A 72,089-nucleotide genomic window follows, 5' to 3' on the forward strand; every position below is an offset into this window, starting at 1 on the left:
AGACAAGAGGTCCACGACCTCTCTTTGGAAATTTAAGGTACTTTTCCAGAATCTCACCCTGTACCCACAAGAGGTTAAAATGAAGAAGACATAGGTCTTTCTCACATTTGTACCAGTTTTATGAACTTAGAATATCATGTGCAATATGTCTGCACAGAACCCAGAACAAGTCCGAAGAGACAAGCGGAAAAAGCCAGCAGCGAAACAGAAGTGTGAGCTGACCTCACTGGACGACCTCCTATATGTAAGTTAACATATAGCACAAGAGGAGCACAGTGAATTTGTTTTTCTTCTGATTCACTGCTGGAGATGATTCAACTGTTCTTTCATGCTCCAGACACATTCGATTAACAGTGACAACAACGCAGATCAAGACGCACAGTGGAAAGATGTGCAGATGTTCGTGAACATGGTGAAGGAAATGCTTCGGCTTGATACTGACAAAAGGATAACGCCTTCTCAGCTGATGCAGCATCGGTTCACCAGGATGTTGCACATTATTAACCTGTATCCAAGGAGCAAGTAGTAAGTAGTAGTAAAACTTGAGTAGACGATATTCCTAACTACTTCAGTACAAACTTGAAATCCTTATCGCTTCTTTACTTAAGTTACTTAAGTCGTTACTGCAAGCTGCAGTTAATTTAATGAACTGATAAGTGAACGCCTAATAACTGCTGCCCTGTGCTTTGTTCTTTGCCGATTTGTACCCACTGTTTTTTTTTTGTTGTTAACTTGACTGACTGGATAAATTGTCTTGCAGTGTCAGAGACTGCTCCGATATGATGTCATTCTGTCAAAAAAACAAAACTCAGGGCAGATCAACGCAGCAACCTCCCACCGGGACTGCCAGCCCCCACAAGCATCACTGCAACAACCCAAGTCCAGGGTCCAGGAATCAAACCTCACAAAGGTCGCACGGGTCGTGGGTGAATAGTAAGTTTGTAGATGTCAAGAACATAAAAAACACTGACACTGTGGTGACGAACCACCCAAGCATCACCGCCACTGAAGTGAGGAGCCACCCGAACACGACCGACACTGCGACAAGGAGCCACCTGAACATGACCGACAATGCAGTGTGGAGCCACCTGGACATGACCAACACTGCAGTGAAAAGTGACCACAACATGACCATTAGGAAGAAGATAGCTGAATATTATGATGTAAAACCAAAGTTTGCCAACAAGAAGTACTATAGTGACAATAGCAGTTCTCACAGAAACTCTGCTAGTCCATCCATCCCAGGCTGCAGCAGGGGGACCGAGACATATGTCCCGACATGGGACAAGAGAAAGATAGATCTTAGTGAAGACCGTGATCACGATCACAATGTGAGGTCAGACCTCAAGAGGCAGAGGGCTGAGAACTACTCAGCAGACAGATCCCCCTGCAATAGCAACCATGACTCTACCCACATTGTCCCTGAGCAGTCTTATCACAGGTGCAGGCCAGAAGAACACCGTCCTTCAGACAGCACCTGGAATGAGAGACATGCCTGTTCAGGGCAGAAAAGAAAAGCTGGTGCAACCGCAGGCCCACACATGCCAGGCTGCAGCAACAGACCTGAATCCACCCACACTGACCAATTCCACTCAAATCAGCGAAGGCCAGATAAACACGTCCAACACAACTCTCCACATTCATCAGACAACACCCTGGCCAAGAGACGAGTTCTGTCAGCTCAGAAAAGAAAAATACCTCCAGAGGAAGAAGTGCGGCCAACAAGAAGAACTTGCGATCACTGGTTAGATGAAACACAGATGATCCAAAGAAGTTCTGTAGCACAAGTTCCATCGACATCGGGCTGCAGCGATAGACATGAATCTACCCACACTGACCATTTTCACTTGAATCAGAGAAGAAGGTCTGATAAACATCCCAACTGTCCACATCCAACAAACAGCACTCTGATCAAGAGACCAGCGATATCGGGACGGAAAAGAAAAGTATCTCCTGAGGAAGAAGATGCGCTACCTTCAAAAAGAACTTGTGATCGCACATTAAGCAACAGACAGTTGAGTTCAGCAGGTCCACAAACATCAGAGTGCAGCAACAGTCATGAATGTGAAGATGAGCAGATGTGCATGTTCATGTCTCATACCCCCGACGTTCACCTTCTTCCACCAAACACTGAACTAATAGAAGATAATACCTTCTCACCCAAACACACAACTTGTCAAGGCAGATGACCACTCACCCAGAGCATGGTTCTTTCACAGTTCCTGCCTATAAACATTCAATCTTTATCTGATAATGACTAAGGCATGGGAACAAAATGTGTCATGACACATGACAATGGACAGATTAGGGTGTATTTTATCTTATTTTCATAAGAATTAAGCATTGTGCACAAGACACTTAAAAGATGCTCACACACAAACAATATGCTCACTTTGGAGATGCCTTTCTAGTTGCATTTGGCCTACGCTATGGAATAATGTCATTGGGATGTTTGTGTCCAACATTTTTAAAAGTAGATTTCATGATTAAAGTCCCAGCCCTCACAGGGAGGCTTATACTTGTGGCAACATCCCCTCAAAGCTGACACATTACATGTAGTGATTTTTCCTACTAGCATGAGGTCCCATGAGACCACATTTCAACTTTCTAAGAACTCCAAAAGTTCTGTTATCACCAGGCTAATGGCATCCCTTACATGAATCATGATGGCAACGCTTTTTAGCTGCAGGGGCAGGGAGAAGAAAGAGTGAAGAAATAATAAATTGAAGCTAAATACATAAATCTCTGAAGAAAAATCGGCTCCAGTCCAGAGGGACTACAGAGACTGTGACACTTCACTGCTGAGTCTTTGATTATCCGCAAATGTCTCCAACAATGCCCAGCTCACAGACTAGATTATTTTTTTAATAAACAATAACCTCTCCAAAATGATGTTGATGGCACATTTTGTCCTTTCATAAAGGGAATGTGTAGTCTAATCCAGCCACTGGGGTGTATAAGTGAACTTGGTGCCGGTCCCAAGCCCGGATAAATGGAGAGGGTTGCTTCAGGAAGGACATCCAGCGTAAAATCTATGCCAATCGATAAGAGCATAATAATCAGTAATCTCCAGCCAATCAGAAGACGAGAAGAAACATCAACATGACAAGTGCACATTCAAAAGACTTTTTTCAATGATTGATACAGACTATAGCCATCTGCTGGGGAAAAAAAGTTAATTTCCTCTCGTGCAAGCACAGACCATACGCCCAGTTTGCCTGTTGGCTGTAGTCGATGCGCTGTGTGCAAAAAGTGCAACTTTTTCCCCGTCACATTAGGCAGTACTGCAGTTGGTCATTATTATTTGCATTTGGCAAACCACAGGGTCTTTCTGGGCCAAATGTAAACATAGAAATATTACGAATTATTAACTTTAAATTATAAATTAATATTATTAATAATATTAATAATAAACACCCCCCCCCCCCCCAAATTATACTATTTTCCCTTGATATTGCAGTGTAACCCACAAACACACTTTATGGTGTTGCATTTGTCCACGGTCCCTACGCTCTTGTCTCACTGTACTTTGTGGACAGTCCCTGCATGCTTGTTTCACTTAGTTATTGATCCAGGAAGTTCAAATATCTCAATATCTTTCCAACATCACTACTGCCATTTAATCTGAAGTTGAACTATGTGTATATTAAGATATAATCGGATTAAAAACCGGACAAAAAAAAATAGAACTACACCTACGGAAAGCCCGAGGGACATTTTGTGTGTGCGGAAGTGCCACTGGGACAGTCATGTCAACACCAGCACATACCTGAGGAGTTCCCAAAACAACAGCTTTTATCATCACAATGCAGATAACGAGAGGGACAGACGACGGGCGCGTCATGAGCGAAACTCGCTTATTTTCCCCAGAGGTAATGAGGCGTTCAGGAACCGTGAGATTCAGCGGGGGCGTCTCGTCAGGAGAGGCTGACGCTGCGGGTACGGGACGGAGGCTCGACGCCGACCGGGGAGGCCCCAGAAAGTGGTCGGTGGTTACCCTGTCTGTCCTGAGCTCCGCCGTGTTCGTGGCCGCTGTCGGTTGTTTCTGCGCCCTTGTTTACCCGATCATGAAAGGTGAGGAGCGCTTTTGTGTGTTATCATGTGCAACTAACGTCGAAAAGGCTACTTTAAATTACTTTTAAATTGTATGAACAGAAAGTCTAAGAACTTTTAAATGAAATATAAACTCCCCGACGGTTTATGTTGGACCTCATAACATCTGTGCAAATAACCTGCAATTAAAGGTGCAGTGTGTACAATTTAGGTGAAATTGCTTTAATTTTGCACAAATTGAAGGTAAAACAAAATAAAAAATAAAATAAAACCAAACAAATGTATAATTACCTTTGATTGTATTAAGATTTGTTTTACCCCAGAAACGCACTGTACTTTTAACTCATAAAATCAGAAATTATGATCATAATTTGCTTTTTCACATACTGTGATGCAGTAGTGACTGATGGTGACTGTTTCAGAGCTGCGGGCAGAGAGAGTGAGAGGAGTGGATGGGACTGAAGAGAGTGTTCTGGGTGAGTGTCGCATCCAACACATTCCTTTTTGCAGTTTGCATCCATAATGTTGCAATACTGCCTTTTATTTGCCTTTCTATTCATTAAAAAAAAAACCTGGACTATTCCTTTAAATTGAGCGGTCTGTCCTACTGTCTTTGCTTCAGAAACTATGATTTTTTTTCACCTGCAAATAAAAACCAGAATATTTCAATAATAATAATAATAATCATAGTGCATTGTGGGATGAGTTTAAGTAGCACATGGGTTGTGTGTGTGTGTAGGTTTCTGGAGTATCCTGGTGCTGTCAGTATTAGCCGGGTCCATCTGCTGCATGCTCTCATGGACTCTCACCTACCTGGACTCGTACCAGCCTGGCTCACTGGCTCTGTCCCGCTTCAGGTAAAAGGGTGGATCAGTCTGGATTAATGTGTTGGTTGATGTGCACAAGTGTAATATTTGAACTCACCAGCAAACAAAACAAAAGCTGTCTTTGCTTTCTTTCAGAGATGTATCTGACCAGGGTTTGCTCATAGATTATGGTGTTGTTGTCCTCAATGGCATCATGGCAATGCTCACCGTCATCTGGAGCCTCACCTGACACAGAGATCCATACTACACTGTAAACCATGTCAAAGTATCTGAGGAATTATGCTTGCAAAGAACCTTTTTTTTTTACTGTTACTGGTCATGGGACTTTACCTAGTTAAATAAAGGATAGACATATTTTTTTTTATTGTTCATTAGGATGCCAAATTATGTGTGGGGTGGACATTACAACTTGTGTGCCTTTATTTTGACAGTATCAACGAAAGCATGCAAAACACAACAGTGTAAACAGATCTGCATATGGGAAATAACACATGGTTATAAGGCAAAGGAAAGTTTATTTGAGATACCTTTTGCATAGAGAACATTGTTTTTTTTCTACAGGGTTTTTCATACATTTCTTTTCTCAGAAATACAGAACAAACACATTCACTATTCAAGTGCCAAGTTGACCGCCATCTCCACTGATGTGGGTACAAATAAATACACCGAGAAAATAAGTTTACCATCTCTGTGCGCTTGCGTCTTCTAACTGGAAACTGAATTATGTGATGTCACCTGATTTTGGTGATGAGATGATTGTGTGTTTTCTACCACTACCACTTTCAAGTATATATATATTTTTTTTTATGAATGAACAAATAAATACATCAGAATTATTATATTATTTCAAACTTCACTGATCATTTTGTTTATCGATAGGATAACACATTTGCAAGTAAGTTGTCCAGTAGAAAATAATGGAGGTATTAACTGAAGTGTTCCACTCATTCACTAAAGCAGCAACATTCCTATAAAGCGCCAGTATTAGTAGTACAGACTTGTTTTTTCAAGTCACTCATGAAATAATAGACTTCATTTCACCCATGGTCCTACTGCACTTGCTGACAAATTATAAGTTCATTCACACACAAACACTTGAGTACCATTCAGCACTAACAAACATCTAAGCCCAACAACGTCAAACATTATGCTTTTACATTGGTGAACAACGGAACATTTCAAGCTTCATCAGTAACGTGTTCATTAACCATACACAGTGATCGGCTACAAAATAAGAATACAGTACAAATGTGTTAACAGACATCTGGCTGTTGACAAATTAAACACAGAAGTAGCAGCTCAAAAGTATTTAGTTGTTGACAGTAGTAGTTTGTTAAAGTACATACAAAGTGAATGCAAAGATGCAGGTATTGTTTTGTAGTGTGAACTTAACATAAGGCATCAGCTTATCACATCTTGCATCACAATCTTAAAAGCTTCTAAATCTAACGGAAAGATATTGTAATGTTAACCCTAGAGAATTTCAATAAGTGCTGTGATTAAGTGTCTGTACAGACTAAAGAACAGTCTTTAGTTTAGCTCTCTCTCTCGCTCTCCCTGGGCTGCGAGAAAAGAATGAAGTCATTATTTTCTCACAGCCCTTGTTTGGGAGTTGTTGAAGCTTGTTCTTGACACATCATCTGGGCAGAACTGTTTTTCTTGTGTGGTGGTGTCCAACAACTATTGTGTGATTGGCCAGAAATTCAAAGTGGGCTAAAATGAAGTCATTCCCAATGGCTTTTCCGCAAGAAAAAGAACAAATTTGTTCGATCTTGTATGCACAGATTTTGGTGTTTTCTGCCATTGAAAGGACTTATCAGCAGCAGACAACATCCCCAGTGTAAGTGTTTAGTGTTTAGGGCCTTCTGAGTGGATATAGTGTTTGTTCCTCTGATGCTGGCTTTCTGAGTTGAAAGGCTACATCCCCTTCCATGTTTTAGTTTCATAACAACATCCATTTGCATCCAGATGGATGTAGCAAAACACATCAACAATGACATCAATCCCTAAAGATACTCCTCTCCTGTGTCCGTCATCTCTCCTGACTCCTAGTGGCCAAAGTGTTTTGAGCAGTGTCGTCCACGACAGTCACTGCACAAAGCTCACCTTGTTGAATCACTGTGTTCACTCAGAGTTGGTGCCTCAGGTTTGCGGCTGCTTTGTGTTTTATCTTCTGCTCTGGACACTGCTTCCTGCTCAGAGCGCCTCTTGGAGGCAAGTTTGAAAAGCCAAGACAGGAGGAAGACTGCAGAAATGATGGCAAAGTAGCTGCCATAGATGAGGAACTGAAGGAAGGAAAAAAAGACGAATAATATTTCATGACAGGTTCAATGTGTATATTGGTCAGCATCTGTCAAACACAAAAAACTGTCAATATCTGATTTAAAGTAAAAGATCTGAGGTTTCGGTTCCCCTGAGCCATTAAATTTTTTTAACATGGTTTTTATTGTACAATATTTAAAGGCTACCAGATCAGTGATGCAGCCTAAATCACTAGCTGCATACACATGGGAACTTCAGTGCAAGCCGCGAATGTTGCACTTCTTACCTGAGGGAAGACGTCGAGGCCGAGGCCTGCAGAGTCCACCACCACGACAGTGAGCAGAGTCTGCAGAAGAAGAGCGATGAAGGTGTTCACTCCAAACACCAGCGCATACCGCTGCATGCTGAGACTGGCTGCGATTTGATATCTGAAGGGTCAGAAGGCACAGCATGGCACAATCACGAGGAAAGTTCAGATCTGTGGGACACTTTTTTTATTGATTTAGAAATGAACCTGAATAAGACTGTTGAAAGAATAAATAAAAGTAAAACTGACATCCAAATCCTCTGAAGATCAGGAATACATTTAAGAGAAGCTGAGTGACTGGTTACTCACGTGGCCACTGTGATGAGCAGCATGTATGTGGCTCTGAAGATGATGTATGAGCTGTAGCACAGCCAGATGTTCTTCAATGTGACCATGACAAACACACACGCAGCCATGAGCAGAGAGAGGATGCACAGAGCCAGCTCGCCCCACAGAGCCCAGTGCACAGGCAGGTAGCCGACCAGCAGAGCTCCCAGAGCCCCTGTTAGAAAGACAGTCTGTTCATACATCACCCAGCACAGAAGACACATGCTGTCAAGTGAGAACAACTGATGACTCAAAAGGTGAGTAAGTAAACCCCCAATACTTTCCATCAATCAATCTTGTCTTTTAGATGTCCCTTTTAACGGTTTCTACAGCAGGCTCACCTAACAGTGTGGACGCTGTCTCTACATAGCCATTGTAGATTTCATATTCCTTGGATGGACGAATGTTCTCCCACACAGCTTGAGCGTAGTTGATGACCTGGAAGTAGCCACATGTGGCCAGCGCCCACCACAGTGACCAGGCCAGCAAGGAGCGATTTCTGTAGCACTGCAGGAAATCTTTCAACAGCATTTTCAACACCTCTACAACACCACCGCTGGAGCTGTTTGGTTTGGAGGATGTTGGTATCTACATGGAGAGCAGTGGATGTACAGAAGAATGTGTTCTTCATATTAACACAGATAAATATTTATCATAACATTGGTTTAACCTGGAAAAAAATAGCACTCACTGTGCAGTCATCCTGGCTGTTCAGAGGCACTTTGCTCTCTGAATCTTCCACATTCTTGAATGAGCTGTTACGCCTCTTCTTAGCTTCTGCAGGGCTTTTGTGGAAAAACAAGCTCTTCTTGGGCATGGGCAGAAACCACGGAGTAACAAAGGCCACAGAGGCCGAAGTCAGAGTACCAATGACAAGATGGAGCAGCTCAACTCTGGCGACAGTGAGCAGAAGCTGTCCCAACAGAGATCCGGCAGCAGATCCAAACAGAGCGGCGCTGCGGCAGTAGCCCGTCGCTCTCTGGTAGTAAGCCGGCTCAACCACGCTGTAGATGTACGAGTAGTAGGCCACATCTGAGGCTGTGGCCAGTCCAAAGAAAACCTCCAGGAGCTGCATGGCCAACATGCCCGGTGCCTTCAGCAGAATGACAAAGGTGATGACCAAGCTCGTGGCCTGCAGGACTAATATAGGCTTATAACAGAGGTAGTCGGTGGCGAGGAAGACAGGGAACAGCAGCACGAGGTAGGAATATGTCCATACTGGATAGATTTCATTAACCACCTGCAGATAACAGAGGATTTTCATAAGTTAGTGTTGTCACAGTCAGCCATAGTGGTGCAAAAGTCTCGTTCTCGCTCAGATCACTTGCTTACTGCAGCTATTAGTGTTTCTGCTGTGTCACTATTGTCAGTAGAGCTGCAACTAACGATTATTTTGGTAATCGCTTAATCGGTCGATTATTTTCTCGATGAAATCGTTTAGTTCACAAAATGTCAAAAAACGTTGATCAATGATCGTCAAACCTGGAAATGATGATGTTTTAATGATTTCTTTGTTATGTGGAGCAAAGAAATCAAGAAATTATTCACATTTAAGAAGCTAAAACAATAAGCAATCTTGTTTTAATCATGAAAAAAGCTTAAAACCAATTATCGATTATCAAAATAGTTGACGATTAATTTAGTAATCAATTAATAATTGATTCATCGATTAATTGTTTCAGCTCTAATTGTCAGTTTAACTTGTTCACCTGGATACCAAGAGATTTTGCATGCAGATGTTGAAAAGTCACAAGTTAATGTTTTCACCATAATGTAGTATAACTGCATTGGACAATGAGCACATCTATTCAGTCAAGTTTTTGTGGCTCCTAAAGTAAGAATGCATGTGGGAGAGAATCAGTGTTTCATCTTGGCAGAATTCATTCAAACGGCTTTGATTACTTGGAAAAGCTTCTCTTTTCAGAGGCATTTTCTTCAGTTTCTTATAAAAGGATTAACAAGAAACATTCCAAAGGGCCAGGGCATTGTTGCTCTTGGTTGTGAAACAGCTACGTCTGAGCCTGAGAAAATTTAGAACACATACAGCCTTGCTCACAACACGACACTAGTGTTTTCCAACTGGTGGTTGCGATGACAGTACATATGCACACGACCAAAAGATGAGACAGACAAACCAATGACGGAAGATGATGAGGAATGCGTGGGGCACAAGCACCTTACGTGATGATGTAACAAGGAAGTACAATTACCACAAACATGTGGCATGTGGCACAAGTTCATGCGACAGTGATATTCTACTATGAAAGCAGGGCATTTAAGTATAAGGATGCAATGTTAATTTCTTTATCTCAAACAAGAGCTAACAACAGTGGTGGAAAGGCAATACCACAACAAAAAATATCAATGTCTCAATAACTTGATCAATTTTAAAGTGTTGTCTTGGTCTCATGGTGTCAAAATTTTAACATCACGATGAAGACGACCGTTTGAATACAAATTGTCATTGAACCAGAACTTTTACACTGCATCAGACAGTTTTTTTTTTTGCAGTTAATCATCTTCATTTAAAAGGAATTATCTAAACAACTAATCTATTATTACAGAAAATAAACGTCAGAAAAATCCAAAACAGTATGTACATTATACGTAGTGTAACTACTGCTTCTCATTTTAACATTGCAACTTGAGGCTTATAATGAATTTAAGCTAAATGAAAATTAGCTTAGGATGAATAGGAGAAGTACAACTGTCATGACAAGTAACTTTACTTCGTTTGACTTCCTCTTTTATGAATGGAGTAACTTTACCCGACGTTAAACTCTACAATACACTGTAACACTGAGTCCTTTCTTTAACTTCTAATGTAAAATAAACTGATAATGAACGCTCAAACTATCACATTGCTGTTGCTGAGGAGACATCAGGTTCTGACAGTAAACTAGCACATGCTAACAGCTAGCCTTATAGCTAATCAAACAAACTGACCTGTGTTTCTGTCAGGTTCTTGTCTGGTCCCATTAGAAAGGCTGTGAGGAAAGGTTCCGACGGCCGCATGTTCGAGAAGAAACCGTAAGCACACAGCAGAACTGTGGGGTAAAACAAGGCAGACATTTTGGGATGTCAACACGACCTCGACTACGCTCACGTGCAGTACATGTCTATGATGTGCGCTCGCTTTCTCTGCATAGATATAATAAAGTATGGATAGAGCAGCGCCCCCTTTGGCTCAGTTCTTTCCTATGGAGCTGCTCACCCAGCGCATACGAGAAGGACATAATGCCCAAAAAGCTTATTTCCGTGTTGGGCACCCTTGCCCATGCGCAGTAGTGTTACTCTCATAACAACGCCTCTAGAACAAGCGGATTTCATGAATACCGACGTCGACCATCAATTTGTAAATAAATGGCAAAACCAACGATAGTGAATACACAGTAAGATGACAAATATAATGACATAATTAAAGATTCAAATGGTCAATTTAATGGTTTATTTAATTGACAGTGGCTATTAGTGTATATGTGTTGTTATTGGAATCTTATTTATTTTTGCCTGATTTCCCTTATATAAATAAAATCAAATGTTGATTTTTCCATTTACTGATATACTGTATGCTAATAATCAAAAATGTTGTCAAATTAAAATTGTCTCAGTGTAAACTCCGCAAAAACCTACAAAAAATACACCATGGGTACATGTTTACATTTATAGGGTGTTTATTTGAACATATACTCAAGCATATAGGTAACATGTAAACATGTTTAGTAAAGTTTCATTGTCCACAATTGCTGCTGTCACAGAACTGAGGGATTTCGACATATTATTGTCCAAGAAAATAATGACAACATTAAGTACTTTTATGATGATTAAAAAAACAAAACAATTCCACTGAATATTAACCATGAATATTAATTTTTTGGACTCATTGTATTTTTGTATTTTGTATTTTGGTTTAAATTTCAAAGTTCAAAATGTGTGACCTTAACTGTATTTACTCACATACACAAACTACTAGTGTTCTGAAATGTCACTTCATTAACAATTTAGTTGTGTTTGAGGTCAACATTAAAAAACTGTTGGTCAAGCACTGGATCTATTTTGAGATGACCTTGGAATATCAGAGGCTGAAATGTCTGTTAAAACAGCAGAGGTCGCTGTTGCTTCACCTGTTGACACTTGGGGAACGGAGCATCAGGTGTTATTGAGCAGGGAAATGCAGGACAGTGGCTCCCCAGGACCCTGATCTATGATTAATGTATGTTTACAATAATTCACAACCATTATTCCCTTGTTTTACACCTCCTAAACTAAATATTTGATACGGCTGCTCATGGTAAATTTGAGCCTAACAAAAGTCACAATTTATTTGCAGCTGTATCCACAAAGAAAAACACAGATATTAGACGGCAATAAAAATGATGCACACTCACTTTTCAATGGTAAAATCTTTATTTAATGGTAACTTAATGTTTGATTTTCTTCTCATATAAATCAAGTTAAAATAGCAGTAGAAAAGTAGCTAAACTGACGCTCAGTTGTTTCACAGTGCTGCTTCCACAAGTTGACATCGATTCTCCCAAAGTTTCCAAATCCAGTTATCACATCAGAAGTGATAAAATAAAGAAAAGTGGATCGGTGCGTCTTCAGTACTGTCTGAATTAAAGCTGCAGTTCATTAAATGCTTCACTTATGATCATAGACTGTGTATGAGAAAATAGATGTCATCTTCCAGTTTGAAAAGTGAAGCCCAGAAAGTAGGACAGAAGGAGCTGCTGGCCACCAGGGGGCGACTCAATCTTGATTGCTAGTTTCGGTTGTTTCAATGTTCATTCTGCGAATCCTGATCCCATTTAGATGAAAATAGATGATAAAGTACGGCACATGAGTGGACGCCATGTGACAGCAAACCCCGAGGCTTCACAACAGGAGTTTGTTTTGCAACTGGAAGACTACGTCCATTTTCATTTACAGTCTATGCTTACAGCCCAGCAGCAGCAGCGGACAGCCACAAGATGAAATTCCAGACCACAGCTTTAAATCAACTGCACCGTGAAAACACAATAATAACATAGCAAGTAGCGCATAAATACTGAGCTTTGACTGCACCCTGCTGTTTCCTGTCCGTCTTTAAATAAAAGCACAAACGAAACGTAATAAATAGAAATAAATTCAGAGACTGAAGATGATGGTATAAAGCAGGTGCTGCTTTTCAGCCCTGAATATTTTTCCGGCATTATATAATGTACCTCTCTGGTTCACTGAGTATCACCAAACACGTACTGTATGCAATTAATTATCTAACCCACTAACTAAGTACGACACAGTGAACGTGAAGCTGGTTTTCTCAGCCCCTCGTGTTGTTCAGTGCTGAGATGGGAGACGGATGGGGAGATCATTGCAATCGCAGGGTACATTTAATAACACACACTCGCATTTCTTTAAAAAAAACAAAACTTTTCTCACAGCATTAAAATGTTGCAAGATTTTGGTTTCTATAGTATCACAAGAAAAGAAGAGTGGTTTCGGAACAGTATTGTATGGAGTGTTGCGATGTTGCTGTACTATAACACTGCAGTGTGAAAAGAAATGACACAATCATTACAGGACATGCCTCTGGTGCATATTTGCAGCAACCGTTACACATGCACATAGCTCATATGGATACAGTAAGACATTAACCATACAGACCACACGCTAATCTCTTTTAAAACGTACATCAAATGATTGCCCATCATTAGAACGCGTGCTGGGCCTTGACAATAACAGTGCGTCATTTGTATTTTCTCACAGAATACTATGTAGCCCAAGTATGGACGAAAAACAGATTAGCCCTATTTTATTTAAGCTGAGAATATACAATGGCTGATGTGGTGAGAGGCCCTCGGATGAAAAAGTTGACATGAGAACCACATTCAAAAAATTTATTTCAAAGTTTTTTTTCCAAGTGAGGTTGCACGATGTTGCCTGGTGTGTTGGGAACCAGCAACTTAAGAATATTCTTGCCACTTTATCTTGCCTTTTTAACCTGGAAGCTAAAGTTTGTAAACCACCCACTTTCCTGCACCAAAGTTCATACAGAACTAGAAAAGCACTCAGAGACCGCAGACCCCACGCCAAGGCAGCTCAGTGCCTACAAAATACAACCTGCCGGTGCGCCTGGGTCAGACAGCAAGTGTTGTAACCAGTGATAGCGTGTATGGATCCCAAAATTGAATCACTTGTTCCTGGTCCCATTGCGGACATTTCCTGAACATTTCATCCAAATCCGTTTGTGACTTTACGAGTTATGTTGCTAACTGACAAACAAACTCCGGCGAAAATATAACCTCTGACAGTCTGAAAGTAAATCCAAATGAAGGATTTCACACATTGAAGTGACAAAATATCACATTTGAACTTACTGATGGAGTGGATGAACAACTGTGTGCTGTGTAATATTGCTGATTTTGTCTCTAGACTTTGGTGTAGGGGAGTGATTGGTTTACAAAGCACCACAAACTTCAGTTTCCAGTCAAAACAGGCTGGTGACTCAGCAGACACTCACAGCAGACCTCGTACAACCTCACTTCAAAAAAGCTAAACAAAAAACTGAACTACCCCCTTTTAATGTCAAATAGCATAATTTCTTTGCTAGAACTCCAAACCAGACCATGGACACATGGAGAAATCAAAACTGAAATAATCCACAATGAACACTTTTAGAGGTCATGACAGGAACACAGCCATACTGGAGTCATGTTTGTATGAGCATGAGTACGGTGAGCTCTGCCTGGACTTCCCGGTCAACCAAAAAAAAACAAACAGCTGCAGATGTGAAGAGCAGTAGCTCCTGTGTGACCTCTTCAGATAATGACGCGATGATGTGAGAAAGAAGGTGGCAGTGTGTGGGTGAAGATCTTCAGCCTGAAACCCAGTGAATCAGTTATCTATGGATGATTTTCTCCTCCGGTCAGTCCGTTACATCCCATAGTCTAGATGAGTAAGACGCAAACATGACTTCTCAGAATGATGCCGCATTCATGCCATGTGGGAAGAATGTCCATATCACTTTTGATGGTCTTGCACAGACTTGATTTGCACCTGACCACCTTCATTTCACTGTTACATCGGTTTTCTTTTTAAAAAACAAAAAAATATAATTGTCACCACAACCCAAATATTCAGCAAAGTCTCCTATTGTAGTATTATTAACACAACAATCCAAAAAAAAAAGGTATACATTATTAGTTACAGCTCCCTCTCCACACCTCATATTCACATGCAGTACATGTCACATCTCACTGCTAAGCAGATTTTCCACTTGAAAGGTCATTATCTACCATCTTTCCCACAGAACATGAATGCAGCATTCAACTCCATAATTTCTCTCTGTCTTATGTAATGCTCGTCGATAGGACATCACGGCACCTTCAGGCGCCAAAGTCTCCAAAAAAACCCTCAAAGCTCAGAGAGTGTGTTCAGGTCTTGACCAGTCGCTCCAGGATGGAATGTTACTGTCGTCACTCTGTCGCTCCTCACCCTTTTTTAAATCGTGGCTCACTGCTTCACCTCTGGGCTGTAGTCAGGACGACGAGTCTGGATGATTTTTGGCCTAGGTGGGCGGGGCTTGTCATCAAGGTCGCTGTCATCGGGGGCCGAGCTGTCGCCGCCGTGTTCGTCGTCGCAGACATGGACGACAACACTGGGAGTGGTGGGAGTGGCTGTGTGGAGCTCGTATTTTTCCCCTGGGAAATCGCACAAAGAGACTGGTGTCATTTTAAAGCTGCAACGCGTATCTGTTGGTAATTTCTGTGTCATACTGCGGTAATGCCCAGTACCTGGTCCTAGTTTTGAGATGGCACACAGCAGGTCATAGTTGATGACGGGTGTAGCGTCATGAGCCTGTTCCCAGCCAACTGGAGGTGAGGCAGGCGGGGAGATCAGGAACTGCTTATCTGGCTTGGGAGGCTCCAGGCGAGGACTCCCTATATGGACAGACTACAGGACAAAAGAACACAGTTAGAACATCAAACTGGAAATACATTCCACAACAAAAGGTAGTTAGCGTGTTGAGCATTGAAAAGAAGAGGACCAATACTGTTATACTGTTGTATTTACTGCAGGTGCCTCCATTTTGTTGGATCAAAATTGTTGATGGTTTTTGCTTTGACTAAACTGGCTTAGTATTGGCAGACATAGGCAGCCCTTTATACCTGGCATTAAAATGTGTTTTATGTGATCGGATTACAATCGGATAGCACCTGGCCACTTGTAAGCACAGTCATAAATACACCCGAGGACGGATTGTCATCCGATCCGACGTCAGGAGGTGTAAATGTCTCTGATGCATCTCCCCTCAACCCTCATCTATGTGAGTGGAAATAAACAACAGTGCGACTTCACGTACGGCTAACGGTGCTGTTAATATGGCAGCAGAGGTGACCATGACGAACCAGGAAGTTCAAGTTCAGCCGAGCTCTCTTGAAAATTGCTATCATCAAGATCCGGACAGCAATCGGATGTTGATGTGGAAACACCAGGTGTAAATGCATGTGGTGAAGCGCTGTCGGATCACTATCTGATCACAGATAATGCCAGGTGTAAAGGAAGTCATAGAGCCAGACAACTTGATGTTAGGGAATAGAAATGTGTCCTAGCAGCTTGAGTGTGATTCTTTATGTCAAGACACAAGCGATGAAAGCATATATCTTTTAACATCAGTGCAGGTGAGTTTCAAAGACATTACCTGGGCAAAGTAGAGCCTCATCTCTTTGCCATTGAAGTCAGTCTTATGCAGTCGCAGTCTGGCCTCGGCTGCAGCCAGAGCATCACTGAAGCTGATCCTGATCCGCCGGAAAGACTTGAAGTACTGGAACTGTACCTCGGGGTTGAAGGAACGGAACAAGGCTTCAAAACTGGCCTGGAAAAGAAGAGGTGGAGGAAAGAGAAACAGGAGAAATCAGGAGAAATTAGATCAGCTTCCGCAAGATTATTCACTCAATTTGTTCTATTGAGCCCTTCTGATCTAAAAATAGGCAAGGCAGAGGCAGCCATGAATACAGTTAAGTAGCTCTGAATAAAAATGACAAAAATAGCCTCTTTTACCAGACGCTATGTCTGATGCTTCTCTTTGGTTTGCAGCCTGACTCTGTGTCTGTGTCATAGATGGAGAGCAATGGCCTCAATATTAAATGGCCTGTTATAGTTACAGATTCTAATTAAGAAGGAATAATTAACTAGACAGTTGACCTTGGCTCTCATTTCCATGATGACATACACACGCGTCAACAGTCAATGAAAAACAGTGCACCTTCAACTGTGTAAATAGCAGCACTCGACCCCAGCTTTTCTTGCACAGCCATGTAGCTGCTGTTTGTGTGGTTATTATTATTACACAGTTACAACACACTTGTTCCAAAAATATGATGCAGCCATGGAAATATTTTGGGAACTAGCTATTTTTCCAGTGACCCTGCATTCTACAGCTTTAGCTGCTTGGTTAATTTCTCAATGAATTTATTATTCTGTGCTTCTATTTAAAAAGAACTAATTGCATGCATATGGCACTGTGAGCATGAGACCACAACAAACAACATAAACAAGGGTACGGATAAAAGTGAAGTGGTTTTTGTCTGAATCTAGGGCAGTATAATGTGGCAACTCCAGGAAGAGGTTGAGCAACAGAGCTTTGCATATGTGCTCACATGACTTTGCATTTACGCGAGTGAGCAAGAATATGCATATTTGCATATACAAATCCTGTGTAAATACACGGTAACATGGCGTCTTACAGTAAAATGACAGAAAGCCGCTCATTTTCCCCTCAATGTCAGTACACTCTTCATCTTGCAAGGCAAACAACAAATCCAGAATCCGTGACCGCGTTACCAGACAGACAAACATGGCAAAAACTAAACCTACTAGACGCTTGTTGTTCACACTAGAATTGATATGGCAGTATTGGTCAATCTGTGATTCAGATGTCACTGAATCGATGCTGTGATGGTAGTCTTAAGACAAAAACCTCACCTAAGGTGGAGTAAAGCCAATAGGTGGCAGCAGTGATGCAGCGCTTATCTATAATGTGTCCTTTACTCATGCTATCACAACATGCATCATATTGTGGTCTCTCTCTCCACGTCATGATACGCATATTTTCACGAGGTTTAAAGACCCAGAAGTAGTTCGCGCTGACGAGAACTGAGTTAATGAAAAACTTGTGAGTGAAGAATGGTGGCATCAATCCAATAGAATGGAATGTTTTTGAGGAACCTTGTTGGCAGCGACAGTTACACATTATCTATAATGTGTCCGTTACTCATGCTATCACAACATGCATCATATTGTGGTCTCTCTCTCCACGTCGTGATACGCATATTTTCACGAGGTTTAAAGACCCAGAAGTAGTTCGCGCTGACGAGAACTGAGTTAATGAAAAACTTGTGAGTGAAGAATGGTGGCATCAATCCAATAGAATGGAATGTTTTTGAGGAACCTTGTTGGCAGCGACAGTGGCAGAACTCTCTCTCGCTTACCTGTGCCTCAGGATGACTGAACACTTCCTGGTTCATCACGGAGGCAACCAGGCAGAAGCGGTTACACTTGGTGGTCTTGATGTGCATGATGGGTGACCCCGGAAGACGGAACCTTCTCCACCTGATACCTGAGCTCAGAGAGCAACGGGGCGCTGATACAGACTTCAGCGGCGGCAGGGACAAGGGAGGTGATGTTGATGATGATGATGATGATGAAGAGGAAGGGGGAAATCGGAAATGCGTTGCCTTCCCCAGGGTGACGGACAATCAGGAAGTAACAGATGGTCCCCAACAGGAAACAGGTCAGCTTTTATCCACCATGGATCTTCTTTGTGAATCTGAAACTTGCCGATTTGTCTTCACAGTCGAAGTCCTCGATGTTGGGGGGGGAAACACTGAGCTGCATTCAAAGAACCTCAGTCAACAATTGGCCTTCTCACCCACATTCCAAGGTTATCTCGTCACCTGCTGCAACACTTGTAAGTGAAGATTAAAAATCAGCCTCCTCCTGTCAGCGTCTGTGAGTCCACTCTGCAGCAGCCTGCAAACTGAAGGAATTTTCCAGAGATTTGGGCGTGTAGAGCTGAAAATGTCACTCAGCCTCTTCTGAGCTCACTCGCTCTCTCTCTCTCTCCTCCTGCTACACGGCAGCTTAAATGAGCCCCTGCCAGCTGATGACGCATTACCCACAATCCCATCCCCTCCTCTTCCTGTGTCATTCATCCGTACATTCCCTGCAAGCCAATCAGCTGTGGAAAGAGGAGGGACACTGTTTTGCTTTTTTTTCCATCCCAGCCTTCTTTTGACAGATACTAGCTAATGCTGACTAATCAGACATAAAAGAGGGCCTGTGTGTGTATGTGACTGGAAAATAATGACATCACCGACTGGCAAACAAAAAAACACTGATCTGATTTCAGTTGCATTTCTACTCAGACAAACAAAAAAATCCTTGTTGAATGGAAAATATGTAACAATGAGCCTTTCGCCTCTTGATTTACGCGCACATATCACCTGACTCCTGAGCGCACAGGGCAGGATGTGGAAAACACGTCAATCTTAGTAAATATGGATGAAGCAGATAGTTTAAGAGACAAAGACAAAGGGAGAGAGGGAAAGAGAGAGATGACTGGTAGGAAGAATGTAGGATGGGTGGGATGAGGGGATAAATAGCAAGAGGTGAAAGCTGGTGCTCATGGAAAGTATGCAGTTTGATAACATGCTTTTATGAGGTATTTATAGCGGAGGGTTTGAAGTGCAGCCGGGTGTGCGTGTGTGTCGTCTAAAAACAAGGCACAGCAGCCGATTAAACACACACCTGTGTGAGAACTCGACCAATGTTTTGTGTTTACGATGAAGCATATATTCAACACCCACATTTACAACCTGGAGGAGATAAAAATCTCTGATGCTTTTGTGAAATATGAATTGTTAGCATTTTATATAATAATCCAAAATGAAACACCAGTATCACAATCCATGTAGTAATCAGATACTAAATTATTGAACTGATTAATGTTACTTGACTGCAAAAAAGGAAGTCGAAAAGAAAGTCAGAAAAATGCCTACAAAAAGACAAGATTTCACTAAGTCACTGATAAGCTTCAAAAAATAATTCATTCCTGATACAGCTTCAACACACCCACACCAACACAACTGTGTTGTATTAAAAAAGGCCTGATTTTCAGTCTGAACGGCCAAAGATAAAAATGTTGCTAAACAAGATCTACCCTTACTTTTTTTTGTCCAGAAACTGCAAACCAAATTTATTCAGTGAACTGTCAAACCACACATTTTCGAACTGAGTCATCGCTGCAGCCCTACATTAACGTGCGTTAATACCACATCCATTCACCGAGAACCCCAGTTAAACAGTTTTGATTCTCAGCTGAAGATTCCCACCCCCCAATAACAGCCATAAGAGGCTTGATTTTTAAACTGAAGCTTAACAGTGGAGCAGCCAGAGGAAAAGTGGAGTTTGAACCCAGAACATTCCGAGTGTAACATGACAGCTAACACAAACACACACAGATGTAGATGCAGCTATTCTGTTTAGGACACTGCTTTGACTCACTGCTTAAAACTTACTCAGTTAATTTTGGGAACTAGCTATTTTTCCAGTGACCCTGCATTCTACAGCTTTAGCTGCTTGGTTAATTTCTCAATGAATTTATTATTCTGTGCTTCTATTTAAAAAGAACTAATTGCATGCATATGGCACTGTGAGCATGAGACCACAACAAACAACATAAACAAGGGTACGGATAAAAGTGAAGTGTTTTTTGTCTGAATCTAGGGCAGTATAATGTGGCAACTCCAGGAAGAGGTTGAGCAACAGAGCTTTGCATATGTGCTCACATGACTTTGCATTTACGCGAGTGAGCAAGAATATGCATATTTGCATATACAAATCCTGTGTAAATACACGGTAACATGGCGTCTTACAGTAAAATGACAGAAAGCCGCTCATTTTGCCCTCAATGTCAGTACACTCTTCATCTTGCAAGGCAAACAACAAATCCAGAATCCGTGACCGCGTTACCAGACAGACAAACATGGCAAAAACTAAACCTACTAGACGCTTGTTGTTCACACTAGAATTGATATGGCAGTATTGGTCAATCTGTGATTCAGATGTCACTGAATCGATGCTGTGATGGTAGTCTTAAGACAAAAACCTCACCTAAGGTGGAGTAAAGCCAATAGGTGGCAGCAGTGATGCAGCGCTTATCTATAATGTGTCCGTTACTCATGCTATCACAACATGCATCATATTGTGGTCTCTCTCTCCACGTCGTGATACGCATATTTTCACGAGGTTGAAAGACCCAAAAGTAGTTCGCGCTGACGAGAACTGAGTTAATGAAAAACTTGTGAGTGAAGAATGGGGGCATCAATCCAATAGAATGGAATGTTTTTGAGGAACCTTGTTGACAGCGACAGTGGCAGAAAAATGCCTACAAAAAGACAAGATTTCACTGAGTCACTGATAAGCTTCAAAAAATAATTCATTCCTGATACAGCTACAACACACCCACACCAACACAACTGTGTTGTATTAAAAAAGGCCTGATTTTCAGAACAGTTAATCAAAATGAGGTTCTGCTTCATTTGGACCAGGTTTATTGTCTACTAGTCCTGACAAGGTCAGTGTTTGTGCCAGAAAAGAGGTAACAAATACAAGTACACACACCCACACACTGCAGTTTCCTAAAAGCCTCTGTGTTTTATTTAGAAGCTGAAGTAAATCTCAGCAGGGCACAGGCACTGACATCTGACAGGTGGTGTCACTCCAGCAATGTACTTTTAGACGAGCTAGTCCAGTGTTTCTCAATCCTGGTGCTAGGAATCCACTGCTCAACAGGTTTTAGAAGTGTCCCTGTTCTAACACGCCTGATCAAATGGTCAGCTTGTAATAAAGCCCTGCAAAAGCCTGATAATGACCAATTCATTTGAATCAGGTGTGTTGGAGCAGGAACTGAGTGCAGGTGTTAATGCATGGTACAATTCGGAAAAAAAAGTGTGTGGAAAATGAAGCTGTGTAATGTTGCTTAGGCTCCCTGACAGTGAAACTTATGCTCTCATGTAAGTGTTGTTTGTTGATGTTAAACATTACCGTGTGTGTGTGTATGTGTAAGGTGCTAATCATCTCCAGACCTCATCCCGCTGCGGCTGCTGTGTGTGTGTGTGTGTGTGTGTGTGTGTGTGTGTGTGTGTGTGTGTGTGTGTGTGTGTGTGTGTGTGTGTGTGTGTGTGTGTGTGTGTGTGTGTGTGTGTTTGAGTGTCAAGCGTGAGAGAGTGTACACGCTCAGCCCTGCATTTTTTCCATCACGCTGGTTTTTTTTTTTCATCTTCCCATTTTTTCCATTCCCTCACTTGACAGACAGGCAAGCAACACACTCACCCACACACAAAAACAGGTGTGCACAACAACATATCTTGACCACATACTGGACAGTGTTGTGTAACAAGCCAGCTGTTACATTTTTATTGCATCATGCTCTTCTTTCCAAAGCTGAGATGAAGAGACTGAATCACTGAATACAGGATTTTTGAGAGGCAAATGAATACAAATATTGATTCCAGTTACAGTTCTGACAACAATATAAACAAAAACACCTGCAGTGAGATCCTGCATAAGACCCCATCAGTGCCAGTGGCAATACACTGTAAAAGGCTCACATTGAAAAATCTATGCCAGGTTAGGTCTTAGGAAAATTTAATATTGTGTCAATGTTGTGTCAAAATCAGTGTCTTTTAGCTCATGTGACATGAGAGCTGCTGTCTACTGCTGCCTACGTCAATCTAAGGGCGCTTTCACACCTATAGTTCGATGTGGTCCGCACCAGTCACAGAAATGTTACAATGGAGCAAATCAGACGTGGGTACGGTTTGCTTTCACATATGCATAGTTCCAAACGAACCAAAATAGGCCGAGAAGACCATCGCCACCGGAACCAGACTAACGCACACCTTCCGATAAACATGGAGGAACAGCTTTGCGTTGCGCTCATGGCGCTGGTCCTCACGACTTACATCGTACGTGTCGGTAATTTTCTCCAAACAATAAATTTTCGAACATGCTTCGCAGCTGCGACTCCAAACAAACTCCACTGGTCGATCTGGTGATGCACCAAATGCTGTAGGTGTGAAAGCACCCTGAGTGCTGCTTTTGTGTCAGTACTTCATACGACTATCACTTTAAGTCAGGGGTGTCCAAACTTGTTCTAACGAGGGCCAAATTTGATAATGTAAAGATTTCTGGGGGCCAATAGTAGTCTTTTTACAGCCAAATTTACACACAAAGGCCATGTTTTATAATCATTTTATTGTCCTTGAGTGAACAAATGAAACAATTCTGCATTTCTTTCACATCTGGAGTCAGATATCATAATAACATAACACGGTAACAGGAAATGACATGGGATTGAGGCCGATTTTCTGCCCCAGTCTCTCCTGGGCCATAAATAATACAATATAGAACTGAAGCTGCGGGCCGTACAAAATCTGACCGAGGGTTGGATTGGCCCCCGGGCCGGACTTTGGACAAGCCTGCTTTAAGTACTTAAAGTGCCTTAATGTGCTCAGAATAGACATCCTGGTTGTTCTTGTTCCAAACATTTTCCATTTAAAATGATGGTGGTCACACTATAATTTAATCTTAAGGGCAGTCAGATGAAGCGTTAAACCCTTATTTTTCCTTGTAGTTGGATTCCAGTTCCTTCCAGACAAATTCCACTGACGCTATCTTTGTTTCAAAAAAACCACCACCTCTGCCCTGCCACGAAAGTTACACACTGACATGCCATTTCCTTGTGGCTTTGAGAAAATTCAGAGTCTGAGCAGGAACAGAGGGCCTGGAGCACAGTGACACATCTGAACCATCTCTAGCTCTGTCTGCCAGCTATTGTGGATTATTTCAGAAAACCCATCCATTTACTTCCTCCACTTAGCCAAAGCTGAGTCACAGTGACTTTGAGAACAACAAAAGTAAATTTAGTGAACACAACTGCTGAGTCAGTTTATGTCCACCTCAACAAAAGACCTCAGATGCTGCATGTGACCTGTTTATCATCAGGGTGACTGGAAACATAATTCTCCTCTGTCTCTGTTGATCTTGCTCATCCTGTTGTGCAAGACTAATAATGCTAATAACCCTGCTGGAAACTGTGACCACACATGCTTAATCTTGATTTTAATGAAAATAATGGGACCGTGATTTGAAAACTTATTACGTCTCGGTGACCACATCCACAGCTGTGGGTGGGTGTGTCCTGCTGGAAAAGTAGAGGAAACTTGCCTGACTTTCCAGACCTACATCAGAGTTTTCCTTGACCTAAATCTGATCTTCCATGTTGGTTTATTAATACTGTCAGCTCTCCTCCTGCTGTCAGGCTAAAACCAGTTTGACTTGCACATACAGTAACACTGGAAAAAACATTCAGCTTCCTGTAAACTGACTTTTGTGGAAGAAATGACTGCACGCTTCTTACCTTTATAAACAAAAAAACAATTTGACAGTTGATGCAGACCATGCATGAGCACCGTATAAACCACAATCTGGCAATGATTACCTGAAATCTGCCATGCCATCATGATGTCACAATGAAAAGCAAAAAAAAATCTAATGAATATCCGCTCCAGTTCAAGATTACGCCATCTCAACAATACGTTGGGCGCTTTCAGCCTCTCCCGACCGGAAATTAAATTTTGCATCACTTTGTTAACACTCACTCTCGTGCACCAAAGGCCATAGTGCAGGGTTTCTCACTCCTGGTCCTGGGGAGCCACTGTCCTGGATGTTTTAGATGTGATTCAAATGGTCAGCTCGTCAGTAAGCCGGATAACGACCCATTTATTTGAATCAGAGAAAACACCTAAAACATGCAGGACAGCGGCTCCCCAGGACCAGGAGTGAGAAACCCTGCCATAGAGAAAAAAGAAAATCACTGGAGCCTTACACAACTGGACTCAGGAGTGGGTGATCCAATGTTGCCTCAATCAGTAAGTTAAAAGGAGGCAGCAGCAGTAGAATAGTAACTCCTTATGGCGCTCTACTCGCCTCGGCATGGTTAAGTTGCCTTTCCACTAGCATAGTACCTGGTCCCAGGTATTATTTTTAGTGTCCCCAGACTGCCAGCTACTGATTGGCGAGAGTGCCGTCACAGGAAGAGACCTCCGATACAAGGATCGAACCGAACAATGCCGAACTGTAGATCAATTAAAAAGACTTCAATCCTAAAAACGAGAGTTAATCTCCAACAATAACTGGGGAAATGTCTCAAATCTCAATATTTAACAAAGGAGTCTTGTGTGTTTAGGGACCGGCATCACAAACCCCATCGCTGTTTTCAGTCCAAAAACTGTGTCAGGCGGAGTCTGTGCTCCGATCATGGAGGGCGTACTGATTGAGCAAATATTTTTAATTGACTTACACTAAAAACAACTGCTTTACAAGTCACGAGTCACTTGTTTGTGTGTGTGAGTATAAAACGAAGTCACCGCAGTTTCAAGCAGCCGCGCAGTGATGAACCTGCCAACGTTGAGTTTTTTTGGAGTTGAAATGCAACCTAAATGTGCCATTAGTTAAACACTGATTTTTTGGTGTTTGGTGCAGGAGAGTGAGCATTTAACTTTGTTTTCAAAGATTCAATAGGCATTCACACACCCTCAGCGGAATATTCTGCTATGTGATACATCAGCTGATCCTTAAATCCTTGCACACACCCGGTGGAAAAGCAGCAGGATCATGGGAAAAATAAAAGGGAGGAAAACCTCTCCCCTCTTCTCCTGTGTTGTTTTTCCCTTTTCCATCAACGTAAGCAAACTCCTACAGCACATCGTGAAACACTGGCCCATCTGGCTGATCATATACCTGGCTGAGGAGGTAGTGGAGGTGTGGAAAATGATCACAACAGCAGTTTCAGGTGAGCTGATTGACTCAGGTGGTGCTCATTACTAATTATTGAAAAAACCTGTAGCATGCTGGACCTCAGGTGACTGCTAAACACCAAGAAAGAGATGTTTTTGCTGAAATGTGTGGCAATGACACCGGTGCTGAACAGTGTTTGTTAATGTATCAGTATCTAACTAATATTCTTTTGTGTGCAAAAGTGGCAATAAAGTCACTTCAACTGTGAGCTGCCTGTTTTTAAGCATGTGACTTGGCTGTTTGATCAGTAACAACATGAACCCTTCACGACCTTTCTTTGGCAATTTGTTGGAAAACAAACATTTATAGAAAGGATAATAATGATTTTTCCACTGTGTGACTATAGTCATACACTGTTGACACCCTTTACACACAAGGAGAGAGATTAAAAACAACTACGCCACTAGTCAAACCACTTTACATGACACTAACTCAATTCTTACCACCTACATTTCCCTCTGTGTCTGGTGCTACTTTTGGGCTTCATGTGGGAGGACAGAACTTATCATCAGATAGTTTTGCTACACTATGGAAGTGAGAAGTATGAACTCTTTCCACAACTTGGTCAAATAACATTCCTTTTACCTACTACCTCCATCTAGTGGTGTAAATCAGCAGAACTTAGTGGATTGATGACTGACACAGAACATGTTTATATTGCTGTAACAAGGTGTGTGGACATGCAAAAGAGTGGAGGTCAGTCATGACAAGGTTACAAATCACATCATTAATTGCTTTCTCAGTGATGCTGTTCACTAAGCCTGGACAGTGAGTAATATTTTATATTTGTATGGCCTACTCAGAAACGAATGTTAATGTTTATTACTACAATACACAGACAGCTTTTGGACAGTTATGGGCTGCTGTGGACTGATGATGTGTGTTTACACAGAGAATGTTGAGTCTTTCTTTTTTGGCTTTCCAGCCAAAGTGCTGTTTGTAGAAACTAATGCGTACCGGTGTACCAAGCAGCCACTTTATTAGGTACACCAAATGAAGGGCAGAAGTGTTTACCATGCGTTTATACAAGAGCACCAAACTGTGAGTGTCACAACACATCCTCACCATCAATTTGCATTACAAGTAGGTTTACATTGTGAACTATTTATCGTTCCATATCAAAACAAACACTTTTATTGAGAAAAGCACGAGCTCTTACCTTGAGAGTGTCTTCAGTGAACAAATCCTCTGGCACTTTGCAAGCTATCAGGGCGTTGGGTAAATCGGTAAACTGGACATTAACAGTCGCCTCATCACCTCTATTCTCTGACTTCTGCATCACGGTTTACGGTTATTTATAGTGATTTCTTTGGAGAGAAAAAATGAACACAGGACCGAAATAGTTTGAGCAAAACATTCATACGTACACAGTTATAACAATAATTTGTGAGCTAACGTCCAACAAAGCTAACACTGCGTTTACTCATACGTACCATCAATACAGATAGCGTTGTATCATATCAACGTTTACGCAAAGCGGATCTGGTGTCTTCTAGCTTACAGGCTAAGGGACACTAAGCTGGCTAGCAGATAACTTATGCTAACCAGAAATATTAAAATGAAAACAAGCGCTGCACAGGATGTTCCGTGATTTTCCGTTTCGAGTGAACAACGTCGTTTGACGGTCGATTTTGACTTCAACTAAAACAGCATAATACTGTAATAACTGTAAATAAACCTCTCGGGTAATTGTGTTAGCATGACGTACAGTATAAAGGAAATGACGTATGTGAAGCAGCAGCCGTGTTTCCGGTTTTTGTTTTGTATTGTAGTATTTGTATTGTAGTTAATAATTATTATAAATAATGAATGCACACACCTTTCACATAAATTGAATTACCAGACGTGCAAGCATTAAAACAAATGACAAAAACAAAAACAAAAAAAATAGACCATCAAATGAAAAAAAAAAAAACACACAAAAACATAAAAGGCAAACAGACAACATAAAGGCACTTTAACACTTGGGGATATAAGGAGACCCGTTTTTATTCTCTTTTTAAAATGTGATTTTCAAAGTAAGGTGCTGTATATAATGTATTATGAAACATGAGTTGTCTGACTGATAACCAAATACACAATCTACTACGTCACATACACAGTCACATTTTTTTTCCATTAGCAGCCATGTTGGAACATAACAAGCCATTTACATATAATATTAGACCTTCATCTCAAAGAAATGCCATACTAGCAAGCTCCAGTAATAACACATCAAAGAGAAGTGGCATAGGTATGTGGACTGTGTGTGTGAGAACATCATTAAGTGGTCCCTGGGTGGCAGTGAGGTTTAAGCTTTTGGTCATGCGGGGATCAGCTTCCATTAATCCCGGAGAGCGAGAGAGCGAGAGCAACTAACTATAAGGTTCACGGCAGTTTGAAAGCCCTATAGTAACAAGGAATATATATATGAAGGTACGGGTAAACCTTTTACCTGCCAAATCCTCATCTTTGAATTTGAAATCTCAGAATACAGATCTTCTTTTTTCTTGCATGGAAAGTTTGACACCAGGAATTTAAGAGACTTGTACAACTTCTCAAAGCGGCCCTGGATCTGGACTCTGCACCTTTCACAAAACAGCTTGTGAACTATTCCAGGATCTGTGTCGTCTTGTGACCTTGGAAACAATTCTTTGTGCTTATTTTCAGCGATAGTTCACAGGGTTTATTTTTTAACCTTGTCCTCAGGAAGATTACCTTCTGGGTCAAATCTGGGAAGAGTTAACCTTCTTCACTTGAGTCTTGGCACCTCTCAAATAAATCTGTTCCATTCTATACATTTGACATCTTGAGGAACTGCTCATCAAGTCTGGATATTTTGACATTAATACTTCCTAAGTAAGTCTGCTGTCTTTAATATCACATTTTCATGGCTCAATCGGGCTCCTGCCCAAACCAAGACCTATCACACACTGCCGTCATCCACAGCCCACTGGGTGTTTGTTCAGACCTGGATACCCAGATAGGAAGAGAGGATGAGGAAGGAGAAGAGGAAGATGATGAAGTGGAACTAGCTGAGGAGGTAGGAGAAGATGTTTTAATGATGGCTGAAACAGGAGTGGGGCAAGCCAATGTAGAAAGTGGAGCACAGGGTGAAAGTGAGGAAGTGAGGATAATACAAGAGGACCATGAACCAAATGGAGTGATAAGAGATGGGGAGGAAAGAGGGGAAGAAAATGTAGATGAGGAGCATGAAACAATAGAAGAACAAGCAAGAGTAAGAGAAGGTCCAGACGGGGTTGAGGAAGAGTCTGAAGACACAATGACACTGACTGAAAGTCCATGTCAGTTACCGACATCCAGCATTTTTCAAGAGCAAGAAATAGAAGAAAAAGAAGACACAAACGGTGAAGAAAATAAGCAAGAGGCAAACACGGAATGTGCAGAAACAATGCCAAAGGAGGAAAACCAGGTCACGTCCAATGCCACTGATACAGAGACTCTTCAAGAATTCAGTGTTTTTGAAGATGAGTCAGAAGAGCATAAAGACTTTTCCACTGATGAAACAAATAACAATCTTTTCACTAACAGTGAAATGACAGAAACCCTTGAGGAACCATCAACAGACTTCATCCATGCTGCCACAGGCACAGATGAATCAGTCGACAGTCAACGTGATCTTTGTCAGATGTCAGCTGATACAAACGGCAACACATTAGTGGACAAGCAGACCAGCAAGTTCACCAGTGAAAATCAAAAAAATACAGACGAGATGTACGTCCCAGAAAGCAGCGAACAGGAAGTTGAGAAAACAAATAACTACATGTTGGAGCGAGATTCCGTAAAGGTAAATACTAGCGATGAGGTGCCCAACGACTTCATGATAGATGGAATATCCACTTCTGACCATGTTCTAGATGCAGGGGGTCAAGAAAACCTAAACATAGACATGCAAGAGTTTTTACCCCCTGAAAGACTGTCAATGACAGAGAGACAGAATGAGGAAACTAGGTTCGGAGATATCAACCTGAAGGAGGAGAGGACACCGCAACAGGTTGAGGTTAATACTCTGGATGGGAGAAGAACTTTGGAAGAGGAGGGCGAGACAAGTGATTTTGTTGTTCGAGAGTTGATGGGTGAGGGAGAGCACAGAGAGAGTGCTGATGGAGAAATTCAAAATGAATCTACTGCTAGGCTCGAAAACCAGTACTTGGTAGGTCCTCCAGAACAGGCAGTGCAGTGCACAGAGGAGGCTCCTTCAGACACACAGCAGGCTGTGGATTTGGAGCAGGTGACCAAGACCATTCATCTGGAGGAAATGAGTGAAGATGAGTCCAACCAGCCAGGAGGAGAAACCACTGAGAATCATTCCACAACAAATGATGACGATGATGAAGCAGTGGCAGATTGTTGGGGCAACGTGGGAGAGCAGCCAGTAGAGAAGGTCATTATAGAAGATAAGAAGGTAGGATCAGAGGGAGAAGTAACAGTGGGGGCTCAAGAGGTGACAGGAGAAGACACAAATGATGACACTGAAGACATAGAGGAGGATCACACAAGTGCACTTAATGAACAAAAGCCTACCACCACTGTAACCCTTCTTCAAGATAACATAATGAAGACAAAGGATGAAACGTGTCAGGAGCTAGAAGTCGAGACAGTTAAATGTGATGATAAAGGGGAGGAAGAGAAGAACACAAAGTCAGAAGATGACAACAGGGAAGTTGAGTCAATTGGAAAAGGCAAAGTGCTGAAGGAAATATTGGAGAATGGTATCTTGTGTCCTGAGCCACCGTTGAAAGCAGAAATGCAGCCTGAGGAAGAGAGAGCACAGGAAATAAAAGACTGGAGGAAAGATCTAAAATCAGTGAAAAAGGACATCGTTGAAACAGAAGCTGTAAAGACGGAATGGGGGAAGAAGGAAGCATCAATGGCGGAGAAACATCTGCCATGTAGGGATGACTGGTTAAAGGAGCTGAAGTCAGTGATTAAATATGAATCCCTGCCCAAAAAGAAAGATGGACACGTCAAGAGGAAGCGAGTGGTGCTGTTGGAGGATGGCCACGCATACATGCCACAGTGTGATGAGGGGACCGAGGAGAAGAGAGAGGAGGTGAAACTGATTTCACATCGAAGAGTGGACAACCCTTTGCCTGCTGTATGCAGGAACAGTAGAACAACCCAAGACCAGCACTTTGAGATTGCACTCTATGTCAAGGTAATGAGTCTCTGAACATGTTTACTATTTTCCCATCTAGTCAATATGACATCAACCTTGATTTGTTTAGCATAAAAACATGTACTCACTAGCCTCACTTTGCACATGCATAGAACAAATCAGGTATGGATCAGGTGACAGTTTCAGTTTTGTTTTTTTCACTTTCGCATTCATAAACTGAGGTTAGAATAAAAGAAGCAGACAGCCTTCTGAGGACCAGCAGAGAGGTTTAATGCAAAACAAAAAGTGCACTCATTTCTGAGAGCGGCTTCACACATACACAGTCTAATCTCTGTGGGAGCTCGCAGTTCAAACAATGGCTTTCTTTGTTGGGCTGCATGAGTTTCAAGCATTTTTCTGGACTCAATAGCACCACATGAACACACTTCAGACAACTTTTATCAACCTCCATTGAAAAAAATATGAACTTAAATCAGTGAATTTAAATAATATAAAATAAACTTTTAATTTTAATCTTGACATATCTGTTGTGAAATGCTGATTTGACAGTGTTTGTCTTGAATGTGTCCAGGGAACCATGCTGAGGGCATTAATAACTGAGTGGTACAACAGTGCTATGCTGTTGTCGAGAGCATGCAGGGTTAATCTCTGCATTCTCACTACAAGCTGATTAGCCTGTTGTTTGGTCCTGAGAGCTGTTGGCAGAATTGTGCTGAAAAGAAGGCAAAACAACCTCAAACTATGTCATTCACTATATGTTTAGCTGCCTGGATACAAGCTCAGACTATGGCTTGAGTCATCTAAGTTTACTGGGCAAATAATATAATATTATTTAGACTGTCATTAAAATCAGATTTGCTGTAATCAGTCAGTGTGGCTGTTGATCCTTTGAGCTGCACTCAGCTTTACCGCAACCCAACCCCACCCCCAACCCCAGCATGCCCCGAAAATAAATTACAGCATTCTCTCTTGGTCCTTGGGAGCCACAAACACACCTGATTCAAATGGTCAGCTCGTCAGTAAGCTCTGCTGAAGCCTGATAACAACCCATTTATTTGAATCAGGTGTGTCGGAGCAGGGAAACACCTAAAACATGAAGGACAGTGAGAAAAAAACTTGAATTATTACAGCAGTTCGCACTCTGAGTTGATGATCTCAGGTCTTCTTCAATAGAAAATGATGCTAGTTTTTTATTTTTTTATTTTCCCATATAGAGGAAAATAGACAATAACACATGGCACATGTGAATGGAGACCAGTGTGACTGAAGGCTGGTATCATCCATTCTGAGCTTGGTTGCAGGTGACATCTGTGAATGTTCTCTTGCAAACCCCAGATATGCCACTGGCCAAATCGCAAACTTTGATTCCTCCAGGTGAAGTCCTGTTGGTTGCTACTTGGTTTTGACTACACTTAGTTTGTGATTATTGTTATTGATCATGAAAGGTCAAATGTCCAAATTTAGTGAGGAACTTCCAGTGTCTCAAAGTAAAACTGGATGACCAAGGGTCATGTTTGCTTCCATTAAACCAAGCCCTTGAGGAAGAAATGAAAGCCTCTTGTTTTTAAGTATCACAGCAGTGTATAAATCACTTTTAGTGAAAGAAATTATGTTGTTTATTTAGAAAAAAAATGCCTTTTTTCTGCAATGCAAACACATTAACGGTAAACTGTGGAGGGGAAGATAGCCATTAAAGTTCTTTTTTTGTGTATTCTGCAGCAGAGATTCCGTTGCCTCCTACTCCTTCTAAAAATATGAAAGTGAGTTCTCTACTGTGATTTCCATACTAAACTGTCCCATCGGATTATAATGTTTCCTTCATGTTTAAGTGTTAAAGAAACACTAGAAAGAGGCAGTGATTTGCAGAAGACGGGCACACACGCCAAACAATCAAGTTTCCATTATTTGAGATTCTTGTCTTTGTGGCGTGACGTGATAACAAAGAGTGATTGTGTTTGGCCGGACACACTGACATACCAGAGAAAGCAGCGAGCAGACGATGAGCAGTCAGACGGACACACAGACGCAGAGATGTTCGTCATGGCTTTATTAGAAGATGACATGGTGGCAAATATGGATTAATTGCGGACCGTGGATGATAATTTCACTTTTTTTGGTGGGTTATTGGGATCGGTGAGTGTCTTGTAGTGGGGTTCAAGTTCCCATACAGTTTTTGGTGAGTTGATCTGTTCACCATGTCCTGGTACAATGTTGCCGTTCAAAAGCTTGGCTTCCCCACAATTGAGTTGTTTGTAAAGGTAAGAGATAAATGTATGCATTTATACTGATTATTAGCAACAGGAACAAATATCCCAATAATAAGTATGGGTTCAGATCTAATGCATTCACTTTTGCTTGGGCATGTTTGTGTGTGTGTGTGTAGGCGGGAAGTGATGGGGAGAGGATCGGCAACTGTCCTTTCTCCCAGAGACTGTTTATGATCCTGTGGCTTAAAGGCGTCATCTTCAATGTCACGACTGTCGACCTCAAACGGTTTTTCTACGACACACTCAAACACACACACATAATCACATTTGTACCACTTGACAGTTGTCTATAAACGACTGTGATTTTTCTTCTTGCATGTTGTGTTTTTCCAGGAAGCCCGCTGACCTGCAGGACCTCGCTCCAGGAACCAACCCTCCCTTTGTGACCTTCAACGGTGAGGTGAAAGTTGACGTGAACATGATCGAGGAATTCCTGGAGGACAAACTGACCCCACCATGGTACAGGAAACGCACATGCATTCACACAAGTGAGGTTCCTTGCATTGGTTTTATATGCAGTCAGTCATTGCTCTTGACTCTCGTGTGTCTTTAAAACTATAGCTATCCCAGACTGGCTCCCAAACATCCAGAGGCCAACACAGCCGGCATCGATGTGTTTGCTAAGTTCTCAGCTTACATCAAAAACCCGAAGAAAGACACCAATGTTGGTAAGAGAGCAACTGTGACATCTCCTGTTTCTCAGTTTTCCTCAAATTAGTCTAATTTTAAAGGTGCGTTATGTAATAAATCTAAAGCTGGCCATAAAATCCTCCTAATATGTCACAGAGACTCAGGAATAATGTTCATATAACAAACTGAACTCACCACCAGCAACAGTACAGACAAAATATTTGCATTAAATTAATATTTTGCAGACTGCAAATCATGTTTATATTTTGAAACCATGTTTTGGCATGTGGCGCCACCTACCGCTGTCTACCGATCATTGCAGTCAGTAGAGTCTCAGCTGCCGAGCAACCACGGGTTGCCAGTTACATCAGAAAACCAAACCTAAAAGACCTCGATATTTTGAATTTGAATGTAGTAACCGTTTTTGGCCACATTCTTACATATGGCACCTTTAAGTTAAAATCTCATCAAACTATACAATAAGTCACAGATTTTCTCAACATTCAAGCCTCTTTTATATCAGAGAAATCCGTCTATTCTCCCCCCATCCTTTTCTTAAACTGAGTTCAAGCATCTCAATCTCACGTTAAGATTGTTCTCCTGCCCCAAGTGGTCAAATGACTCAGTTGGTGTCAGTGTGGTCAGAGAAAATGTGTGTCTGTCTGTTCCTCTTTAATTCCCCGTGTCCGTGCAGCCTTAGAGAAAGCATTGCTGAAGTCTCTTCAGCGCCTCGATGACTTCCTGCGGACGCCACTGCCTGAGGAGATAGATGCTTATGCCTCAGGTGACCAGCCCGAATCCTCCAGGAGCTTCCTAGATGGAGAGGAGCTCACTCTGGCTGACTGCAACCTCCTGCCTAAACTACACATCCTCAAGGTCCATTCACTGAATGTGATTGTTCTTTACACTAAACCAGTGTTCCCGGCCCCTGTCACCATCATCCCGTTCATGTTCTTTTTTTCTGTCTCTACAGGTTGTAGCCAAGAAATACCGTGGCTTTGAGATTCCGGCGGAGATGACCTGTCTGTGGAGATATTTGAACTGTGCCTATGAGAGGGAGGAGTTCACCAGCACATGCCCAGCTGAGAGGGAGATTGAATTTGCTTACCTGGATGTTGCAAAGCGAATCAAATAAGAGCAAAAGTGGGAAAAGTAGGAGAAGAACACGGATGAATATGTCATATAACACATTTAACACAGTGTTTCCTAACCTTGGTCCTCAGGTAACACTGCCCTGGATGTTTTAGATGTTGCCCTGTTCTAACTCACCTGATTCAAATGGTCTGCTCATCATCGATCTCTGCAGAAGTCTGATAACAGGTGTGTTGGAACAGGGAAACTTGGACAGTGGACAGTCCTGACGACCAGGATTAAAGTCGATTTCACTTAGTTTGACAAGTTTGTGTATAATGTGTGTGTGTGTGTGTGTGTGCATGTGTGTGTGCTCTCACAGGTTGGGTTGCACAGTGAGCGTTTGTTTCTCGATGCTAATCATAGACCAAGCGATCTATATAAATCAGAGACTAGCTTGCCGAATTGATTCCCGATTCACTTTGCGTTCACCTTCTTCTTCAGATGTTGGCAGGGCCAGATTCACTCCAAAAAAACCCACAATAACTAGCAGACACGTATACAGTAGAGCAGGGGTCACCAACCTTTTTGAGACAGAGAGCTACCTTAAGGGTAAAAAATAATATGGAGGGCTACCATATAATATTTTTTTGTTTGTTTAGCATTTAAATGATTAATATTATGCATTCAACTGCATACACATTCATTCCAGTGCTTACTCCTAACGATTATCAGTTTGTATAAACAATATCAAAGATATTTTACTGAGCGATCATACGGATACATGTAAGTGAGGTGAAGTGAAGTGAGCCCGCGGGCACCGTATTGGCTGCCTGCGGGCTACCAGGTGCCCGCGGGCACCACGTTGGTGACCCCTGCAGTAGAGCTTAAATATCGCAACACAGTTCTATACACTCTTAGAAATAAAAGTGCAAAGTCGAACCATATAAGGTTCTTCGGCTTGTCCTCATAGGAGAACCCCTTTTGGCTCCAGGTAGAACCTTTTTAAAAAGGTTCCACCTAGAACCCTTTTGGAAGGAACCCTTTTAAAACCCTTTATTCAGGAAAGGGATTTTAAAGGGTTCTCTGGAACAAAATGGTTCTTACTGGAACCATTATTGTTACCAAGAACCCGCAAGCAAATGGTAGAACCTCAGCCCTGGTAGAAGGACACTGTTGGAACCCTTATTTCTAAGAGTGTAGTATATTTGAAATCACAAATGAACTTTCAATTCTGAACCATAACAATATAGCCGCTGCATTTTAGTCGTAGTGGTAGTATTGTAGTAGTTGTGTGTTAAAATGCTGGCATGATGACTAAAACCAGTTAGGTAATGTGTCTATTTTAATTATATTAAAACTCAATTGATGTAATATGTGATAGGAATCATTAATCATTTGCACATTGACTGTGCAGATTCATAGTGAGATTTAACTTTTTCCATATGTTTAACTATATGGTTATACAATAACATGCCTGGATTTCTGGAATATAAAGATTAAGTCACTTGCAGAAATCCATGCACAGGATTGTTTTCGATTTCTTTTTAATTCCTTGAATGCAGCGTCTTTTGCAAATTTAATCATCGGGCAGAAGTGATTTATTATGTATTTACACCATTTTAAGTGAGACGGTAAATCATGAACTAATCTTACGCCACTGATGCTGCTGTGTTCTGGCCTTATATCCTCTCTGGAGGGTGATATTTATTATTAAACTGATTTTTATCACTGTGTGGACTGTCTTCAGTGTTTCACTTAGAGTTTGTGTATAACTCTTTCTGTGCATTAGGTTTATACTGCTTTAAAATAACCATGTTTAAGTTATTTACTGCACGTACTGATTCAACATCATTTTATGTGTAACGCTGAGTTTATTTAACACATTTTTTTACACACGTTCTAACACTCGTGCATGCATGTGCAGAGACACACACACACACACACACACACACACACACACACACACACACACACACACACACACACACATCGCCGAGGCAACGGTGTTAAGTGACCTCTGCTGAAAGCCTCTGAATGTAATGACCCAGAGTTTACTCACGCAGACTGCAAACACGTACGGCTAAATTACCATAGAAACATGCAGAGGAAGAATGCCCCGCTGTTCGGGCTAATAACGCTCTGTAAAGCCACACTTCAAATACTATACCCATAAAAAAAACCGGGTGCAGCAAATAACACGATATATTTATCTTTTTAAGGGAAATAAATGAATTACCCAGCATTCATCACTCAGTCCCCAGTCCGAGTTTGAATCAGGAGAAGTGCTGATACAGGTTTCTATGTGGAGCACCTGGTTTCACCTTCTAAAATCTACATCTACATACCCACTATTGACGCTGGTGCAGGTTTACAGATTTCCATAATTAATTAAATTAAACATATACTGTGTTTTTAATTTAATGTACACTCTTAGAAATAAGGGTTCCAAAAGAGTCCTTCTACAAGGGCTGAGGTTCAACATGGAACCATTTGCTTCTGAAAAACCCTTTCCTGAAGAAAGGGTTTCAAAAGGGTTCTTGGTGGAACCCTCCAAAAGGGTTCCTTTTTATAAAGGTTCCACCTGGAGCCAATAAGGGTTCTCCTATGAGGACAACCCGAACAACCTTGTATGGTTCTACTTAGCACTTTTATTTCTAAGAGTGTAGTGTTTGTGAAACCATGTCAAAAGAACTACTACTTTTAAGTCTGTGCACAGAAAAATGTAGATTTTATAACAATATATTATACATTATAACAACCTGAGTCTGTCTGTCTACACAACAAACAACTAAAGAGAGTGTTCCTGTAGAAAAATAAAATATCCTTCTTTATTGTCACAACATACGTTTTTTTTTTTTGTTGCCATGCTAAAGATGAACTTTATTCTGAAAGATTTGCACACACACATACAGTGTGTTTGTCACAAAAGGAAAGGGTTAGGAGTTGTTCATGTGTCGGTCACAGGCACACATCGTCGTCTTCGATTGGTCAGTCTTTTTTAATTAATGAGTGAATGAAAAGGTCTGAGTCGAGGCTGGCGCCACTGCCGGAGGACAGGGTGGCACTGGCTAGGGCGCACGGGGGGTTTTCTGATGCCATGGCGACGGCGTCTCTTAGCACTCAGAGGTCAGAGGAGAGACAGGGGAGAGGATGGACGCGGATGAAGGATGAAGCCAGCGAGCTACAGCGATGTATCTGTTAGAGTTATCTTTACACATCCAACTAGAAGAAGCTCACATCATCACCGGCAGTGTAAAAGTTCACACTCATCACATTGCTCCCAAACTGCTGGGTGCAAATCAAGTATTAGCTGAATAGACAAGACACAAGAGTCTTGAATAAAACCTCTGTTTTTTTAATCAGTTTTGGACTTCACTGCCTGGATCATGTGATTATCATCATAATTTGCTGTTTTCATTGTTGTATATTAGGTTAGGATGTAGTACTGTATGTTTCTATATATGGATGGATGAGAGATGATGATAGAAGAGTAGAGGCGATCAGTTCTGGGAGCAGTATTTCCAGAAACACACTGTTGAAGACACAAAAGAACAAAGAGAAACTTCAGTTATAAAAACAGCACAAAAGAGTCTCTTAATCAGGTTTAACATTACACGTTTGCCATCAGGTTCAAGGAGGGTTTCTCACTCCTGGTCCTGGGGAGCCACCATCCTGCATGTTTTAGGTATTTCTGTGCCACCAACACCTGATTCAAATACATTTTTCCTAAGAAACACTGATAATAAAACAATAGCAATAGAAAGCAAAGATGAGACCTGTCTATTGTGTCTTGCTATCTTTTCGCTGCTGAAGTCTCTCTGTACCTTCTGTCACTACCTGATCCGTCTCAAAATAAATGTGCCAAAGTAACTTCCTGTTACTGCTGTTGTTTTGTGAAAGGAGAAAACTTTACTTTTTTTTTAACAATGCCACATGGTACTTTGCACAAAAACAGTTTATAAACATTGAAAAACAAAAATTGAACTGACTTTGCAAGTCTACTACAACTAGATCACGTTTTACCTCTTTTGTTAGTCTTCCTGTTTGGTGGCGGGAGGGACTTCTTAAAGTTGCGGCCAGTCAGACCGGGGACGGCCACGTCTGCACTTGTTCTGGACACGGTGCTGTCAGCTGGAGGTGCAGTGGTGGACTTTAGGCCTCCATCAGCAGCAGGATGCAGCTTCGCCTGCTCCAGCAACAGAAACAAGTACAAAGGAGTGAAAAATTAACGAAAGTATTCATTTAATTTAAAGTCAAAGAATTTGTGTAAAGATGTTCAACATGAACTTACCGCTTTATTTTTTCTTCCTGAATTTCTGCCATTACCTGTGATGAAGAATGAATGAAGAGGCTTCAAAAACATTATTAACAAAATAGTTCCTGTATAACTGAGTGTGGTTTTAGGTACTGACACCTTGTACTGTCAGTAAATGCTGTCATCTGTAATGTGTGTCGCTTTTATTTATCGATTGTAATGTTTACGGATACAAGAAAAAATAGGTTTGAGCCAAATAAAATCCATGCCTGCTTAAAGGTGCATTATGTAATAAATCTAAAGCAACTGGCCATAAAATCCTCCTAATATGTCACAGAGACTCAGGAATAATGTTCATATAACAAACTGAACTCACCAACAACAACAGTACAGCCAAAATATTTGCATTAAAAGAAATATTTTGCAGACTGCAAATCATGTTTTGGCATGTGGCGCCACCTACCACTGTCTACCGATCATTGCAGTCAGTAGAGTCTCAGCTGCCGAGCAACCACAGGTTGCCAGTAACGTCAGAAAACGGAACCTAAAAGACCTCGGTATTTTGAATTTGAATGTAGTAACCGTTTTTGGCCACATTCTTACATATGGCACCTTTAAGAATATATTTGCTAAGAATAAACATTTTTTTTCCAATGGGAACTAAAGTTTGTGTTCACTTTCAATTCGCTTACTCTCCCGCACCAAAGTCCATTGAGAAAATCAATGATTTTACCTCAATGGTAAAGGAAATGTTGCTCCACTGCTGCCTCCATTAGTAAGTTTAAATGTGTAATTTTTCTGACATTTTGTTTAAAATCCTTTGTCCAGGCTTACATGAGTGACATAAACTTATCAAATAGTCAAGAAGTAGACCAGCAGCTCCTGTGTCCCCACGAGCGAAAACAAGAGCAATGATTTTCTCTATTGACTTTGGTGAGGGAGAGTGGCGAGCTAAAAATATATCGGAATATTAATCTGATAGATAATATTGTGAGTTATCATCTCTGCTCGCACCTCCTCACATCTTACACAACAGTAGCCGTACCTCGCGGCATCATAGTAATCCGTGAACTGAGTGTGCCGTTGAACGTCCTGTGCAGCTCCTCCAGGGCTGAGATCATCTTCAGCATGTGCTCCTTCTTCTCCGGACCGGCTGACTCGTGGTTGTTCCTCGCTCTCCCCGCCCTGGTGCCCGCGGGGAGAGTCCGCGTGGTGGTTTTGGTCGTGCCGTCCGTTCCTGCTGCTTTCGTAGTCACAATCCACTGTTTCAGATACTGGCTCAGATTCAGTCCTGAAGATTTCCCTGGTCCAGGGACACTGAGAGCAGGATCTGAAGGAAATCATATATAGTTGTAAATACAGTTTAGCCAGATGGTTTCATTCAAACAGTACGTTGGCACCATGTCAGTTTGAAACTGGGAACATGCAACCAGACACCCCCTGGTGGTTATGCAATTAATGTGTACTTCCTGTTTGGATTCACCCTGCAAACTAGAAGACTATAACTGTGTGTTTCTACTATTTTGTCTCCTCCATCTGGCTACTTTTTCCAAGTTGGGTGTGTTTGAACCACTTTCGGGCTTTTTGCCAATCAACCCACACACCTGTCACTCATCACAGACACGCCCTCACCACGCAGTTTGTTTGTCGAACCCTGCTTTCCTTACTTACCAACATATTTCCCTGGAATTCTTATGCCTTGCTGGTTGCCAAGGGAACGACGGCTGCGACATAAGAAGTTGTATTTCTTGTGTTTATGTGTGTGTGCGTAGTGACGTCTGAGCTTTTACAACAATGTAGCCCATATACCACACATTCAACATGTCAAAAATGCTGTAGTAAAAATTATTAATACGGTATTCCAGTATAGATTATCCTACATATGTGTCACCATGTCACAAATATTGAGTTTCGAATGACTAGAAACCAAATTCTCATAGCATTAGCATGCAGACAATGTCAGATTCCCTATGGTAGCTTCCCACTGTTAAGTTCCAAAGATATTCTTTCTATTCTATATGTTTTTCAGTATTTTTTTCCTCTAATTATTTAATTAATTAATTTAAATTACTGCTGACAAATCGAAAACAATGTGGTTTTTGTGCCATAAACAGATTACCGTCACATTTATTCCAAAATCACCACAAGCCTTTAAAAACACGTGACATTGTTGAAATGCCAGGTCATGTGTGAAATTAGATCCTTGATATAATGAGCTATACAATATGATATCCTACACAATATTTACATATAACCATACATGTACAATAAGATTAAGATTTCACCATCAATCACTTCTAATCTTTAATCTAAATCAGAAACATCTGATATCTGAGGTTGTGAGTGTGGAAAAGATAGGACATCAGAGGATAATATCTATGGACTTAGTCCAGAATGAGGACATTGAGCATCAATTGGAGCCAAATCATTGAGCCATTATGATTACTTTGTGTTCTGCTGCTAATATAGCAGAAGACAAATATATATGTAACATAATATATGTCTTGTTTTGTATGTATATCTTAGAAAACAGTAATAAATCGTCATAAAAATATAGCTTTTCTCGCTTGTCATCAGAGAAATGGTCTTACCTGTCACAGTGGGTGCTGTCTCCACTCCCATCCCGAGAATCATCAGCATTATCATGACCACCGTCCTCACTGACAGCGCTGCTGCTGCTCTATTCAACATCCTGACTGCACTTAGTAAAATCAAAAAACTTAAGGTTATATATATATATATATATAAGGAGAAGAGCAGTTTCTCAAAGCAGAATCACTTTCTTCTTGAGTCGCTATCCAGGTTCTCAACCTGTGTTTCTTGATTCTTCAACCTTCCAGCTGACGTTGAAGATCTTGGTTCAGACATTAAGTGGATTCAAAGTTTTTTTTTTGATTTTGTGAATTCCTCTTGTTCAAAATCAACAAGAATCCTCGTTTGCGCCTTTTTCAACCAAATGTTGGTCTTCGTCTGTTTTTAGCTCCAAATATTCTGGACAACAGTTAAATGTCTTTATTTTCAACTATGTAACTCAGCAAGTCTTAAGAGTCATTTTTCTTGGATGCGCCTCTTAAAGAAGGCTTGTCAAGACTGCGTCGAATACTTTCCTACAGTCGTACCCGACCGGTCTTGCATTTATACGGCAGAATTAGCTCCACGCACATGTGATTAATGGCTCAGTCTGAACCAATGGTTTGCCCGGTGGGGACGCTCTTGTTCCCGCCCACAGATGGACCTGTGACATTTGGGCAGTTTGGCGGCGAGCTTTGTGTGTTTGGAGTCAAATCTGTCTCTTTTTTCTTTTTTGTGTGTGTGAATGTGGTGTGTATTTAGGCTCGTATTTAACGTGTGCATGTTTTGTGTGTGGCCCTGGCTGTATAAGCGGTGATAAGGTAGTTCTTAATATGTTTGCTCAGGGGCCACAGAGAGAGAAAGGCCCTCTGACGCATGAGGGCCTGGAGCCACCCTGACGGCAATCACACACACACACACACACACACACACACACACACACACACACACACACACACACACACACACACACACACACACACACACACACACAGAAAACGACATTGCAAACTCCGCGTCACACACACACAGACTGTAAAAAAGAAGCGTGGTATGCACATCAAAGGGCACAGAGAGGCTGAGAAGTCGTGTCCAAATGACAAAAGGCCAAGATTTTTCTCTCTCTCTCTCTCTGTGGTTCATTGTGACGACTAATCCCACAGACAGGAAGTTGACGGAGTGACCGCCGTCTCACCATGAACAACCACAAAACACCCAGCGACGTCCGAGGGAAGGAGACGACGAGACGACAAAAATACCGAACATCACAAAGAGGCTGATATGAAGAGTGTGTGTCACAGTGTGTGTGTGTGTGTCAGTTGCTGGGTGAAGAGAATTCAGCTTAAGAACTTCCACTCATTCATTACTGCTCTCTGTCTGTCCACAGAGCTTTGACACTCATACACTGGCTGTGTGTGATCCAGATAGATCATCCATCTTCTCTGTTCTCCATGTCGATCTTTCTCTCTCTCTGTTTCTGTTTCTTGCCTTTTTTTTTTTCATCCTTTGCAAATCATTTCAAAATAAATATTAAAATGGAGGATCTGCACTCCCAACTGCCCCCCTCCCACCCAGGTTCCCTTTTTATGTAAAGCCCTCAAAATTGTTTGCTCCACACCTGCGTAGAGGATGTAGTTTGACTTACAATAATAACCACAATTACAATGTCATTTTAAAAACTCCATAAAGCAGTCATTATCTGAGACACATTAATGCTATTATACATGAAAGGTAGGATAGGAAGGATATAATAAAATAAAATAAAAATAAAATCAATTATAAAAAATAAAATAAAATAAAATACTCTTTATCTCGTGTGAAAACACAGTTGACCTCATTATTTAAGCGTTGGTAACACAGCGTAGCAAACAGAACAGTCGAAATGTCTAATTTTATACATGCACGTGTAAAACGCTTTTCCCCCTGTCACCTGTAGAGGGCAGTCTTCCTCTATATTTACCCCCTCAGAGCTACATCGCTGACCAGGAATCACAGCACAGGAGGCCGGGTCTTCACCTCAATGCAGAGAAATGTATGTAATTATTCCTTTACTCTTTGTCCACAATATATACTTTTAGTTGTACAACAAAATAATACAACAGTAAATATAAACACTATGTTTTAGCAATTGAACGTATGTGTGTGTACGTGCAATCAATCACTCAATCAAGAGCAGAGTGACTAATTTGTAATTAATGACACCTGTGAGCGCGAAATTCAACACAACGGAAGTGACGTGAGTGACACACACACACACACACACACACACACACACACACACACACGTGTGTGTGAAAGTAAACCTTTGCATCTTGGCAACACAAAACAAAAAAGACAAAGATGTCAGTCAGTATAATTTTTCACTTATTTTTAATCATTAGTTTTGTTGATCCAGAATCCAGAATCCACTTGAATTTCGTGCTCACAGCCACTCACAAGTGTCATTAATTAGTAATTAGTCACTCCATATATATATATATATATATACATATACAGAGGCGGACAAAGTACACAGCTTCATAACTTGAGTAAAAGTACAGATACCCCTTGCTAAATTTGACTCAAGTACAAGTAAAAGTACTACAGACAGATGTACTGAAGTACTTGTTTTTAAATGTACTTGAGTATCAGAGTACAAGAGTACTTTTATTTTCCAAATATTGCATTACTACTGCCACAGTGCTTACATTTGCGTATATAAACGTCCTACATGGAGTTATGAAAAATGTTAATGTTAATACCTTGAAGAATATATATATATATGTATATACATTTATATATGCCACACTGATGCCTACAAATGAGGGAAAGCTGCAAATGAAAATAAGACTATATTAATGTACCTTAACATTTGTACAGATAAACAATATTGAACATATTGTTGATACATATTTAAGGGGACAGTAAACAACTCCACTTATTGTCTTCCAGAATTACATTCTTTAATTATATTTTATCATTTCATAACTGTCAAAACACAGTTCTTTTTATAATCTAAAGTTACACACGTTTGCTTTAGTCCAGGGGTCACCAACGTGGTGCCCGCGGGCACCTGGTAGCCCGCAGGCAGCCAATACGGTGCCCGCGGGCTCACTTCACTTCACCTCACTTGCATGTATCCGTATGATCTGTCAGTAAAATATCTTTGATATTGCAAAAACTGGTAATCGTTAGGAGTAAGCACTGGAAGGAATGTGTATGCAGTTGAATGCATAATATTAATCATTTAAATGGTAAACAAACAAAAAAATATTATATGGTAGCCCTCCATATTATTTTTTACCCTTAAGGTAGCTCTCTGACTCAAAAAGGTTGGTGACCCCTGCTTTAGTCCATAAATTATTTTCAGGATGGAGAAATTATTTTCATTTCTATGAAATCCCCTATAACTATACATCATATCCTAACAATATTAATAATAACTTTGAATGCATTGGACAAATTAGGCTACTTCATATTATAATTAATGCATTAGTATTTTTTTTTGTGTGATATGGAAATTACTTAATTCTTCTAACCATGTACATGACAGAGATCTGTGTTCTTGGAAAAATGGAAAGTGAGAAAAAGAGGAGGTTACCAAAAAAAGAGGAGAGACAGGATGGAGGGAAAAAAAGGATGATGGGCTGAGTGATGGAGAGGAAGAGGAGAGCACCCATGGGAGAGCGATGAAAGAAAGAAAGAGAAAGAGGGAGGAAGAGAGCAGGAGGAGGAAGGTCAGCGATGAGGATGGAGAGGAGAGAGAGGGAGAGAGGGAGAGAGGGAAAATGGAAAGACAGGAATAGAGGAAGAAAAGAAGTGCAAAGAAGTGTGTGTGTGTGTGCGTGCGAGAGAGAGTGATTTGTTTTCAGTGAAAGGTGAGGCCACTTAGCCGAGGCGTAGAGCTACAGCGGAATCTATTACCATGTGTCAAAGGAAACACGAGAAGGGCACGACCTAACCGTGTGTGTGTGCGCATGTGTGCATGTGTGTGTGTGTGAGATTCTGTACATGTGTGTATGTAGGTGTGTGAGTGACAGGGAGAGAGAGAGAATAATCGAGAGAAGGAAACAGAGAGAGTACTGTATATATTTGTGTGTGTGTGTGTGTATTTGTGGCTTAATGTAACTGGTGTTATGGCTGTGTTGCATTTTGTTAGATAAAAGCATTTTGATTGATGGAAGGTAGGGAAGCAGCCGCTAGACAAGTAAACTGTGTGTGTGTGTGTGTGTGTGTGTGTGTGTGTGTGTGTGTGTGTGTGTGTGTGTGTGTGTGCGTGTGTGTGTGCGCTTCAGGCAGGCAGTTTCATCAGTTTCAAATCATGTATTTAATGTAAACTATCCCTTTACATCATATCTTGTACCTTTCTCATATTTTGTCCATGAAATATAAACACTTTATAAGAATTAGGTTTAGGTCAGGGCTGGAATAAAGATCCTCACTTTTCCTAATACAGCTTTAAAAATAAAAAAAATCCAGTGTTAGTTTCCTCCTCCAGGAGAGAATGTAGCCTCAAATACGGATCGAACAACGATTTTTCAAAGTTTCATCTTTGTTTGATTCTGTATGTTCTCCATGGTTCACTTTATTGTAATAATATACATATTTGACTGATAATATCAGGGTATTTCACTCCTGGTCCTGGGGAGTCACTGTCCTGCATGTTTTAGGTCAGCGGCCTCAAACTCAAAATGACCTGTGAACTTCTAGTCTGGTCAGGAGGGGCCGGGTCAAGTGAAAAAAATGGAACGGTTTAGTGATTAGAAATTTTAATTATATCTTGATAATCCAGTGTTTGTTTTGATATATAGTTCACAAAAAAAACAAAACATATTTATGATGCGAAGTGAATCTGTAAATCACGAAAACAGAACAAAAAATTTTAATTTAATTTAATAATCAAAATAAGTGTAGGGCTGCAGGGTATCGACTGGCGGGCCGCATGTGGCCCATGGGCCACGAGTTTGAGACCCCTGTTTAAGGTGTTTCCCTGCTCCAGCACACCTGATTTAAATAAATGGGTTGTTACTGATGAACTGACCGTTTGAATGTACTTGAATTTGTCACCTCTTAAGGACCTCTTCTGGCATGAACACTGGCCTTGTCAGGACCAGTGTTCCTCAAGTAGACCACAACCTGGTCCTAATGAGGCAGAACCTAATTTCTGAGTAAATTTAGGGCTACGATTTGAATTGTGGTGAGGTTAAAGGTTAGGCTTAGGCGTGAACTTGTTGCGGTTAAAGGTTAGAGTTAACGCTTTGTTTTGGTTGTTTCGTTTGAACGCGAGGCACTCCTAAGAAGAATAGCAGCGCAGACCTGTGTGTCTGAGCGAGAGAGGGAGCTTGTCACTCTACACCTCATGGATTCTGTGGCTCACCAGAGGCCAGTGTGGTTCACAGGGGGCTGAAACACTCTAACCACACTGTGTGTGTGTGTGTGTGGGTGTGTGTGTATGTGAGCCAAAGCCACAGGCCGCTGGCCATCCTCTCTGCGTGTGTAACAAAATTTATTTGCAACTGCAGACAGGCTGAGGTGAATCCGTGTGCTCACTTCAACTCACACACACACCCTCAAAGAAAAATGCAGCCCCTGTGTGCATGCAAAAAGTCCAAAGAGAAAATCAGTGTTTTTTAGTTGAGGATCGCAGTGTTGAAGTGGCATTGTGTCAGTTAAGTGCTGCCTTATTAGTGATTTATCCCGCAGTGTGTGAGTTGTGTGTGGAAATGCCGTGTCAGCATTCGGTGTTTGGGTCAACAGTCCGCCGGGTTTGGAGCTAAACAAGAGAAAAATAGAGGGGAGGAGGCGGAGGAGGCGATGGGTAGATGGATGTGAAAACGAGTGAGCGGGACTGACAGTCAGGGGAGCCATTGATCCTCCTCTCTGCTCCCTCCATCCCGTCCCGCTCTCCATCGGCAGAAGACAGATAGTGTTGAGGTGGCCTGTATTGGATTTATGAGTTAATGGCCTTGCCAGGACGAGACAGATGGAGAAATAAGGAAGAGGAGAAAGACAGAGGGAGGGGATGGAGAGGAAGAGCAGGAGATGATCTGTGGGGAGGGGGAGGATCGAGTGGAGGGGAGGAAATGAACAGGTGAGAGAAAAGAGGGGTGGAACAAAAAAAGAGAGGTGTCAGAAACTACAGGTTTTTTATGCTTTAAAAAGTTTTTTTTAGCATAATTTACTCAGTCAACTGAGAAAATTACCAGCCCTTCTTAATCGAACCCTAGTTTGTTTGCTCGGAAAGTCCGGTTCATTTTTGGGAGGTGTGAGAACGCCCTGTATTGTGGGTACAACACAAGGCATTGTGGGTAAACACAACCAGAACATACGTGCTTGTAGAACTACAGCCGGGAGAAATGGCTGAGCCCATTGTTGCAGTGTATATGTGTTGTATGTTCGCGTAAAATGAAATATAATAACCCAAGATGAGCAGGTTTTGTTCATTGTTTGTCTTCTCCTTCAGTAAAACGAAGGGGGGGGGGGGCTACCTCATTCAACTGCTACAGTATGTGTTGTGATGTAAAATTGCTAATTTTCTCTACGGACTTTGGTGCAGGAGAATGAGTTCCTACCACAGGAACCACAGGTTTCCTATAAGATTTATTAGATTTTAATTCCTTGTGTCCCTACTTGCTGAAATATTAGTACCTAAACTACAACCAAACCTAAAAAAAAACCCTGTACCCTGAACAATCCCTTTAAGAAGATGGAAGACAAACTATGGAGAGCAGGAGAGAGAGAGACTTTTAACTCCTTAATTTTATTTGATCCAAGGTTGTGATTCTTCAATGAGTGACGAGTGTTGTAATCTATATCACTTACTCTGTCTGCTACCTATTTGCTGGTGGGGTCGCGGTGGTGGTGGTGGGGGGTTAGAGTGGCCACAGACTGTAATGATAATAAATATGCTTATTAATAGCATTAAAGTGAAGCATGTGCATGCTGGAGAGAGATGCTGCACTGTGGACGTGTCCTCCACAGCTCGGCCCACAGTCATCTGTCTCGGAGAGCGATGCCATTACGCCACTACTGGTGCATGATGCAAACTTTTATCTCAGGTGTTTGAGCAGGGAACCATCTAAGACATGCAGGACAGTGGCTCCCCCGGACCAGGACTGAGAAACCCTGTCTTAGGATGCATGTTTGCCACTTTCTCTCACTGTTAAACAGCCTTTCCCTGTGCTGCTTTGTAAAATGTTCACTCGCTGCATCAAAGCCCATAGAGAAAATCAGCGATTTTACCTCACTGCTCCCAGGAGTTGTTGTTCTACTGCTGCTTATGAGTATCTTCAGATATGTTATTTTGTAACTTTAATGTGTGAAATACGTTGTTTAGATTTGGTTAAGTGACACAAACTTACCAAATGGAGCAGGAGTCGACCTGCAGCTGCTGTGTTTCTGCAAGCGAAAAATGTTGTTTCCTGTATGGACTTTGGTGTAGGAGAGTATATGGTAGAGCAATGATAATAGAAGAAAAAAAAGAAAAAGGAAACATCCATCCATCTTCTACCGCTTTCTCCTCCGAAAGAAAACATTTACATTTTTATTATATGATATACCTATACACATATTTTCCACTTTCAAAGATTGTTTTATAGGAGCAAACTGAAATGAACTGAATGTGATCATTTCAACATCATGTAGATAATCAGTGTGGACAGTAGTGGGCAGTAATCTATTCTTGAATTGTGGTAAATGAGCTAAAACATGTGAAACTACTACATTTGAGGCTTTGGAGTCCCTCCCACCCGGCTGACCTCAAACGACCTGTTCACATTTCTGCATCCATCCATATCTAAAACTCTCCTCCCATTCCTCCTTCACTCCATCCTGCGCTCATGTCTTTTTTGACATCCACGGAGGAAAATTAAAAATGTAGATCTAATAGGAGGGGGGTTGTAATGTGATCAGGATGACAGGGGATCAATGGAGACTGCCGTGCACGCACGCGCATACATACACACACATTACAACCATATCATGTCAGGGACACACAGAAAAGCAGGAGAGGACCTTATTCGTCTTCCTTATATTTCACTGATATTTGGGTCAATCACATTAAAACCAATTTCTTTAAATCGGGTAAAGCCTGCCTTAGTGCAATTTCCACCACCCAAGTACCAAATAATCGTTATTGTGTGCAGTGAAACTGGTCAGCCAATCCCCCGCGTTGGTCAAGACCAGGCATCTAACAGAACGGAACATGGTTAAATACAATATTCGACAAAAACTGTTTGTTCAATTTGTTTTGATCCCACAAAGTCTCTTATCCTGGTTTACTGTCTCATTTTTTGAGACCCTACTTTTGGGAAACCTATAGCACAGTGATCCAGCACCTTAAGAAGGGAGTTGGACACACTGGAGTTTGTTGACGTGTCACTACTGGGTATGGAAATGAAATTGGAGAAACGCTTGTGCACTTCTTTTTCTGTTGTTGTCTGGTGTTTTTCCAAACTCCAAAGCCACCCAAAGTCGGTAGGTGTCGGCAGTTTCCTATGAGCTCGACTCGTATCAACGACATATAGAAATATTCCCTTTATGTTCCAGGTTGTGAATGACAATCTATAGATTGAACAGTAACATATCGGTCAAAAAACCAACCTTTTTACACCAAACCTTTGCATGTTCTCCCCGTGTGTGCGTGGGTTTGTGACCCTGAGATGGACTGGCGAACTCTCCAGGGTGTACCCCGCCTATCGCCCCAGGCACAGCACCCCCTGCGACCCTCCAGTGGAGGATAAAGTGGTAGATAGTGGATGGAAGGATGTTCCTTTCCTTACAAGAATCTTTACTCAAAGGCTTTAGGCCAACTATCCCTGAACACTAAATGAACAATACTGGCTCCTATACAGTATGTGTTGCACTGGTGTGAAGTTACACCGTTCACGTAGCTGACATGATCAGGGTTTACCATTCCATACAAAACCATACCATGGCTTTACCCAACTTTAGAATCAGAATCAGAATCAGAATACTTTATTAATCCCCGGGGGGACACTTTACAATGGCCTCGAGGCTGTCATTACTACTCTGACTTTGTTTAAAGATGTTAAAGACAAACCTATATGTGGGAAAAGCACATTTAAAGATATCTGACTCTGTGTCTTTGCTTCTCTCTACGAAAGGAACGACTGACGTCTGAATGATCAGCAAAGATTTATGGCGGAGATAAATTGCCGCTTCTGCTGTTGTGACTTTGGTCTTTAAACTCTGAACTCCATCCTGCTGCATTAACACATGCACCGTGTCCCTGATCCCAATCTAATCACACTTTAATCATTAACTGTCCCCTTATCACAACAACACACCTACATTTACACAGTACACACACACACACACATATATATCGCAAGCTACACAACCGCCATTCTCACACAAACACGGTGATTGTGCAAATGAAGCATAAATGAAATATTGACCGGTGGAGGATTCATGCATACTCATCACTTTATGTGAGCGATGTATGAATTAGATATGCTAATGAAGCCGCGCGGGCTGTCAGGAAGAGATATGATGATGATATAGAGGAAGGGAATCAAGTTGTTCGGGAGTCAAAAAATGCATCCCATCAGCCTTTTCACCTGTCTGTCATCAAGCGTTAAACAAAGTGAGCACGTGAAGACGGGCCTTTGTGCGGCTCCTCACACATAAATAAAGACCGGAGAAAAAAAAAACTTTTATTTTGTAAATAAATAGAGGAAGTACAGTGGTGGAAAACTAGGTCAATTTTTAGAACTGAAAAACATAGTTTTATTTACAAGAATTTGAATTTGTGTTTCTATAAATGTATAATGGCTTTAACATTTTATTTGAACAACCAAGCAGGTTAAGTAATAATTAATTGAGTAAAAAAAGAATGTGTGGTGATTTTATCATTGAGTGTAAAATGCAAACAAACTGCAGATTATTACTATTTTGTGTATCTTATTGTTTGTGTGTTACTTTAAGTACACTATTATTAAAGGCTTGTAGTTCAGGTAGATGCCTTTGACCTGGAATGACAACACTATCCCTGTATGTGTGTGTGTGTGTCAATGGTGGTGAATTTTTGTGGGCTGTATAAATTGTCCACTGACTGACCACTGTGGTCAGACGCAGTGGTCAGCTTAAGTGCCCCCACCCCTCCATCTCACACACTCACACACATGTGGTGAACACACACACACACAGACGCACACACACATACACACACACACACACACAAACACACACACACACATCTTCATTAAGAAAGAAACATTTCTATTGATCCGGTCTACAGCTGCTGCTCATGTTACGGCAAAGAAATATGTATGGGGCGCACTAAATGGGTTTGAACACACACGCGCACACACACGCCCTCAAAAGAAAGGGAAACATACAAACACACTCCTTCCTCTCTCACTTACACAGACACACACATGCAGAGTGACTGGTCAGTGCTAAGCAGGTTAGCCCAAGTGAATTAGTATTGACCAGCTCCTTACAGCATTATCTGTGGCTACAGCCTGTCACTGGTGTCAGAACTGCTCAAATATGAGTGTTTGTACACAACTCTATACGCATATGTACAGTCACATAGAGAGACAATTAAATAATCCCATAATATATTTCATTTTCATAAAGTGTAATTCCACCTCTGATAGAGTTTTAAAGTTATCTCTGCTTGTGTGTGTGTGTGTGTGTGTGTGCGTGTGAAAGAGGGGGAGAGAGAGATAAAGAGACGGAGGCGCTTTACCATCATAACTGTCATAGAGGAGGTTCTCTACAGACTTAATGCAGCCATCATTCATACACACTGGCAAGGAGCGTGTGTGTGTGTGTGCTAGTTCTCAGGATAAATCTCACTTTGCCTGGAATGCAGACTGTGACAAAGAAAGAGGGAATACCGTGCAGAAAAACTACATTTGAACCACAGAAGCGTCCATTCCATCACGTGATACCTTAAATATTGTCCAAAAAATTCCCCCCGTGCGACCATGGGTTATTGTCTTCCTTCCAATCGCACAGATCAGAATGTGATAAGACTCCGAGTTCATGAGGCAAACACTTGTGAACTCCTTGGGATCATGTAAATAATGACTGTCCTACAAGAGCACAACTGTTACACTCATTTACCACTAATATTTCTGACATGAACACTCAAGGAAAAACAGATTTATCCAGAATTATCAGAATTACAAAGTGCTCACCTTATTAAATCTATGCCAATTTACACTACCGTTCAAAAGTTTGGGGTCACCTTTACCAATTTTTTGTGTGTTTTCCATTAGAATTCACACTTTTATTCATCAGAAGAGTTGCAAAATGAGTCGAAAATAGAGACAAGACATTGACGAGATTACAAATAATGATTTTTATTCCAAATAATAATTTTGCCCTTTTGTCAAAGAACCAGAAAAACTGTTTTCAGCTGTGTTTTCAAGGGTTTTCTAATCATCCAATAGCCTTCTAACGCCATTAGCAAACACAATGTACCATTAGAACACTGGAAATGGGCCTCTATACACCTATGTACATATTCCATTAAATACCAGCAGCTAGAATAGTCATTTACCACATTAACAATGTATTTCTGATTAATTTAATGTTATATTCAGTGAAAAAAGTGCTGTTCCTTAGAAAATAAGGACATTTCTAAGTGACCCCTAACTTTTGAACGGTATAGTAGGTCTGCGATATCTTGAGTATGTATGTTTGCCACTTTCTCTCACTGTAAAACAGCCTTTCCCCAATGGATATTGAAGATTATATTGCTTTGTAAAATACTCACTCGCTGCACCAGAGTCCATAGAGAAAATCAGCGATTTTACCTCACTGCTACCAGGAGTTGTTGTTCCGATGCTGCTTCCATGAATATCTTCAGATATGTTATTTTGTAACTTTAATGTGTGAAATTCATTGTTTAGATTTAGTGAAGTGACGCAAACTTGCCAAATGGAGCAGGAGTCGACACACGGCTGTTGTGTTCATGAGAGCTAAAAATTTTGATTTTTCTGTATGGACTGGTGCAGGAGAGAGAGAAATACAAAACAAGTCGTTTTAGACTTGGAAATGGTCATCTCATACCCCATACTGTACTGTACAGGTTTAAGGAAGCAAAAATACAAATACATTCTATGTTTTTCTGGTATTTTCTCGATCTCTTCAGCAGGATTCTTCAAATATGAAATGTAACGTGAGCTGCGGAAAGTCCAGAACATCTCTGCATATGACAGATAGGCTGCCCCTGGACTCGTGCGGGCATCAGTCAGAGCTGGAACGGCTTCAAAACCTCAAAATCTGACACACGTCAACCGCAATCACACACACCATCCAAACTACCACACACACACACACACACACACACGCGCGCGCTGAGTCGATCTTGTCTGTACGTCCATAGCAATAATACATCAGATCTACCTTCATTGGAGCAGAGCTAAAATCAAACCCCCTCCAACCCACCCACCCACCTCACCCCGTCAGCCGCGGCCAAATCCAATCACAGCTCGATACTCGCTGTGATTGATTGGCTTCCAATCCAATTGAATCTCTCACAGATGAAGATGGGGGTGGGGGGGGGCTTGGAGTAATTGAGGGAGATTGAGGGTGTGCGAGATAGAAGACGACTGGCAGAGAAAGGGAGAAAGAGACGGATGTCCATATGTTTGCTTGCTCCATTAAAAAAAAAACAAAAAAAAAAACATACAGAGACAAGTGGAAAGTGTGTGTGTGTGTGTGTGTGTGTGGCACTTTCTATTTTAATTGCTTTGTTAGAAGTCGACTGTAACTGTAAACTGCCAAAGTGCTCGGAGACACTGGGGAGGAATGAAGAAAAGGTCTCATATTTCTGTCTTTGTGCGTTTTTTTTTTTTGTCAGGTAGCAGACAGATGAAATGGCACGGGCAGTAAAGTCGAGTTACACCAGCCATTTCACCGCGAATTACATCTGATTACACATTCGTCGTGGTGATCAATACTTTCGCTTGGTCGGCTTCGGGGACCCACTTAATCCGACATATTTTAGTTGAAATGTTTGGATCAGATTAGTATTCGCCGAGTATCAGCATTCAGGAGCGGACTATTATTAGTTTTGTCAGGGAATTGAGTCGACTTGAAACAACAGAAATAGACGGTCGCGCTGTTTCCTGTCTGGACTGGAAACGCTTTTTATCTCAAAAACTTGACATTTTTAGTTGTGACTTCTGAAACCTGACCGCCTGCTTGACTTTTGATTTGTTCATTTTTATTCTTTCTGTCTTGGATTTCGATGTTTGTTTTGGTTTATTCCAGTTTGATTGTGTTTACCTCTCCTTATTTTACTGTCTGTCCGTGTCCCTACCTTTTCCATTGTCTGCATGAGTCTCACCTGGGTCTTGTTAGGCTCCTCCCCTTGTGTGTTTAACCTCCCTGTTCTCCCTTTTTTCTCAGGTTAAAAAAGTAGGACAGCTGCATTAAAAACAGCAGATTAAAACATGCAACAACATCAGAAGAGAGTTTCAGAAATGAAGAGTTAATATCATGTGTCTGTGGATGAAGTCAAACTTTGTTTGTTGCAACTCAAACAATTTCCTACCTGCAGAACTGATCTGGATTATAGTTTCTACTACACATTATTGTACATATTTATTGTACATTAGGACACATTTCAATCAAAAAGTGCATTAAATATGTAACAAAAGACCAAGCAATACAATTTTGGTTGCACCTGACTTTAAAGTGCATAAAAAAGTGCATTAAATATCTGTATGAAGCAGCGGCTCATCAGCAGCAGCTACGCTGTCTGGAGCGGGGAGGTGGGAGTGAAGAGGCTGTCCTCACGGTAGGCGAGACATTTTCACACGGTTCACCAATTCACCAATACGGGAGCGCATCATTTATTTCTGCATTAGCATGCTACTACTTTGCGGCTAACTTGGTGAACCTGTTTCCAAAGGTAAGCTAGCGAGGCTACGATAAGCATTATGGCTATTAACATAATGCAAACACGGTGCAACCTCATTAGGCACATCGCAAATTTTCGATTAGCATTAGCATAGCTAGCCGTTGTGACTGCAAGCTACGCCAGCTAGCTACGCTTGCCTAATAAGGTTGCACAGTGTTTGTATAATGTTAGCCTTTATGTTCCTTATCATGCGTTACCATAACTGAAAAATCTTCTTCAGCTCCCATTATAGGAATATCTGCAGTTGCAGTAGTACAACAAAAGAACTAGCAATAACATTACTTTGGTCATAGCTGCCCTTCGTTTGTGTGTAAAGTGAGTAAAAAAGTGCACATTAGCTATAATTATTTTAAAAAGTGTAAGTGTAAGAAGCTGGTTGCACATATTTATTCTATTTCATGATTCTATTTTCTTTTTATACTTATTTGTTTTTTGTGCAGCTAAACCACCACGGCAGATTCCTTCAACTTTAAGGCAATTGACTTGTTCATTTTTCCTAATTATTTCTTCAGAATTGTCAATGTGGTAGAGTTTCTTTGGCGATTCCAAGGTTTTGAATCTGTGTGAGTGCAAAAAAAAAAATCCAGTTGTTGCTGTGAGAAGTTAGCGCTGGAGTGAGTGTGCGGTGGACTTCACATGTCCACGAAGTGTCAGTTAGTCTCTGGAGATTAACACAGACTTTTGAAGTAGTGCACCATTGTGAGATGACACACACACACACACGCAGAGATGAGGGGTTTGTGTTGATAACGAGGCAGATTTGACATTACCCACATCGGGATGCGGTGTTTATTTCTCTGCCTCTTCCTCCCACAATTCCCTCTGACCACAACTCCCTGTGTCCTGACAAACCAAGAGAGAGAGAGAGAGAACGAAAGAGAGACAGAGAGGAGCATGAAAAAAAATGGAGAGGTGCAGAAAGAGAGAGAAACCCACAGACCGCATAATGGTTGTGGCATCAGTTATACGGCTAATGCTGAGAGAGAGAGAGCGACGCAGAGGAAGACAGACAGAGAGTTTGACTGCTGCATGTGTTTGTCTCACCATCGGCTGGCTTTACATCCGAAAAACACATTTTTACAGTCACAGAAAATTAAATACTTGACCAAATACCATAAAAACAACTCTGAAGGATTGTTCTTCTATTAAACTTTTATTTATATTTCATTTTGTTGCACATTTTATTATCTCAACTTTCATTTATTCTCCTTTTCCATCGGTATGGGTCTTAAAATTAGAATGACAAACTAACATATAAGTTTAAAATGTTACCAATTATTAAGTGCACTATAAAACTGTATAATAATTCTCACTTAACTTTTATTGTCCCAATTAAAGAGACACAATAAGGTAACGTAACCAAACTTGACTCAAAATAATCCCAATCAGATTTCAAGTTTATGGGAGCTGCCAGTAAAATGGAACAGCAGGAACCGTAAAAACAATTAAATAACAGAAAAACAAATGGTGTAAAGTATTGCACACAGAAACTGGGAACATATTATTTGGTCTGGGGGCCTGTAAGAAGTAAGAGCCACACCTTGTGTACTTTGCTCATTTTTCTCCACACACTCACCTGTGCCTGTTTCTCACCTTTCTTTGCAGTAATCTGAAATCTCACACTCTCATACATACATACATACTCTTTCATTGATTAAAACGCCCCTGTGTAAAATGTGCGTCACTGAACGTTTACGGCAGGTCTGTCGAAGGCCACACTTACATTATCGCGCTTATGTTGGCAATGATAAAGCTGCTGGAGATAATCTCACCCCCCGCTCTTACAACACAGACAACAGACTCGTATCTCAGTCTATCTCTGTCCGAGTCGCCACTCTGTCCTCTGGCCATAAAGATTAGATCATTCTCTTCAAAAAGTCCACCGACGGGACTGAAGTCCAGAGGTTACCTGCACCTGCTTAACAAGACCAGAGCAGAGATGCTGACGCTCCACACTTCAAGCGCACGGGACGACAGAACACGCAGGTGAGAGACCCACCCAAGACTTTCATGTGTGTTTGTAATTCTGTTTGTTGTAATTCTGAGAAAGTTTATACCAACTTACTGTGATATTCTTTACACCTTAAAGAGATAGTTTGTTATTTTCGAGTGTGATTGTATGATTTACTGACACAAAGTCATCGAGTATCAGTCTCGCTGACTTTAGGAGGCTCAACCACAGCAAAAGCATCACTTTTACATGATAGATTCAACCATTTAACACCTACGCCACAATATGTTGACTGTTTTTGCTAATTTTAACCATAAAAGGGCCAGAAAATGTCCTGTGTTTCCAGAATAACTTTCAATATCTGGCAGTTATTTACAATTTTCTGCATGCTAAAGTAGTGTTATTATCAATTTTGTTTAGTTTTATTGAGAGAAAAACACTGTAGTTGTACACAAACACTACATTTTGCAAATTTGAACAGTATAAAACATATTTAAAATTATAAAAAAAGGTTTTTGTCTCAATGTCCAAAAACGGTCCTAAGAAATGGAAACGATGTAAATGCGTTTTTCTCCAACTCTCTCCTTAGTGGTGATAGTGGAAGACTCTGATTTTCCGGCTTCCTGCAAAAAGGGAGAGTGAAATTACCGTAATAACCACACGCTGGCTTTGACTTGCAACTTCTCAGCTTTCAGAAACCGTTGGAACTTTTCCAATAGCACAAACCATTACGGTAATATCTTTAAGAACATGTTCCCATGTGCTTATTTTGCACTATGACAGCCTATTTATGCTGGAAATTTGTAATGCTCACTGCTCACTCTCTCCAGCCCAGAGGACAGATTTGCTGCTGATTCCATATTAAATTGGCAAAATTCTGTAATTTGGTTAGTTAAGTTTTCAAATGCCAAAGACACATGGCCACATTTGATTTACCACGAATTTCGACTCATACACTTCAGATGTAAATGAACCAGGAGGAGCAGGAGGAGTTATTGATTTAAAGTGTGATTGTGCAGAATACAGCAGAGGAGTCAGTGCTTTAACTGTAAACACCACGATCATCGAACAGACAGCGAGTTCTCCCTTCTGTCCCCGCGTCTGCTCACACTGTCAGGCGACGTGTGTTTGTGTGCCTTCAGACGTGTTACCAGGTGTTAATGCAGTCAACATGATCTCAATCCAATAGAGCAGATATACTGGCCTGATGTAAGCACACACACACACACACACACACACACACACACACACACACACACACACACACACTTGCACTGTAATCTCTCTGCAATTAACAAGCCTGAGTCTGGGCAACTTGATATACACTTAGTGTGGAGTGAGGAAAATAGAGGGGAAGAGAGTGGGGAGAATGTCTTTATTTCATTAATGGTTGTGAGATACTCAAGTTTGTAAACCACTCATTCATCCATTCAAAACTCCATAGAGGAAATCAACATTTTTTAGCTCCACATTTGCCTCGTTTTGGTCAGTTTGGGTACGAACAAAGGATTTTAAACACTGAACTGTATGCAGTCGTGTAAAATCACAGATTTTCTCTCTGGACTTTGGATGGGCACACACTTCAGAGATGAGGACTCTTTTCCTTTTCCTCTGGAATGTTGCCGGATCTTTACGAAAAATGATTAGGAATATGATTCGGCACTCTCCTGATCTTTCACTTCTGCATCTACCCCTTTATTACCTTATCATCCTCCTATTCCTACCTCAACATTTTTGCATCCTTTTTTAAAAATTCCCATCAATCTCTTCTACCACCCCTTGTGCCGTCCATTTTTGACACCCCCCCTCCCTCCCAACCTCCCTCTATCTCTATCTATCTTCAGGTGTTATCTGTCTGTTTAAAGCGGAGGGCAATTAGGCCGTCAGTCTCATTAATAATACATTACTTAGCTCGTTAATTATTTACCTTAATTGCTGATTTAAGTTTCCCTCCCCTTGACACAAACAGTCACAAGGGGAAACACACACACACACACACACACACACACACACACACACACAAAGGAGGTCACTCTCTCCAAAGGTGATGGATGGATTAAGTTTCTCCTGCTCTCTTTCTGATGTTGTCCTCTTTTCTTTGTCCTTGTGTGTGTGTGTGTTGTGTGTGTGTGTGTGTGTGTGTGTGTGTGTGTGTGTGTGTGTGTGTGTGTGTGTGTGTGTGTGTGTGTGTGTGAATATGCACTGGAAACAATTCCACATTTGCAGACGGAGAATCCCGATTCCCCGGATCAATACAGTTGATTGAGTGAAAATGAAAAGAGTGCAGCACGCTACTAAAACTAAGTGTCACTGTGTTTCTGTTCTTTGTTAATGAGGCTGCAGGCAACAGGGAATACTAATGGTTTTTATTCGGAGTAGGAAGTCTCAGGTTTACATATTGGATGAAAGAAAAAAATAAATCTATAAGTCACAGGAAATGCAGCTAAGCCATGTTCACTGACTGAGCTCCAACAATACTTTCTCTCAATTATATAAAACCAGAATCTTTCACAGTTACACAAACGTATCTATTTCATTTTTCTTCCCATAATAAAAAACATGCTTGGTTTTAATTAGTCCAATCATAAATATAAGCTGTAGTAGGCTAGTCTTTTCTTAAGTCGTTCAGGGATGTTTCTAGGCACAGTCAGTAACTCACACAACCATACCACACTCGAAAAATCCCGAACTATCCCTTTAACATCTCTTGTATGATGACCCTGTCACAGTTACTGAAATGTGTAATGTTTGAAATGAACCTTGGCTTTAAGACTCAGGGAATCAGTTATTTTTGTGCGTTTCTCTCTCATACGTTCTTAAATTCACTCCTTCATAAAGAACATCTGATATATGTGTGTGACAAAACGTTCACCTCTCTGTGCATGTGTCTCTGCAGGTCCTCTCAGTGCTGTGAAGAAGCCGCTCGGAGGTCCTGACGCACAGAGAGATATATTTTGACTGTGATGCGTCGCTGTCAGTAACAAGGATTCATCCTGTTGTGATGCTGCAGGCGGACAGGAAATCACTGTTACTGGGTGCGAGTGTCACGCACACGCCATTGACTAAAGCTCAGTGATGTTTTTGTGATGTAAAATTTGAATAAATATACTGTGACAATGACAATCACTCAGCAGTGCAATGTGTGCAATTTAATTAAACATAAAAAAAATGTTTTTTAAAAACATGCAATATGGGGATTAGGTAAAAAGGACACTCTAAATTGACCGTAGGTGTGAGTGTGAGAGTGAATGGTTGTTTATCACTATATGAACTGACCCCGCCTATTGCCCTCTGTCAGCTGAGATCCCTCCGAGGCCCTCATGTGGAGGCTAAATCAGTAGAAAAGGATGGATTTGTTTTTCAATAAGTGTGCAATGTTGAAATAATCGCGTTATACTATAGCAAACAGAAGCTCCTGCTATACATTGAATGTACCAAACAACTGGTGTCGCTGTCCGTGGTGCTGATTGAATTTCAAGGTTCAAGTTCAAGTGCAGTTTATTGAAAATATAAGCTGACCTAAACAAATCTACCTCAGAATATGTTCGCTGTTCTATTTCACAGCCTTTCTCAACCCCCGGAAATGTGAGATTGTGTTGCTTTGTAAATAACAAGACTGCATTTTAGCCCTGATTTTAGCCCTTGAAACACATGGGAGCTATGGTTTACAGCTGCTTCATTTGCATCACTTTGTAAAATCCAAAGTCCTGTGTGCTTTGCTACACTGTAACACTGCAAAGTTTTTAGGATTATATAGATCTAGATTTTGGCCATATAATTTGTAAATTAGTAAATTCAAATGTCTTAAAATCATCAAATAAAACAAATAAATAAAGCCTGATATGTGTGAGGAGCTTGTAAAGCTTTGCAGGAACCAATGGGCTCGGAGCAGATAACCACAGATGACTATGTGCCAATCAGACTAACTTTGGGAAATGTTGGAGAAGTGATGTTTGCACTTGTGTTGCCATATCACCGGATGAGATACTGGACCCTAATTACCCTCAGTTACACTTTGCAGCCTCCTATCAGAGAGCTTGTTCTGTTGGTGCGAGTGCTCACATCACAACTGGCCGTCTGGTTAAAAAATTACACACACATTCATACATTCGCACACACGCGCGCCTTCCTGATTTGGTTTCACCCGGCTAGTTTGCAGACAGAGCCTGGTGTGTGTGTATTTATTTACCTGCCACACAGCACTTTAACTGCACTAAGCCTTTCAGTCTGACCCTGGGGAGCCTGTGCTCCAGTGTGCACGTACACACATGTAGATATACACAAAATTAAATGCATACGTGTGTGTGTGTGTGTGTGTACACTCACGCACGCACACTCTCTCTGTTAAAGGACACAATAAAACCTCTCTCTCACACATGCACTCACAGACCCCCGTGAGGCCTCCTGTTAGCTCTCCGCTCGACGTTTGTTCGTGACACGCTGGAGGAAAGGCGGCCCAGCGGAACCGACTACGGGCAAACATAAACAAATAACAGCAGCCAGATGCCAAAACAGCAACAGGAGAGCTGAACAGCAACGAGGGGGAGGAGTAGGAGGAGAAACTTACACTCACTTACGCAGCCTGCAACAAAAAAGACTGAAGAGATCAGAGCAGTAGGAAAAATCCTCAGGCGCAGAGGTGATGCTCATAATCATTACTAGTTTGAATAAACTTTGTAGAGTAGTGACAAGTGCATTGATTTAATATCGTACCCAGACAAACCTGAAAATCATCACTGTAGATTTTAGCCAACGTAAGGAAAAGCTCAGCAAATGAAATCTGCTGCTTAAACAATATCTTAAAATTTGGTGTTTTATCTCACTGTTATACAGCGTTTAGTGACATTTGTGCTCCTGCACCAAAGTCCGTAGAGAAAATGTACGATTTTACCAGAGCACACAGGTTGTTGATCCACCGCTGCCTCCATCAGTAAGGTCAAAACGTGCTATTTTGTGACATCGGTGTTTGACATCAGTTGTTCAGATTGACCTCAGTGTCAAAAATTTAGCACACAAGGCAACAGAAGATCAGCAGCTCCTGTGTCCCTGTGAGCTAAAATCACTGATTTTCTCTATGGAGTTTGGTGCAGGAAAGTGAGTAGTTGGCAAACTTAAGCTTCTGGGTCAGTGCATGCTATTAGAATCCTCCTCTCTACATCACCTCATGAACAGTACAGTTTTGTGTAGGTCTGGCTCCTGATGATTCGATTTCATTGGAATAAACGAAAATGTAAGACTAGAAAAGCACTCGGAGAGCGCAGACCTCCGCCGAAGCAGCTCAGTGCCTACAAAATAGACCCTGCCATCGCGCAGTGTGTACGGATCACGCCCAAAATTGAATCACTTGTTCCTGGTCCGATTGCGGACATTTCCTGAAAATTTCATCCAAATCCAAATGTGAACAGACAGACAGACAAACAAACTCCAGTGAAAACATATACCTAGGTAACAAAATACTGATGTTGTGGCAGATCAGCAGATCATCTATTTATTAATCAGTTATTTACATGTTCAGCGAGGCACATGAATGCATCAAAACAAACCAACTCACTTTTCAAATTACATGTAGACAGACACACACACACGGTTATATTGTAATAGTCACCAGGGATTGGTTGAAGAAACAAGCGCTAAGCTGAGCGTTGTGTGTGTCGCGGCCGTCCAAAAATGGTGGAGAAGTGGCCCTGGAGATCTATGTGGACCCTCTCTGTCTCTTAAAGATTTCTGCTCATATTTCCCTCCAGCAGAAACTGATATGATCATACTGCAGTCAGTTCCTCTGTTCCCCGTGGAGCCCTTTCCCTTAAACAACCCCCCAATAACAGTAAAGTCGCAGGTCAAAAAAAGGTGCACCCACTTCCCAAAAACTGACACCAATCAATGCGTGACGAAAAAGGTGCGACTTCTTCTTTGCTTTTTAAAACAGGGGTTTATTTATATCGTGGTGATTTTATAGCTTTTCGTCACAGTGCAGGAACTGCTTGTAAAGTGATTGATGATGAGCTTGGGAATGGGGGGGGGGGTGTCTGTTACTTAAGACAGTGTCCAGCAGTTTAAAGACATTGATTAAGATCTGCTCAAATCCAGGAGCTTGTAGGGACTTAATGCTGCGGTAGGTGACATAGTTTTAGTGTTTGAGATCAAGAATTCATGATCATCATGTAAATGGAATGATGAGAGGACATCCTCTTTGCACCTGTAGATCAGAGGATTTTTAGCCACTCAATTTCCTGTCCAAACACGGTAAGATAATGCTTTAGACATTAACCCTTAGTGCTCACAAAGCAGGGATCTGTGCCGCGGGTTCACCCATGGCAAATTTGCCTTGGGAATAATACACAACTTACAGTGTTTGGAGATCCAGGGGCCTGAAAAATGTGTTTTTTTGTCTTCTTATGTGTTTGTTGACTTAAAGTTATGATTCATTTTATATCGCATTTTTAGTCGTGAGTAATACAGATTACTCTGTCTATATTGTACGTTTAAACATAGTAATTGGAAAAAAAGTAGCCAAAATGCTTTGTATTCTAAGGGTTAAAGGTGCATTATGTAATAAATCTAAAGCAACTGACCATAAAATCCTCGTAATATGTCACAGAGACTCAGGAATAATATTCATATAACAAACTGAACTCACCACCAACAACATTACAGACAAAATATTTGCATTAAAAAAAATATTTTGCAGACTGCAAATGTTTTGAAATCATGTTTTGGCATGTGGCGCCACCTACCGCCGTCTACCAAACATTGCAGTCAGTAGAGTCTCAGCAGCTGAGCAACCATGGGTTGCCAGTTACGTTACAGAAAACGAAACCTAAAAGACCTTGGTATTTTGAATTTGAATGTAGTAACCGTATTTGGCCACATTCTTACATATGGCACCTATAAGATAACAGGTGTAGATTCTGTCATAACCCCTGGATTATAATTCAGACATTTTCATTGCACTATATTCTGTTTGGATGTATTTTGTAGTTCTTCACTTGTGCTGAATGATGACATCATGTGAAATACCAGAGTGGCTTTAGGGAGTAACTAGACATGATAGAAGTTTATAAGGGGAATAATAGATGAAGTTTTTTTCTGTGCAGTGGATGGAGGAGGAGGAGGAGGAGGAGGAGGAGGAGGAGGAGGAGGGAGGGAGGGATGGGGGGGTATTTTTCAGGAAACATTTATGGATAATTGGAAAATGAAAAGGATATAAATGAGATTTCCAGTCTGTTTTCTTGATAAAGGCTTACTGTAAGTTCTAATTGTATAAAAGATGTTTGTAGAACGGAGGAACCTCTCCCTGTCACTCTTGCCCGCTTTGTCCTTCACTTTCTTTTTCTCTCTCTTCCCCCCCCACACTAATGCAAACTCTCCCCTCTCTCTTTGTATGCATGCAGTCTTGATGTCTTTACAGCGATATTAAAGCAGAGCAGCGTCTCCTCTCTTTCTGCTCCCACTGACTGGGACTTTAAGTGTATTGTTGTCTAATAGAGAGACTGAGCGGGGGGTGGAGGAGGGGGGAGTGGGTGCAGTGTTTTCTGGAAATGGTCACACACACACACACACACACACACACACACACACACACACACACACACACACACACACACACACACACACACACACACACACACACACACACACACACACACACACAGTAATCACAGACACGTTGGTAACAGAGTGGCTTTAATGCATCATAATCCCCCTCTGCAGCCTTATTATGACTTCATCCTAATCTGAAACACGGTTTGCACTAAATCCACGTTGGATTCTTCATGTATGATATTGTCATTTAAACTGAAGTATATGTTCAGTTTCTATTCAGTTTGACCAGATATATATGTATGAAAGAGGAGATTCAAAATAGAGGAGTGTTGTGTCATGCTTTCTGGACTTTCTGGACGCAGCCCCCTCGTTGCTGACTCTGTCTTTTACGATGACTAATCTCTGGAGTTGGGATTATAGATCTGGTCTGGCGAAGGCTTGCTCCGATAGGTCTAATTATAGTGGGTCGCCACGGCGATATGATAGCCAGGAAGTATCGTCTCCCTCTACCCTAGACCGTTGCTGATCACATGGTCTGGTTTCACCTGAGGAAGGCATATTGATGAACAGGTTCTAATTACATTCCACTCAGCACTGCTGGAATACAACGCAGAAGAATGTGCTGCTGAATTTCATCCAGAATTCACTTAATCTTTGGTAAACAGAGAACAAAATGGCGCCTCAAGATGTTATGCACCCATCATAAAATCTACACCTGCTTAAGTCTCTGATATGACTATGTTTGCCCCTTTAATTGAACTTTTTAATTCACTCACACTCCTGCACCAGTCCACAGAGAAAATCAGTGTTTTTAATCTGTACTGAACATAGTTGAGAATTAAAATCAAATGCAAATTTAGTGTAACATTAATGATGAAAATAAATGCACAATGAGGAGAAAAGAGAGGAGCAAAGAAGGAGATGAACTCCCGTGTTGCCACTGGACGCCAGTTTGGACTTTAATTACAGCAGCGAAATGACACATGATCCACTGAGATCAGGTCACATGGTGGGTGGTGGTGGTGGTGGGGGGGTGACGAAAGAAGGAGGAGAACTGAGATGACGGGAGGAAAAATGAGAGGAAAGTGGAGGAGGAGAAGAAGACAAATTTAAACAAGAAAATTTGAAGAATTTAAAGAAAAGGGGAGGGAATGTGGGAGTGGACGTGAACTGAGAGGAAAAAGAGGAGAAAAGAGCAGTGAAATGGTGGAGGATGTGAAAGGAGGAATAGCTGGAAACAAATTCCATAACAGGATAAAATCAAAAAATCCAATTAGGCATGAGCACAGCACTGGAATTTACCACCATCAGATAATCAGAATTAATGACCGTTCCTTTCTTAAATGATTAATTTATGGGCATCATTTTTGACATAATTACAATAAAGATAGAAAAAAACAAATCCCAGTCTCATTTGGTCTCTTCCTGAACACCAAATATGTATTTGTTCACTGTGAGAAGTCACATATATTCTATATTCTATATTATATGAATATACATTCACTTCCATACAGAAAGGAGGAATCAATTAACAGTTCACCACCAGGTGGCGATAGTGCTAGTGAATAGGCGCAATCCTCCAGTAGAAGAAGAAGAAGCAGGAGGACCAACAAAAATGAAGAACGGTAAGAGTTGTGTTTGCTAACTGCTGCATGCGAACACACTCTTTTGACACAAACTGGAACAGAAGTGCGTCACAAGAACATCATTTATTCACTTTGTCACTCGTTCGTGAACTGAACTAATAAAACACTGTGACTGTGTTGTTACTAAAACTCTGTTTCAGGTGGAGCTAATTAGCCCCCACATCACCTGCTACCTGCCAGAATACAAAAACAGCCATGGTATCAAGTATTTATTAAATATTTATTAGAAAGCTAATCCAATTCGAATAATTAAAGGCTACAAAAATGTGAAAGTCTTGTTTGTAATTTCTCTGTAAACTACTTATTACACCAATGTCCATAGAGAAAAAAATGTTTAGCTCACAGGCACACAGGATCTGCTGGTTCACTGCTAGCTTGTTTGCTAAGTTTATGCCACTGAGGTAAATCTGAAAAAAATCTTCTAAAATGCCAAAGTCAGTTTAGTTTAGTCCCTCTGCTTTGGCATAACCTCTTGGAGGAGGAAAGGTGATGATGTAGTGGACAGGGTACGTGTTAGGGTCAGGTGATAGCTGTAGGTTTAGGTGTGGAGAATAAATTAATTGAGCCACAATGTGAACAGTGGTTAACACTGGTCTCTGTCAGTCACAGGTGTCACCTGGGTTGAGTGACAGGTTCCCATCGCCTCCTGACAGGTCACACTGTGTGCTGTATCGATGGAGCAAGGTAAGTTAAGATACAGTAAACATTACATGGTGTTAAAATAAAAAAGTAACATAATTAATACATGCATTTGTAAAAGAGGCTGTAATTACATATTAGTTACTGTACATCTATAGTACAGTGTTTTCATTTTCAGTTTATTTTCCTAAATGTTTTTCTTAAAAAAGAGAAAAGAGGTAGTACATTATGTCTGTGTGTGCGTGTGTGTCTGTGTGCGTGTGTGTGATTGATGCTCCAGCAGAGTGCAGTGGTTAGCATTAAAGTGCAGCCTCTCAGGTTCCGTTGGTGTCGATATCAGCAGCATCACAGGTGACGATCTGTGAACTGTCCCGCAGCATCACTCTCAACACACAACTGCTCTCTGTTTTTATATATATTATATATATATATATATATATATATTTATATCCGTCATGTTTTTCTGCCTCTTTGTGATTTTTATGTGAGCAGAAAATACTGAACATGAAGCGCCATTCTTTTCTTATCCTCTTATTGTTTGTGGTACGGTGCATGTATGTTCATGGTGTGCTGACAAAACCTTTGGACATTAATTGATAACAATTATGATTTTGAATAATTTGGTTATGGTGTTGTGGAGAATTTGTCGAGAGAGCACTTAGCTAATGAATGTGGTCACTATTAGTGAGTGATTTGTGTCATTTACATGTGGGTAGGGATGTAGAGGACATTTTCGAAGTTGCAGGATCTGGCATTTTGGTATTTTGGCTTTCTGAATATTAGGATGAGGTGATTTTGTTGGCGATCTGTCCAGGGTGTACCCGGCCTTTCCCCCTGTATCAGCTGAGATCCTCATGTGGAGGATAAAGCGGTAGTGGATGGATGGATGAATGTTTTTGCTGGCCATTTGCATGATGCTACCACAAAGCCAGATTTGTTTTTAACCGTCCTGTTGTGTCTGTGGGGCTTTGGGAGCCACATGACCACACTGTTGTCACATGCACATTGACATTTTGGGATCTGCTTAAATTTAAAAGAGCAGAAAATAATTGACGTATGGGTGAAAGTTTTATGACAGTGAGGGAGGTTGTCATTTAAAAAAAGATGTATGTATTTACTGAGTTTAATTAATGTATTTACAAGGGATGGGAATCGGAATAAAGGCCGATACATGCTTCACTGTGCACTGTAAAAATGTGAATAGAAATCAGCAAAAGCACTTCAGCTGAGTCATGTTTGGGCTGTTTTTTTCTTCTTTTTGGGAGACCAATATTTTTTACACTGGGCACAAATGTGTTGTTATTAGCGTCATAGTTCATAAATCGGAATAATATCGTTATCGATAGAGCTCAGAAAGTGGTATCGGGACATCCCTAGTATTTATTGATGTCTTATTTAGGCACTGGCTTGATATTTAGATTGTAAATAACTTGGCGATGGAGACTGTTTATCTTAATAAGAAGCAAGTGGGCAATTTTACTTTCATATGCAAGATATTTTGTCCGAATATAACTTTAATTTGAACATTTGTGAATTAATACACGCGGTATTGAGGCAGAAACATCCACTTGGAGGTGGAGGATGAAGGCTGTTCATACCGTGAAGAGAAAACGTGAACCTTATTTCCTTTTAAAACACAAAAAAGTGATTGAAACTTGATGTTTTAATCTCACGTTTAGTAAATCACAATGTTACATGTTAAAAGTAACTGTAAGAAAAGTCGACTTGATTTAATTGAAGGGCAGTATCAGCCTTGGGAAAAGTGCATCGCAGTCATAATGACGCATTACAGCGAAATGATGAGGCTCGGCCTCTCTTTCACTCTCCCTCTCTATCATCTATCTCTATCTCTCTCAACCTCCTCCTCTCTCCCTCTGTTTGTGTCCTTTGCCCACTGCGGTGGTCTCCGGTTTCCTTAATGGTTCCCAAGATGCACTGTGGCTTTGTGGGGGAATATGTGCGTGTGTGCGTACGTGTGTGTGTGTGTGTGTTTGGGAGAGAGTGCGAGAAAGAGAGTGTGCGTGTGTGTGTGGGCAGCGAGAGGTGATGCGGTCATTTTGACACTTGAGAGGTTTTCCATCAGGAGCGAGAGGCTCAGTAAGTTGCTTCAAAGGCACTTACACACACACACACACACACACACACACACGGACAGTCAAACTGAGGAAATTCACACATTATGTACATTAGACTTAAAAAGTGATTCTCCTCAAACTCCATCAGACTGGAAGCCATTTGTTCTCCGCAGTAAACGGATCTGGCGTTTCACTATACTCTCCAAATTACATGTTGCTGTAATGTTGTTGCCTCAATAGCAACATTTATGTTTACATAAAACGCACCTTGTTCACCTTGTAGATATGCACCAACACTTTTTTGAAAAACAAAACAAAACAAATCAAAGTCTGGCACGTTTGATTGCTTTCTGCGATGACAATGAGACGCAAGTAGTGAACTTAACCCTTAGTGCTCACGCGCCACGAATCTGTGCCGCAGGTGCACCCGTGGTAAATTGCCATGGGAATAATACACAACAACAAATAGTTAAATCGTTAAAAAAAAAATCGCAATCTCGATTCACAGCTACATGTGATCGCGTTTCTAAACTAGAAAAGCACTCGGAGAGCACAGACCTCCGCCAAGGCAGCTCAGTGCCTACAAAATACACCCATCCGGCGCGCCTGGGTCAGACAGCGAGTGTTGTAACCAGTGATAGCGTCAACGGATCACGCCCCAAAGTTATGTTGCTAACAGAACAAAACAGAACATATGAAGCGCCTTTACATCACATGAACAGTTGAGAGGTTTAACTCTGCTGCATCTTTTCTCCTAACACTCTGTCAGACTAAACCTTGTTTTATGAAAACTGTACTGATTCAGCACAATTGCAATGCAGACATCCTCGGAGTTAAGTGTGTGTGTGTGTGTGTGTGTGTGTGTGTGCACAGCTCGATATGTTTTCTCAAACTAATTAAAAGCGAGTTGGCGGCGCTGGCGTCGATGGATGTGTTTTTAATGATGTGTACGACGTTGAATATGCAAAATGCCACCGGAGCACCGATTTCATAGCGACAACTTGATTACCTCATTGATTTTTATCTAACGTGGCATCAGATATGAATAAATATTCTCACATTAGTATGTGGGGGAGACAATGCGTGATGTATAGTGGAAATCAGAGAGATGCTAAGGTGTGTGCAATGATCCATTTACTTATAGCAAAGTCATATGTATGAATATTACTAATTTTTTCCCCATCCTTCTTAGAAGTTTTGGTCTTGGAGACTTAACGTTAAGGTCAACGTAAGTTTTACTGAAATATTTCCTCAGTCATGAAATCTGCATGTGTTGGGGAGCTGTACGTTTTGGACTTTTTGCTTATTTTAACCATAAAGGGGTGTAGTAACAATTTAAGATGAAAAACAAAAAGTTTTATTTAAAAAAACACTCTAGTATGTGAATGTCAGATTTTGCTTGTTAAATTTGACATTTTAACAGTATTTGTTTGATTTTTTTGTCTCAATGTCCAAAAACAGGCCCAACTCTGTCCTCTCTAAAGATAAAGACGCAGATTCGCTGGCTTCCTGCAACAGCATGAGTGAAATTGCTGTCATAATCACATATTGGATTTAACTTCTCAACTTTCAGAAACCATCGGAATTTAACCGATTGCGCAAACCGTCGCCTATTTACAGTAATGCAACGTGCACTTGTCGTCTGCGATACGCCCGTGGTTAAAGGGTTAATATGACCTGAGTTCATTGTAAAAAAATTGAACATCTATGCTGCTTAAGTCTACTATTCTATTCTATATTCTATAAGAATATGATCACAACTTTATCTCACTGTTAGATGGGCTTTTTTTTTGACTGGAAACTGAATTTTCACTCTCCTGCACCAAAGTCCATTGAGAAAATCCATGTTTTCAGCTTTCGTGGACACAGGAGCTGCTTGTCTACTGCTGCCTCATTTGGCAAGTAAATTTAAGCAAACTATTATGAAGATGATAAGTAATAGAATGACGCATCTAAACTTACAGATGGAAATAACAGTGGATCAACAATTCCTGTGTCCTGTGTTGTGAAATCTCTGAAATTCTCAATGGAATTTGGTGTGGGAGAATGAAACATACACACAATTTGTTGTCAGAAACGTGCGTCCAGCGGTGACATACAGCAGCAAACATTCTCTTAAGAAATTACAGACTCAAGATATTGTGGTTTTTATTGGATGAGGCCATGGTCGAGTGGCTAAAATCATTTTTTTCTCCCTGTGTTCCGGCTGACACCCTCTGTGTCCCGGGCTTGTTGAAAGTGTTTGGATTGCAGAAAAGTGTTGAAAGACTTACAGTAATTTTCTGACCACTTTACTTACAGTAATGCCAAGTCACTGCATCAAGTGGAATCCTAATGTGATTCTGTTAATTATATGAAAAACGCAAAGTATGGGTTTGGTGTATTATGAAGGATTAGACGCGGATGCAGCTTTGGTTCCTCATTCACGGTCCACTCTGGACGGGGTGTGGAAAGGAAGTGAGTGTGTGTATGTGTGTGTGTTATGGTTAATCTTGTGGTTGTGGTCGGCATCACTTCTGTGCGAAACTTCCAACTTCTGCAAACTGATAGATAAAGTGCGTCATTGTGAGGGCGAAGCGTGTGTTTGTGTATTTTGTGTCGAGGATTGTTGAATGGGAAAAATTATCATAGCCGTGCTATGAAAATGAAGACGAAATTGAAAGTTTTGTGATAAAATTTTGATTCTAGTCACAAATAATGAACAAAAAAATGTAATTTCAAACCGTCGCGTAATTGCACTAATTGCGCAAACGTG

General features: G+C 41.1%; 4 protein-coding genes across 5 annotated transcripts; 2 read left to right on the top strand and 2 right to left on the bottom strand.

Annotated features, from left to right (window-relative positions):
* Positions 1 to 3,740: 3,740 nt before the first annotated feature.
* On the top strand, positions 3,741 to 5,712 carry arl6ip6 (ADP-ribosylation factor-like 6 interacting protein 6). The gene is made up of 4 exons (XM_083893316.1): positions 3,741 to 4,074; positions 4,476 to 4,529; positions 4,793 to 4,910; positions 5,016 to 5,712. Exons 1-4 carry the CDS (start codon positions 3,807 to 3,809, stop codon positions 5,107 to 5,109), a joined length of 534 nt encoding a protein of 177 aa, XP_083749442.1. The 5' UTR covers positions 3,741 to 3,806; the 3' UTR covers positions 5,110 to 5,712.
* A 1,193-nt stretch (positions 5,713 to 6,905) lies between these two features.
* On the bottom strand, positions 6,906 to 10,855 carry slc19a2 (solute carrier family 19 member 2). Its single transcript, XM_083893304.1, has 6 exons — positions 10,723 to 10,855; positions 8,468 to 9,016; positions 8,118 to 8,364; positions 7,759 to 7,951; positions 7,429 to 7,570; positions 6,906 to 7,165 (listed from the first exon to the last, which is right to left on the bottom strand). Exons 1-6 carry the CDS (start codon positions 10,846 to 10,848, stop codon positions 6,983 to 6,985), a joined length of 1,440 nt encoding a protein of 479 aa, XP_083749430.1. The 5' UTR covers positions 10,849 to 10,855; the 3' UTR covers positions 6,906 to 6,982.
* Positions 10,856 to 12,243: 1,388 nt separating this feature from the next.
* Positions 12,244 to 27,316, bottom strand: rcan1b (regulator of calcineurin 1b). Of its 2 annotated transcripts, XM_083888203.1 has the most exons (5): positions 27,114 to 27,316; positions 26,840 to 26,987; positions 16,460 to 16,633; positions 15,552 to 15,711; positions 12,244 to 15,458 (listed from the first exon to the last, which is right to left on the bottom strand). In XM_083888203.1, the coding sequence occupies exons 2-5, from the start codon at positions 26,957 to 26,959 to the stop codon at positions 15,271 to 15,273; spliced, it is 642 nt and encodes a 213-aa protein (XP_083744329.1). In that variant the 5' UTR covers positions 26,960 to 26,987; positions 27,114 to 27,316; the 3' UTR covers positions 12,244 to 15,270. The 2 variants fall into 2 exon arrangements, with proteins under 2 accessions (XP_083744329.1, XP_083744330.1); XM_083888204.1 differs by lacking the exons at positions 26,840 to 26,987; positions 27,114 to 27,316 and adding an exon at positions 18,249 to 18,769.
* A 5,643-nt stretch (positions 27,317 to 32,959) lies between these two features.
* On the top strand, positions 32,960 to 35,756 carry LOC310927374 (chloride intracellular channel protein 5). Its single transcript, XM_083889669.1, has 6 exons — positions 32,960 to 33,057; positions 33,183 to 33,292; positions 33,400 to 33,525; positions 33,628 to 33,734; positions 34,391 to 34,572; positions 34,670 to 35,756. The coding sequence occupies exons 1-6, from the start codon at positions 32,995 to 32,997 to the stop codon at positions 34,829 to 34,831; spliced, it is 750 nt and encodes a 249-aa protein (XP_083745795.1). The 5' UTR covers positions 32,960 to 32,994; the 3' UTR covers positions 34,832 to 35,756.
* The last annotated feature ends 36,333 nt before the right edge of the window (positions 35,757 to 72,089 follow it).

This window comes from Microchirus variegatus (assembly GCF_963457635.1).
Source record: "Microchirus variegatus genome assembly, chromosome: 1".
In the NCBI taxonomy this organism is placed as follows: domain Eukaryota; kingdom Metazoa; phylum Chordata; class Actinopteri; order Pleuronectiformes; family Soleidae; genus Microchirus; species Microchirus variegatus.

Coding starts and splice junctions, on each gene's coding strand:
- arl6ip6 (XM_083893316.1), top strand. CDS start 3,807: ATGCAGATAACGAGAGGGACAGACGACGGGCGCGTCATGAGCGAAACT. Junction 4,530..4,792: donor GACTGAAGAGAGTGTTCTGG/GTGAGTGTCGCA, acceptor GTGTGTGTGTAG/GTTTCTGGAGTATCCTGGTG. Junction 4,911..5,015: donor CTGGCTCTGTCCCGCTTCAG/GTAAAAGGGTGG, acceptor GCTTTCTTTCAG/AGATGTATCTGACCAGGGTT.
- slc19a2 (XM_083893304.1), bottom strand. CDS start 10,848: ATGTCTGCCTTGTTTTACCCCACAGTTCTGCTGTGTGCTTACGGTTTC. Junction 9,017..10,722: donor AGAACCTGACAGAAACACAG/GTCAGTTTGTTT, acceptor TGTTATCTGCAG/GTGGTTAATGAAATCTATCC. Junction 7,952..8,117: donor GACAGCGTCCACACTGTTAG/GTGAGCCTGCTG, acceptor TCTTTCTAACAG/GGGCTCTGGGAGCTCTGCTG.
- rcan1b (XM_083888203.1), bottom strand. CDS start 26,959: ATGCAGAAGTCAGAGAATAGAGGTGATGAGGCGACTGTTAATGTCCAG. Junction 15,712..16,459: donor TGAGGCTCTACTTTGCCCAG/GTAATGTCTTTG, acceptor TTTGTCCTGTAG/TCTGTCCATATAGGGAGTCC. Junction 15,459..15,551: donor CATCTCAAAACTAGGACCAG/GTACTGGGCATT, acceptor GCGATTTCCCAG/GGGAAAAATACGAGCTCCAC.
- LOC310927374 (XM_083889669.1), top strand. CDS start 32,995: ATGTCCTGGTACAATGTTGCCGTTCAAAAGCTTGGCTTCCCCACAATT. Junction 33,526..33,627: donor GACAAACTGACCCCACCATG/GTACAGGAAACG, acceptor TTAAAACTATAG/CTATCCCAGACTGGCTCCCA. Junction 34,573..34,669: donor CTAAACTACACATCCTCAAG/GTCCATTCACTG, acceptor CTGTCTCTACAG/GTTGTAGCCAAGAAATACCG.